Raw genomic sequence first — 60,948 nt, 5'->3', positions numbered from 1 at the left:
CAACTCGCTCAGGATTTTCATATGAACAGCTTTGCAAATGGGGTAGTCGCATGTTCGTAACTGATAACGGCGATCCCTATAGTGAAAAAAATCATTCACGCTTTATGATTTAATTGCAGTATCTAACGATGGATTTAATACTGCTAAGAAAAGGAGATTATACTGGAAATTGTTTTCAAACATTCAAATATACTCATATCCTTTCGTTTATTTGAATAATAACCGTTACTTACTCCGTCTTGTTATTATGGATACTTGATAAGCCGACTATAGCCGTTCTATCGCTTGCACGAAATTCAAACTCCTGATCCCAATCCGCGAGCCAATCCGTCCATTTACAGTCACGCCCGGGCTGGGTGGTCAACTGGAAATGCACAAAAAATTTTCATTTCAATATTTGTTATTCAATTTAAGATTTAGAATATAGCAATTATTTCATAAACGTACCTTGCAACACCGAACTCTCCACGATCTATCCTCGAAGTGGTTGTCGTGATAGCTGTATAAACCAGTGACTATACCGTCGTCCGGACACTTAAAATGCACCGGCTGATCCCAGTCATTTAGAAATTTCGTCCACTTACAGTCGTTCCCGACGAATCCTTGTTTGCATTCGATTTTAAAGCGTCGATCCTCATATTTGTCGTCGTGTACGCTTTTTATGAAATTGATGTACTGACCGGTAGGACATTTAAAGTTTAACGGTCCATCCCAGTCGTTATTCCAATCATCGAAGGCGTTGCAAACTGCCGCTGCTGAAGCCACCAACACGAAGACAACCAATTTCAAGTGCATCATCTGAATTAGATACAGTTCTTCGATTCGTTCCAAAACCACGATCTTAAAACAAATCTACTCAGTCTTATCAACAGCTGATCCACTGGTTGACCTCAAATAATCCAATTGAGTAATGACAGATGGGTAATTTATACAGACGGATTACATATAACAGGAAATAAGTTATCATTACACATTTCATCGGATGAGTAGAATAAATAAAATCACTGGTTTTTATTTGACGATGAATGTTCAGATATACATTACAACTTCCTGTTGTATACAAGTTTCAACAGAACAGAAGACAAATTCCCGGGATTTCACGTGGATTTAAATATCCATAGAAGTGATAACAATAAAAACCTCATTTTCTAATGAGAAATAACAGTTTATTGACACAAACGTTTTCGGGATCAGATCCCCTCAACAGGTGAAATACAAGAGAATTAAAAGAGTGAAACTATAACCTATATATGACGGAAGTTATTACAATTACAAGCGCTAAATTCTATAAGCCAACTTCAAGCCAAGTGTGTATTTTAAATACATTTGAAATAAAGGATGAGCCGTTTTGGAATAAGTTGATGATTTAACGAGGGTTGTTGCACTTTAATAAACAGGGTACAGTTCCACAGTTCCGAGTTAAGATTTGACTGTCTAGTTAAAACATCGAAAATGAATAATTTCAACTCAGAGTTAAGTTCAACTTACAACTGTGGAACTGGGTCCAGGGGCTCTCTAATTTTACAATCTAGATCAGAAGAGCCTTTGTCTAAAATTTTGAATTTCTAGATCCGGGTGATATCATCATCGTTTCAACACGCACAAAAGTGTTTAAACAAGATCGTTAACATCCATCCCCAACCTTGATTGTACGGGAGGTGATTACTACTAGTAGCACTTCCATTGGACGAATCGATGATTATCGCGGTATACAAACAATTAAACAACATTTATTGGCAATAATCGTAAACGACCGTCAGAATTCTCACCACTACGTACATACCACTTGCATATACAACTATCGAAGGTGGGGATTCATGATGAAATCATTACTGATTAAACGACATTCGATGTAAGACTTCATCCATCATCAATGGTATACATTCATTTCAGATGATATGTCGTTATCACCAGAAACACGAAGTAGCGCACTTATAAGCAAATCAAAATTCGATTTGACTTGCAGTTTCTTGTGCTTTCCGCAATATTGTAGAACCTGTTTTGATATACTGGAGTTCGGCTAAGAATGGCGTTTTGATAATTCAGAGATTTCGTAAAGAACGCTTTTCAGCACTATGGTCGCTACGTATGGGCCGTGTTCCTCCGCAGTGCCCGTTCAATGCCTGGAGCCAACAATACCGTAATATTTATCAGAAATATTCGCCAAGTCTTTTATCCTCTTTGGGATTACCGATAGGAAAAAGAGTTTTCGCATCATTTACACACCTTGTCAGTATTTGCGCGGCGGGCAATCCTCAACAAATTGTAGCCTTGTAATTGAGGGACAAATTAATGTCTCAAAATCAAAGACATGAATAATAATATCTTTGAGGAAATAACAGTCAGTTCTGTTTACATCAAGGTGATCGCAACGAAAAACCAGAACTCATAAGCTTCGAGTGTTAAGAACTTTATTTCAACTTGATAATTCAACGCAATTAAGAAAGCTCTAAAAAGTATATTGATATAATAAAAGTGTAATTGGAACTTATTATAAGAACAGGTTTAAATTGAAATATATATATATATATATGTATAGATTTTCTATCATCCCCTGCATTATCGCATATAAACACATTGAAATACATAATTATTTATTTTTCCCCTGAACATTCCCGATGTCATCAAAACATTGCTTAAATTGGTCGACTAAATAATACGGAGTGAGTGCTTTATCTCCCTCGAGATTCCTGATGCATTCATTAGTTTTCCTCGAACATTGATCGGGTTTGAATTTGCCGGTGTAAGATGAAAAGTGCGTAACACCATACGTTTTCATTTTCAAATTGACGACGTCTTTCTGCTTATAACGTCTTCCGTCGTCACACGACACGTCAATTTCTACATCGACCTGGTCAGATTGGAATTTATATTCTTTGACGTCCCCCATAATCAAAGCCGCCCCGGGACCGGTGAATGTCACTTCTGTTGATGCGGAACTTTCCGAACCGGTCGACGTTTCCTTCGTGTACGTCGATTCCCACGTCGTCGAGCCGCCAAGCGTCTGAGCGACACCAAACGACACCGAACCTCCGCTACCCAGAAACTTGGCTGACGCTTCGGCTGTGACAGAAATTGTCGTCTCGTAGACGAAAGATTTGGATTCGGTTGAAGTGATTGAAGCGGTTTCCGTTAATGAATCTGTGCTGCCGAGACTTAACATAAACTCGTGATCTGGTGAACAACCTTGATTCGTAGCGATACCAACAACACGTGAACCTACCTGATGAGAACGCAACTCACTCAGGATATTCATATGAACAGCTTTGCAGTTGGCAAAATCACATATTCGCAACTTGTAACGACGGTCCCTGTTGATAAGAATGAAATATTTCAATTTTCCCGACCTTGACTGAGAACGATTGCGGGCGAGAATATATTCTTAACAAATTTCAAAGATATTTTACGTTTGGCGATTACTTACTCGTTTCCATTATGGTGGTTACTGTATAAACCGGTTATAGCTGTCCCATGACTAAGACGATAATTAATCTCCTGGTCCCAATCTGCGAGCCATTCCGTCCAACGACAGTCACGCCCTGGCTGGGTAATCAACTATAAAGATATCATGTATACGTGTCTATTATTGCACAATGTATGCTATGACAAGAACTAGAAACAATATCCAATGTTACTATGTTTGATAAAAAAAGACTTATCAATAAAAATGATATGTTATAGCGAATCGAACCTGGCAGCATCGCACTCTCCACCTTCTGTCTTCGGGACCGTTGTTATGATAGCTGTATAAACCAGTTACTATTCCGTTGCGCGGACACGTAAAACGTATAACCTCGTCCCAGCCATTCAAGAAACCCGTCCAGCTGCAGTCGGTTCCGACGAATCCTCTTTGACATTCAAGCCTAAAGCGTCGATCCTCGTGTCCGTTGTGGTGTATGCTTCTTATGAAGTTGATGTACTGACCACTTGAGCATTGAAAGTCTAAAGGCTGATCCCAGTCATTATTCCAATAACCTCTGCAAAGTGTCGCTACTGCAGCCAACACGATAAGAATTAGATTCAAGGTCATCATGATCTAAAACAAAAAGGGGGAAAAAGTAATTCTAAGAGTTTTCCAAAAATGCTTTCGAAATCAACTTTCACAACAAAGTGGTCTCAATCTAATCGTACCTCTGGTGACTTGCCGATGGGCAGTTTGCGGTATATCTACGTATGTACATATATATGTAATTTATCTAATAGATATGGGTACCAGCAGATGGACAGTTTATGATTCATTAAGAAGTCATAGATCTGAATAGTTAGATAGATAAGCGAAAACATTGGGGCATCAAAATTCGAACAACGAATGATCAGAAATAACAACATCCTGTTGTTGCCCGTGAATTAAACATTCTGTACTGTTCCCAGTACGAGTGAATTTAACCAACGAGCAATTATCTAATTAGTTAGATAATTGCTCGTAGATGTAACTGACAGCATAGATACTTGTGATACATCTATAGATACATGGATCCAAAATAATCCTATTTCTACAAAAGTCATGATGCAAAATCTAGTGTTATACTCACAGTTTGTGAGAGTCTTGAGAACCACTAATCCAACTCGCTGCTCTTATAGAGAAACTTTCAAATAAATCAATTGTTCACAACTTTTGAAAAACAAAGTTTAAGCACGAATAATTTCAATTAACAAATATGATGCGATTGCAGTGGACTGGGTTCAAGTCAATAAGATGACACCTTTAAATAAGATTGAAATGTTAATATCCTGCAATGCCGGGCCCGAAAACATCATATTGATCTAGATTTTATATACTTATTTAGGAAATTAATTCGCTTTCTCTTACTACGTTTAATTTAAGCCTTATTGCGATAGAAATCTAAAATTGAAAGAGTAAGATCAAAGCGCGTCAGGTTTTTTTCGAATAGGAAAAAAAGTACAATTTTCTGGAAAAAAGTTACATCGATTCACTCGTTGCCATAGTAACGTTTTACGCCGACGATACGGAGCGGTATTGGAAGCTGCGCCAGACCCGTATAGTCGCGAACATCATCATCATCATCTTCAGCAGCCGTATCCAGGAAAAAGGAGAACCAGGCCCCGATGATTGTAACGGCTCGTTTCGCTGAAATGTATCGAAGCCATGGAACAGAACAGCATCGGATTCAATTTACTATATGAAGGTAAATATATAATGTGTTGAATATGATTATTTCAGTGGAAGATGCAGTTATACTGGAGTCTGCACTACATCACTGGGAGCTGCATATACCAGTAGCACGTATCAGTCCGATTACATTTGAAATACGTTGTGACTGAGACTCGTTGATGAGCGATCTTCCGAAAGGAACCTTACATTTTTGAGATGAATAAAAATACCATTGAAGATTTTATCTATTTCTCGAATCATATCGTATTGCTTGATACGGAAAAATATCGAAACATTGGAAAAAATAACGCACTGCATCAGGAAACAGCGACGTAACACGAAACAAAAGCAACCAAATGTAGGCCTATATGTTTCGCAAGTCAAACAGTGATGGTCCAGCTCAATAATGACAGCTTGATTTCGCTGCATCGCAGAAAATCTTGATTGTCGAAGTGAACAAGTGATGTTTTACTTGCGAAACGTCGTTTCGTTGTTTTTGCTTTATCACTTTGTTACACGACCATGTGCGTACGAGCAAAAGTAGCTTTTAATTCTTAGCGGAAAAAACCAAGATCTGGGCGTCCGTGCATTGTCACTAGATATCTACGACGATCGAGACGACCATCGAGTAGCGAACAACGTTCGACTCGTTCGCCATCTATACGATTTATTCGGTAGCAATATTGAACTGGTTTTCAGCATAATCGATATCACCCGAGTTTCGACAGGACAATTAAACCAGTACTGCGTCGTTGTGTGTAATAACCGTTGCTGTAACGCTGCCGCTGCTGTCGCATTGTGTCATCGTCAATACAGAACGCGTCGACGTCGCTATAGTATTCATGTATATATAAATATATAGAATAATGACGTACATAGTACTGTAGTCACTTATCGAGGAGAGAGCATTTGTCTTTTAGTTTATTCAGAATTATCGTCCGAAGTATCCGTCTCTCACAGGTACGTGTGGCTTCACTTGCTGTCCTGGTATATTTTCTCACATTCACAGTCAGTAGCGAACAGAGCTCTTTGTTCACGTTTTGATGGTTTGTAATGCGCAATTACTGACGCTTGTAGCCTATTATTATTGCACCAATGTATTTTTGAACTTTTTTGCAATCGGTGAATCGAGTTATGATCAATCTGGGTCCTTAATAATAATAATAATGAATGTGCAATTTTCTATTTTTCAAGAAACCGGTTTTAAAAAGAACTACCAGAGCGTCGTGGCATTAACTCATTAAATATCGATGTCCAATGCAAATTCCTAAGTCAAAAATGGGATTCGCGAAAAAGTTCCAAAATTACACACGATTAAACTTTGCCCCTCTTCGAATATATATATATTTTAGTCGTAGAGTTCTAACTATCGTTTTTTCCTACTCCTGTAAGCGCTGTTGATTTATGTATCCAACGTTCGTTAACGCCACCGTATACGAAAATCTTGTTTGCAGTAACATTGCTTTCTAGTATATGTGCCGTTCAAAAACAAGGTAGAAGTCTGTAAGTACAGGTGTGGGTATATCTTCTGGAGGAATATAGAATATATCACGTATTCAGTTCAGTACTGCTGCCAATGGCCTTTGATATCGACTCGTTGTTGTCTACAAACTCTATAAGGTATATGCCGATATTGTTTCTACCCTTTGTTTATCCCATGTTAGGTTCGTGTGCTATTCACGGTTTAGCGTATAATCATGCAGCATTGGTCTGTATCAAACGTACATCTACAGTACTTATTATACATTATGAAATTACTGGACATTTTGCAATTTCGGACAATATCGGTCTGGACATGGACTGAATCCATGGTCTGACCATGGATGATTAAACTAGAGTTTTTAAACACTCTGCTTACGTCCATGGTCCTGCAGCAACTTTTCTGGTCTAATAATGGCTTTAGTTAGTTAGATCAAGGACATAAAAATGAGTCCGCCACCGACTCTTCGTTTTTGAGTTCCATGGTTGTCAACGATGTTATTTATGGCAGTCATTTGAGACATAACTTCCCCGCTTTCAAAAAGTACTTGACACATATACATATTGCATAGTATTACGTATGTATATCTGGTTGACTCTCGTTTCACTCGTCAAAATTGATAACAAAATAACGTTAATTACCTGGTATGCATTATGTATGTCACTTTTTTGCACGTGAATGTCTTAATGCAACCCTATATACGATTGGGCAGAAACGTTGCAAAGGTCACCGTTTCGCACCCCTCGGCGGATTACCAGCTGAAATATCTTGTTAGTCAATAAAACATGAAAATCTATCTTAAGAAGATAGATCTTTACTTGGTTGTTTCTTTCTGTCATCGTTTTTCGACGAATGAATATATATTCGTAAATGTCAAATCTACAACATAATTTTGTCATTAATTGAATCGATATAGTATTTGTATAAATAAACTACCAGATATTTTTAGAAACATCAGTATCAAAATGTCAAGGTCGTGGCTAAATCCACATCTGCCAAATGTTTCAATGAATTAATCCCAATCTATCGTAACAACTACGTATGAATTTTCCGGGAAAAGGGTCGTGGAAAGTGAATCGAATGTGTAGGAGATCAGATTCTCTTTCCCCGTCAGTGGTCTGTTTGCTTCTTTTTCAAAGAGTTAATTTAAAATCAAGTTTGGCTGCAATCCGAACATCATACACTCGATCAATGATTCTACGCAATTGTCCGAATTAAAAGAAATCCCATCGGCAGAAGGCGTACGTACATATATATCTAAACCTCGTCACTCCCACGATTATTATAACTTCAAAGTAGGTACAATTGAATGACTACCGATCTGGGGCCTTTTGTTTATTCCGCCGTTTATATAACATAACATTGTTCGTTCTATCTAGTTCAATGGCCGCATAAGCAATTAAACCGATGCAATCATCTCTATTTCTCGTTGTGCGCAGTCACATAAAATGAGCATAAAACATCATTATTAATTATTAATTCTCGACGGTATTGTTATTATAATGAACAGAAGGCAGATTGAGAATTCGAATGTAAAACGTTATTATTGTAACGGGTATGGACTTCTAGGAACACAGGAGACAACCGTACATTTCGTCTACCTAGCAATATATCACAGCATTTAATATGTTCAGGTAGACGGGGGCAATTGATGAGTAGTTTGTATCAGTTTGGTCGGAATTAATTGCTTAACAAACTAAGGGCACATGCCTCAAACAGAATACATGTTGTTGACATGTTTTAGACGATCGACAAATACACTGGACGATCGTTATCATTATTAGGAGCGAAACTCGATATCGTAGCACTTTCAGTACACCTTAACTGCTTCGTCTATCAGACAACGATTCCGCTGGTATGGATCCAGTTCCACAGTTCTGAGCAAAGATTTGACTTAGAGTTAACTCATTGAAAATGAATTGATTACTCTAACTCACAATGTGGAACTGAGCTCTGGATTGCAACGATTACTTATATTTTCAAAAGTTAGAAGATTTAGATGATCAATGATTCGTAATTCAGGCATCCGCTAGGTGAAGCCTGGGAACACAACAGTCGTATCTACTTTACAATGATATATGTCTTTACCAATTTGTGGCACTGATGAATGTACTACAGTTAAGGGTTACGTATTTACTCTGACCTAATTTAGTTCAACTTTTTACTAATATTTGTTTCTTAATGTAAACAATTTTGGTATAACAATCGGCTATATTGTTAACATAGGCGTAACGGAGCTCTAAAAAATCAGTAGCAGCAATGAATAAATGGATTTTTTTTCGGCCATTGTTACGCCTGTGTCAGTATCTCGGGTGAGTTCCCGGGGCGTAACGATATTATTTCCGCAGAATTGGGAATTAAGTTGAAACGAAAATTATGTCATTGCGGAAAATAGACGATGACGTAAGTTCCAACATGGGCTGCCATCCTGCCATAATTCTATTTCGTCTATTTGTCGTGTATGACGAGCGAACATGATATTGATTCCGTGCATCAACGAGGGAACTATTAAATTACTCTGATGTTGTCGTTGTTTACCCAAATATATCATTCTTAAGTTACCATTTTATGTGACAGATTTGGCGGTGATCTGAAGCACATGACGCCTCCCTAACTCCGGACTTCCGTTCGCTTTATTGCGCGCCACAGTCACTCGCTTGATTTAAAATGGCGAAATGTCATTTCAATCGCAATTAATGAAAGACTCCCCAAAGAGCACAGCGAATTATGTAATGCGGTCAAATAATTCAATTCAATTCAATATTTATTAATCATGAAATCTTGCACGATTGTTGATAAACAGAATAAAATTTACGAAAGAAAAATGGTGTATACCAAATTTCTCTGTACATAGGATATCTATGAAATAGAAGAAAATTAACACTGATGCAAGTTACCAAATTTCAAAATATTTACATGTATGGAAAAAGTGGAGATATAGAATTAGATCGTGTGCAAGGCTTTAAATCCTTGGTCTACAAATTTGCCTATGTAATTAGCTAATAGATGATTAATAGATGATAGATGATTACAACGTATAATCCTGAATTGGTCTTCCTTGTCGAGACTTCGAATGTTGGGGAATATCTTACAAATATTGCTATAAAGTATGTGAGACTGAATTTAATTCAGGTCTTTCCATCGCCATCTCTTTCTCAATCTTCTTTCTTAAAGCGACAAACGAATCAGCAGTTCAATTACGGGGCTGTTGATGGCAGGTTCTTGTCGGTTTAGGGTAGCGCGGAAACTGTCAAAAACACTACACCATCACCACATCATTAGAATAATCCCGTCAATGATAATGAAGTGTCGACATCTTGTAAAAGTACACATCTCAAATGTCAGACTGGTTGGACGGACGATGGCCTTGTTGAAACCATGGACTAAATATTCGTTATATGCCCATATCGAAACCAATAATAGGTTGTTATAGCCTTATAAAACAACGAACTGCACTCGACACTCGACTGTCAATCCTGTCATCCGTGGGCTGAAGCTGTAGAAAATATCGCCGTCGATAGAACATACTTATTTATAGTTTCCTTTCACTCCTCGGATCACTTGTACGGTAACGAGTGTCTATTCGTATCGTTTGCTTTTGAGTAACTAATCGACTGAAATTAAAAGCACGTGTCAATCGTCGCGTCTACTTTATTCAATAGGTTTTGATAGTGGTTGAGTTCCACAGTAGTTCTTCAGTAGGACAAAGCTGGAATAACAGTCTCCCAGCTGATTTCAGACCGTTTCTTGCGAAGTTGAATTCGCTGACACCTCTCTCAGTTGTCCAGTTATCAAAGGTGTGGTGTCATTTGGGTGTGGTTGGGTTTTTATTTCATAATACTCATCTTAATTGTGTTCATTTGCACGACTGATTCATGTGTCGTCTCGAGTCGACGTCATCATAACTCATTCTCAGTTGTGTTATTTGCAGGTGAAACATCATGTGCATGTCGACTATTCCTCGCTGTATCCTGATCATCTTCAATATAATATGGGTGGTAAGTTATTAGTTATTGTCGCATTCGTGTCTTGTATATCTGTATGCTGCAAAAACATGCGTAATCCACTGTAAAACTCTTAAACGTAGTTAGTTTTCCAATTTCTTTTTTATTCGATATGCAGTGATAATTTTTACAACGTGCTACATACGTGCGGGTTGGGAAGAAACCATTCGACTAGATAGTACGATAACCACACTCAACCGTGGTGAACGGATGATAGGATAAACACCCACTATGTACAATTAAAAGAATTTAAAATCGAGAATTCATTTCTGAAATGTTAATAACACGACGTTTCGATCTCACACTAGAGATCATCAGGTGTGTTTTTCTCGATTATAAATTGTTTTAATTGTACATGGTGGGTTTTCATCCTATCATTCGACTAATCATAATGATAATGATAATGATAATAATGATAATAATGATTTATTTTCTTATATAGCGCACTCCTACAAAGTGTAATCAGTGCGCTTGTCATCAATCAGTATGAAATAGATATGAGCTGATGAAATAGAAATTTAAAACGCTTGGGAATTGCACTGGTGATCTTTGTCTAATACTATGTGGGCAGCTGGTTTCACGGGGCAGGTGCTGTAAACTGAAATGCCCTGTCACCTATTGCTCGCTTTGAGATTGTCTATACTATGTTAACTAAAGCATCCCAACTATGGGTTGACGTAGACAGTAATGTTTGTAAGATTATGTATACATTTTTGGACAAATGAACGAAATGAACAAGTCTAATTATACCACAACCGTCTAAGTTCTTATAGTATAGAGTATGTAATAAGCGGTAGGCCTATACGCAACAGAGCTATTCATGTTTTAAATACATGAATACAAAATACATGGATTTATGGCTGCAATATGCCATATTTGAAAGTTCATATCTTTAGTGTACACAGATGTTGCTGATGTTCTGATCCATATAAATCGCTTATTTCGATAATATAGCGCTATATGCATCAGTGAATGTTTAATATAGGTAATAGTAAAACGTATTTTGACGCCCGTTACAAACATTATTCTATTGGTAATTACTATGCATTATTTAAGGGGTTCTGTGTGAGTCAATGAGCGTCATCTATATTGGTGTTACGAAATTTGGCGTTCATTTTGTAATAAATAAAATTGTATCACTCTTATTTTATCTTATTTCATTTTTAAGAATGCATGTGTAATTTTCCAAGCGGCCAATAAACCCTCCGAGTTAGTTTTCCTATAATTTGTTTTCATGATATCCAAATATCTCCATGATCGAAGGTATATGTGAGCGCATTGTATATTCTATGATCTGATTATTTCGAATAAAAAAGCATATATCTATTGCGATATAGCGCAGACGCATAAATTGATTATACCCGGCGCCCGCGCCTGAAGTAATCAAATATATAGATCACATTTTCGCCATCCTGTGTTAAAATGCGCCTTCGGCCACCATTCATTTTATATCCACGTGGCGTCAATTCTTTGGTCCCTTGAATTAAAAGTTTCAAACAAGCTTTTTTAGGACAAAGATCAATTCAAAACTCTTCCAATACTGACGAATATTATTTCATGTATTGAAAAAATGCAAAAATGCTGAAGTCACAGCGAAAACGAAACTTAATGCGCAGAAAGGAAAGTTGATGCCTTCAGCGTTTATCGGGGATTTTAAGTCAATGTGTTAATAAAAACTTTCAACTTAATCTATTTTGACTAGAATAATTGTGTCAGCTTTCAATAGTTTTTCAATACAGGTACCAGTTATTGCCTCACACTAGCTAAAAATGATAGAATTTCTAGTGTAGACCGCCTTCCCATGGTGATCCCATCCTCAAAGCCCTAGCCTCCTCAAGATAAACAGTGCTCACTGCGGGTCGAAAAACGCTTTCTGGCTTCTTGATTTCAGTTAAATTGGACAAGTGTGGCCCGGCCGATAAAAATGCACGTTTGTCATGGGGTAGTTTATAAATCGGAATTGTTTTTTGCTTTTTTCAGATCATTGGACTCGCGTTCTTAGCTGTTGGTATCGTCGTGCGCGTAGCGGGTGCGAATTATTTTAATGCCGCTTTTGCCGCGCTACCCGGCGGTGCGACCATGCAACCAGTGAAAGATTTCGATATCGAATCATTTCTACAGTCAGCGTTCATTCCACTGATTGTCATCGGGGCCGTTTTCTTTTTGTTCGGGTTCTTAGGATGTTGCGGAGCTTGCTGCAACTCTGGTAGTTTGCTGATGATAGTAAGTAATGTTGGGCATGTTTTATGGCAATGATTTGACTATTCAGAATGAAATGGTGGTCCTGGTGATTATTTGCCGGCTTATTGCCTATTCAGATCTTAATTGAACTATGAAACCAGCCTATCTATCTATTTCTTTCAGTATGCAATCTTGGTATCTATTATACTGCTGGTTCAGATTGCTGGTATCATAATATTCTTTGTCAAACGAGATTTGGTAAGACCATGAACACATCACGCTTGAATCGTCGAGCGTTTCTTTAATTTCGCGACGAAATCGTTTTGTCGTTGATGTGAATTGTTGTTTTTGTAGATCGTAGGAGCTGTTAAAGAACCCTTGACGAATGCCATACACAAGAATTTTGCCGGTTACAACGCTACGGATTACCTCTCGTTGTTCGTTAATTTTGCTCAATTCCAAGTAAGATAATGAAGAATATGTCCATATTTGGACATCATCTCGTTTGACCATCATATCATCCCTGGTGGAAACATGCTATACTAAACAACAAATAGTAGAATAGCAACACTCCGAAACGTTGAGTCCGAAACACTCTGAGTCCGAAACGTTGTGTATATCGTCAACTTATCATTTCAATAATAAATTGACGATATACACAACGTTTCGGACTCTCTCTCTCTTTCTCCACGTCCACATTCTCGGCTTACTTCAAATGACATAAATCGCCTAATGCCCTACTACAATGTTTATGATGATCATATATCCCACTTAATTTGTTAGTATTCAACAAGCAATGGGTTCAACGACCAAAGGGGTCCGGGATATATCCCTAGACAATACTTGCCTAAAATATCAAACATATTATTTTTCATCTCTAGATTTTGAAAGGGATTATTACTGACAGGATCAGTCACTAGGTTGCTTCGAGGGATATCATCCACGCGTGTTGTATAATTTCAGTTTGGATGCTGCGGAGTCGACAGTTACACAGTGTTTGATGGAGCTACAAAGTGGAAGAATAAAGCGCAGCAATGGAATGGCAGAACGACGACGTTTGCTATTCCAGTCTCGTGTTGTATATTTCCGGCAAATTCCAAATTCTCACTAAAAATGCAGCCGAGTGACATGAATTGTCCGACAAATCCGTCGACCTCCAATTCGAATCAAAATATGGTACGTATTTCTCATTAGTTTGACCCACAGTGGGTGTCTCAGGATTGCTAGGATTGAGTGAGACCTAGCCATAAGCTATTATGTCCACTTCACGTTTACTAGCTACGCGATGGCTTTTTTTCTGCTGTCAACAATTTTCTTAATTATTTTAGTCATGTTTCAAAAGATTGGACGATCTGATAGAAGCTAACAAATGGTGGGTGGTTCTCGTTCTGAGTTGTATATGCGCGTTGCAGGTAAGCATTTCTCTATATCTGTGTCATACGCACCTTCGACTATAAAACGTTTCGTAGATGAAAATGATTAAGGAAATATTCTCATTTTCTGTATTTCTATCTTTTGTAGTTGGTGTTTATCATTCTTGCCTTGTGTTTGAGGAAGACTATAGATTCAGATAAGGTGGGCGCCGCTTAGACAATCCAACAGAGATTATGAGGTCCTAAAGCTGTTATGTTATGCTACGTTTGTGAGCTCGCGTGGGCCCAATGTGGGCACCAGTTGGGCCAAAGCCTTCTATTACATAAAAACCGTACTTATATACATATATTTTGTGAAAAATAACTGCATATTCCGAAGTATGCGTGAACAAAAGCAACATCTATCTATCATAGACAAAATACGTTATACATGTAACTCCTTTCACGGTTATACCACTGAATTTGTGCGTCCATTTACTTTTCACTGTGCACTCAAAATCTCCGCTGTATCTTTTCGAGTAGCTACTATTTCAAGGATGGATAAATCACGTCCCCCACTATCCCACAACGTATGGGCTATATACATATATTGAGCCCCGGTAGAATCCATCCAGATGAATGATAGCTCGTTCATCTTGCGAAATTCATATTCAAAACATTCTATATACTGATTGGAGAAATTCTTCAATTGATGAATTTATTTCAAAGAGTACAGTGAATGTTTCGTGATATGATATGGCCAAACTTCTTTCGAACTTCTTTGAGACTATTACCACCAACCATCTTTTCCCCGATCTAATTCTGTACGTCCTCTATCGATTAAACCGTAACCTCCTCGACGACTATCGCAATCGTCATTATGAAGATGAACGAGTATTTTGACATGTAAACAAAAATCTGGTCGAAATTTCAACGCAAACTTCGTCAAAATAACTTCATGATGATATTTGTTTTCCAGTTACTGTGATCTGATGTGTGTGAAAATATGGTAGAAAAGCTGCTGTAGTCAACCATTAGCACGATTTGATGTGTCATGTGATTGTCCACTTATCACCGCGTGTCTATGTATAGACTCTAAATCGTTTTAGGGTCCACGGTTTATGTATAACACAAAAAAGTGTCGTTCCTGCAATGTTAATCAAATGATTACCTGTTATGTGATATTGTGATTGGTAGTTAAACTTGTCTCGTTTATTTTCCAACGACTGACCGTGAAGCCCAGTCAATCAGTGACGTCACGTTCTTGCTGTCAGGCATCGAACTGTACGCCAATAGCGTTTTTCAAAGGTAAATTAGTTGGACTGTTGAGAATTGCGACAGTATTTTAAGGAGTATGCAATTTAACACAGGGTATGAATATTCAATATCTGCTGACCGACGATTTATGATGTATGTGTGATTTGTTGAGCAGTCATACGGAAAAAAACGGCGCGCAAAAAACCGATATTCGATATATGAGTGAAAGTATTATATTTTCTGATATATTTCGATAACGAAGAACGTTTGCTTGGTGTTCTCTTAATGTATAATGAATGGCAAAATGTACGAATGGAAACTATCGCGTGAAAAAAAAAATAGATGGTATTAATCAAGATACATGCCTTTTGCTTGCTTTTGCGAGATGAAGACGGTCCGTATTAATTGTCTACCTCATGTGTTGAGAATATGAGATATTAATATCGAACTACAAAGGCATGGCCACTATTCAATCAGTTCTTTGCTTGGCTCAAAATATAGGAATAAAAAACAACATTTCAGGGGCGATTAGTTCACATGTTCGTGAAAATACTTGTTGTTATCGATATGTATTTATACGTTAAGCACCGGACAGATTTCATAACGAGCAGGGATCGAACACTGGTCCAACGTCTGTGCAATAAAATAATGCCTTTGGTGAAGAGGAAGTTCTTGTATTTGCTGGAGTTGTGATATGTTTAGTGTGATATTATCGTTTCGACAGTATTGACGACAGTTTTACGTCGTTGAATTGTTAAAGTGTAGTCGCATGGTGAAAAAGCTGCTCTTTTGCTGTGATAATCCTGTGCGGTCGTGTATGGCTATCAATCAGTTTGATGGCCGTGTCGTGCTTGGTGAAGATAGTTTCAGAGCGCAGTGGTTGATGGCGTGTATGGAAATCAAGAGCATGTATTATATTTATAGCAGTTAGCGAAGCAGGACGGATCTGAAAAAGCAGAAAATAAGGAGTTGTGCACTATATATGTTCTTAAAGGTTTCGTCTGTGTTCAGACATTTTGACGGGTGACATATGTAATGTATGTATCGTTACTTTTCAATTGATTCTATGTTGTAAATGCTTTCTTTGTACATTGGCTATAATTGATTGTAAGCAAAAAATATGTTCGAATGCGTTTGATGTATCCCAGCGTTGTGCTCATCCGTGGAAATATTTTTTGCGGATTCCTGCTTTTCAAATATTGTTCCTCCACGTAACGTGGGTCAGCGTAAAATTAAACCATGACAGAGATATTCATGAACAAATCGGTCTGCCGTATCTCGTAATGATTTAGAAACGTGTATATAATTAAAATACATGTAAATTCTCTATTTATGTTTGTATCGGTGATATCTATTGGAGTCAATCTACCAATCCCGATAATGATTATGTCCCCGTCCATTTTTATCGTGCTGTGTATATTCCTTTTCAAAAATGGTCCTGTATCTTGTGTGTCTTAGGCCAGTAAAAAATATTGCTGGGATTTGTGCAAGCTTCTGTTCTATCTCTTTCGTTGACATTGATATTTAGTGTTGAATATTTGGAAAACATGTATATGTATCATATGGTTGGTTTGATGAGCGTTTCGTCTTAATACAGGTAGCACCAGAAACTCTTTCCACAGTCGAGACTTCGGCCGAAAATGGGCTTTAATCTAAGACCGTTGTTTTTTTGTTTATCTCCAAGTCTCGACTCTGGAATCGGGCCGAAGGCTTCGGGAATAAGAATAAGAAATTAGAACGGGATGCATTATAATTTTAGAAATTTGCATTATGCGGGCTTATAAGCAACTGATAGTGTGATATGACTAGGTCAAATGTGTGCAAATTGGAACTTATTGCTTCCTGTGTTTGAAATTATGAAAAATAGCTGCAAATGTATAAAGCACCCGTTTTTATGGTTATGTAAAATGTAGACTGAACGATTTCACTGTCATATTTGTAATGAACAAGTCTCTCAAAATCACGATAATTCATCAGTAATCCTGTTACTGGGATAGCGTACCATTCCTGTCCGTTTCTTTTTTAAATAATCTCTCCCGGTAATCAATTTATCGTTTACTTTCCTTACGAATGATAGATACGTGTACTAACATAGTATATTCTATAATCATAGCGCAAACTCAGCGCTTGGTTGTGACGATAATACCATATTCAAATATCTTCCTTTCGTTTCTTTCTTGTAATTTTTCCATCTATAATTACTTCCTTACTTCCTCGTCTTATTTACAAAAATGTATCATCTTTTGCTTCCGATACGACAACGTTTCACGTTGAGCATCCAATTTCACCCGAAGTGGCGTTTTTAATCATCTGGCAAGCTTCCACTAAAATACAAACGACAGCTTCGTTGATCTCATCAAGATTTTCGAAAACTTTTTATGCTCTCCGCTCTTTAAGCGCAATGACCAATTGAAACAATCATTGATGTTGTATATACAATGGCGGCTATGTTTTTGTATTTATATATTACTGCAGATAACGGTATATATCATCGTAGAATGACGTGGAGAATAGATAAAAAGATTAAAACCCACTACATATATTTCAATGAAATAAGATGAAATTAATCTATCAAGAATCAAAGACGACGTTCGAAATCTCTCTCTCTATCTCTATCTCTCTAGAGACCATCGTCAGGTGTGATTTTATATATAGTGAGGTTTTATCTTTTAATTCTGTGTATGATTTCATGTATAATGGTAATTTCATCACATAACGACTGTAGCCTATGAAGTGTGCTGCAGGGATTACTGTTACCGGGTAAAGTTTTGAGGGTGTTTGTTCCAACGCAGTAATAGTTTCTCAAACAGCAGAATTCAAGACTTCGCCAAGGATGCCAACCAGAGTTTTGAATATTCACATGGTCTATGGCGTAAGGACATGAAGGAAAATTGACAAATCCCTTCAGGATGTTATTTGTGAAGTTCATTCAAACTAAAACAATCCCTGATAAATCTGCCACTTTTCATCAGTACACGAATACATATATTCCTGCTTTTAGGCTTGTCGTAACTCAGTTATCCGTCCGTTTGTCTTCTAGCTATCCATGTGCATCAAAAAACTATATACGATAACTACATACGGAAATCTAATGTCGTCAGGAGAAAATCAGAAAGTTCAGAAAATGAACTTGAATTGTTATATCGTAAGTTATTCCCACGGGGCAATTTCGGTTATTTGAAGATGATATAATTTCTTCTTTGAGCCCAAATCTTGACGTATATATATATAATGTTGTTGGTCGTATATCTGAGATCGCTCTATAATCCTCACAACTATATTTTAACTGATTTTAACTATTATGAATATTGTATCATCATATAGTACATTATATATTTATCGGTATCTAACAGAGTATATATGTATATATAGTCAATACAGATTCACTTTCTGGCAGCGGTCTACGCGCAAAGAATACATATTATTTGTGATGAAAAAAAAGTTGAAATAAATTTGTATTTGCAAAATATATTTGTGTGTACTTGATTATTGTTAATTAAGATTTCCAGGTAATTTAAGGGAGGATATGCAACGGAGCTATATGAATATAAACCTGTAATGTCGACAGGGCCCCAGGTAGACAGACTGACAGTCAGATCGCTAGGTGTCGTCTCAACCATGAGATGCACGTAGTTGGTCGTAACGTTCGACAGCCCGGTAATACGGTATGAGGTGCGGTTCGAGAAAAGTCGGAAGAGTACTTTCCTTCACCTCTGTAGAATTAACGGGCGGATTAAGCGTATATTCCACAACGTCCAGTACATCTTGACGATTCATCTGCGCCAATGTGGTTTTCAGATCTTGTAGTCTGGCTCGTATGTGAAATCGACGCCATCTGTACAAAGATTTCAGAGCCTGGTCGGCGTGACTGTCGCGTGGGTAAGAACGGGTAATATCTTGTATATCGGCTTCAATATTCAGACGACCTCGAGGTGGAAGGAACGGCAATAGCGAATATAACGACGGCCAGTCTTTACTGATTTCTTCGGCCACTACATTACACGCCCGATCTAACAAATCTGAAGAAAATAATACATTAAGAAGTGAACTTTACACAGATCGGTATGTGCTCTGTCTTCTTTCGCCATACAATTTCAGTTTTCATGATCATACTGCATAACAGCCTTATGTTTTGAATCAGAGTTGCGTACGCATAACTTCATATATCATATACAATACGTTTTATGTTGACGACCCCTAAACTCATTGATCCCAGAAAACAAGCAAAAAACCAATGTGTGCTTCTCTTACCGTGCAATTTCAGTTTTCATGATCTCACACTAGATAAGTAAAAGTCTCCTAATTTTGAATCAAGAGTTTCGTTCGCATAATTTCATATAGACATTTATGGGGACTATGTTATTCTGTATGCAGTTATTACTCACTTATCTCGTGTTTATCCGAGGCTAATTTCGTCGAATGAGTTTTCATTTCGTATGGTATACCGTAGTGAATTTTCACCAGAACATCAGGCGACATTTTAAACAACGCCATCAGTTTAACGTGTTCTAACAACCGGGTTACTTTATCGAGTTCGTTTTCACAACGGCTCTTTTCGTCGCCCGTTTTCGACAAGCTTTGTTTCTCCAGCAACAGTTCATGATTTTTGTTCTCCAGGCAGTCTCGTTCGTTGTCGATCCAATCGAGTTTTTCCTTTACAAAAACCATACGCTTTTCGAGGGTTGGGAGACGATCCTTGAGGATTCTCATATCTTCGCGTATTTCGTCGAATTTCTCGCGAAGTTCGGCGCCGTCCGAACTGCCGATGTTTCTAATCAGTTCCTCTTTTTGAAATTTTCTTATGTCGATGTCGACTTTCGTTTCGGATATATATCGGATCAACATCTCTTCTTCGACGATCAGATTGTCCGCTTTTATTTTCAGTATTTTATCCTGTTTATCATTTTTCGAGCGTTGTGCGTCGATATTCTTAATTCGGTGTATCGCTTGAAAGTGGGCCTCTTGCGCGTCGCGGGTTTTCCTGGACAGCGCCGTCTTTTGTTTTTCCAAATCTTTGATATCGTGCGCCAGGAATTCCGGATAGTTTTCCTCCATTTTGATCCAGTCTTTCAGCGTATCGCACACTTCGCGGATAGTTTCGGAAACGTGCGTGAAAAGCGACAGGAAAGCGAATCGTTCTGATTCGGTCTTGGTGACGATTTTCTGCGCGGCGGCGCACAGGTGCATCGGGAAGACGGAATCGACCGCGAACTTCATAGCGAGACGACGAACGCTGTCTAGTTTCTGTTTCATCGACTCTTTCCAGTGAATCATACTCAACGAATAATGTTGACCGGTTTCGTAATCCGGGTCGTTTGCCATATCGTAGAACGACAGGCAAAACTTCTGCAAGAACATCATCACTTTATCGATAATACTGAGGCATTCCTCAAATTTATTGGGGACGAAATGTTTCACTTTTTTCGTCACTTCTTTCAGTTTCTCCAAATCGTCCGGATCGGCAGCGACGACCACGCCCGGTGTGTCGACTTGAACGAATATAGCATCGACTAATTTCGCAGACGATAGTTCCCGCAGATGTAAAGCCCGCGCCACGTCTTTTAGATGAGGAAGCCATTGTTTAATTTCCCGACATATATCCGGATACGGCCGACAATATTCCTTTTCGAGTATTCCTAACTTCGCTAATACATCATCTACAGCATTCTTCAACGTATCGATGACTATACCCAAATTACGAGGCGGGCTAGACTCCAATTCGCTGATGGCTATTCTTCTTCCCAAAACGCGCATTTTCCAATCTGTTAACGATACGATAAATGGTATAATGAATTGGTATATAATAATTCCGTCTGGAACTATGTGGTAAACCTAGTGCCAAACATCATCGCGCCAGATTGACGATTACACTTTATGACTATGAACTGTCGATATTGAACGGGAAATTTCAGTGACACCACCAGCAGCAGCGCGATTAGTTTCTCATAAATTATTCGTCCAAATAGTAATAATAATGATATATCCACAGGTCTGCGAGAGCAGATTCAATTATCAGTTCGACTCTGAATGTTGACGGCTATTAATAAACTAAACTGGATTCTTTCAGACCGATCTATACTAGAAAGTCCATTACATTCACAAACATGTCAACGAGACGTCAATCATAAAGACAAATACAGCGATAGTATTAAAGTCATATATTTAAGTATACGAATCGCCAATCTGTTTATACTAAATTGGCAGAGTTTTTATTAGATTTTCCTAACTTTGCGCCCCACGACTTTTTGAAATGTCACGTACCCACGATTTACTAGTCATGCGGACTGGTTCTATATAAAAATGCACGATATTTTCTTTTCTGTTATGTTGTAGGGAAAAGCGAGGAAAAAATGTATATATGAATATATACATATGCATTTTCGTTTTAACAAAGATTTTTAGATCGGTCCGAATTTCTGCCCGACACATCCCCAAATACAATAAGCCCGAACTATATTGAACTTACCTCTACAAAAGGAATAAGGTTGTGTTCTGTCCCAAGCAAGGTAATGAAGTTACTTTCACCGATAACGAGACCTAATTCTGATGTTCCTTCCTCGGATCAGGTGTAGATATAGTTACACGCTTCACTGAATGCTAACAAACAAGGAAAACGAACGGATCTATTGAACAAGAGCTTAATATTTTCCCAGTAGTTAACTATGGTTTCTATAAGACCTTAATTGCGGCTATTCTACGTATTCCTGAGAAACACGCCGCGATAATTGGTGCATTGAATTTTATCAAGTCAAGACAAAATTCGTTATTGACACGTCTTGGGTTGGTAAAGCGTAAAAAAGAAAAGCCACGAAAGCCAGAAAAAACAAAATCGTAATTGTTGATGAATATTCTATTATTATTATAATTATTATTTCATGATTATTAATAAATTTATGAGTAAATACATTTCTAGTTATAAAATTTGACTAAAAGCTATATTTGATAACAGACATTAATGCAATTTTATTGCAGAGACAAATTAAGTATCGATCTTGGCCAAAATATTGAAAAATACTTTCTCGATTTTTATCACAATATGAATTCCCATGGTCGATTGGCACCATGTATAAATGTATGTTGGTTTGAAATGCGTAGAATCAACTGTTAAATCTACGATGAAGCCATGTCTCAAAGACGTTACCACCAATAGCGAATATTCTCTGCAGAACAGGGAACAGGATATCCGACCAGGCAAAACTAATGAATCTCCGTGGTTGAAACCAACCTGCAAATATACATGTCCACAATTCATACTCATGCAACTCAATATTTCGAGCCAAATAAAGGAAGTTCAAGAGGAATTCGGCCCTGGAAATCAATCCAAAGGATTTCCGATCAAAACACCTATTTATGAGTTATTTATGTTTGTGTCGCTGCAGTGGAGGCTGTTACATACATATATAAATACAAATATCCTCCACTGCAGCGTACACGAACTCTCAACATACCACTTTCTGAAGGAATCATTTGTTTTCCGCTAGTGTCTTCTTCACTCTGTGTAACAACAGTGTTCTCACACGCAGCTGGTTCTGCATTAGTGCATGCAGCTGGAATATCAGAATCGCCGTTGATCTTCACCTCGTGAACAGAGGCACTGGAATCTTTACTAAACACACAATATTTCAAACATTCAGTAATAGGAATTGAGACAAGTCAACATCAAGATTTGGAGTAGGGTGTTCTATATTACCTTAATAAAACACTATCAGAATTGTCTATCTCGTTCTGGCCTGATGTCACTTGTATAGCGCTTCTACCTACAAGTAACTTACATGTATAAATCATGTAATAAATAGAAGCAAGTCATTAAAAAGATTCGCTTGCTTCTTCAACTTCTGAAAAAATAGCATTTATTACCTGGGATGGGATAGGGTATTTTTATCCGAGTATTCCCGCCGTTTCCTGAGTGATTATCTGTAAAAAACCCCAAATCGAATAGTTCCACTTGAGTGAAATGACCCATAATCATATGTTCCATCATTAGTTATTTTCAATAGCAAAGGCTTACTAATTTTGGCAGTGTCTGGTCTGGGAACAACTTCATCCTTGGGTTCACTTTCAGCTACATTTTCAGGGTCATCGGCAGCTTGTGCACCAGGATCTAGTTTTTCTCCAGTCTCTTCAATCGGATGACTTTCTGCAATGTATTTACGAATATCCTGTATCTGGTACATTTGAACAATTAACTTTGAAACCAGGGCTGGGTTTCATAGATGTGGAAGAAAAATAGTCCCTGGGAATATTTTGAAATTTATCAGTTATTACCATGGTTTCTAATTTTTACTATGGTGGTTGTCACCCAGATAGGGACAACTTTGATACTCAGTCTATGGAACTGGGCCCAGGGGCAGAAATGATTATTCTTTCTTTACCTTTTTCAAGTAACTTATCAAGCTTTTCGGTGATGTGGTTGATATTATCGTCGCCATATATAATACGTTTCATATTAAACTCACTGGGAACATCTTCACAAGGTAACCCTAGAATAGTTATTGCAATAAACCTGTCGCTTTTCTTCTGGTCTAAAAGTTCCTTGAATGTCGACTGTTGGGTAAATACATGCCAACCACTCTCCATAAATCCCGGACTAAGAAGGAATATCAAATATTCCGATGCATCCAACACACGTTTTGTTTCATTGAAAAAATTTCCACCTAAATTGAACAGATAAATAAAGTGGAATTAAACAAATAGAAACAGTTCACACGCCGACAGGTTAACGAACGTTCCTGGGCACATTGCATCACACCAAGGGGCTCGTCACTTAGTCTCCATACCAGATGTTGTTAGGGACCCAGGGAAAAATGGCTGGATACTAGACTCCTTGTCACTTAGATTTACTTGATCAGTATCCTATGTACACCCTATATAGTGTGTGTTACTAGCGCAGCACCAGTACCTACCCTACTTTAAAGGTGCTGGTGCTACGGAAGAGTTTTTTGAACACTCGGTTTTGTGAGGAGCCCGTGTAGCGAGTCCATGGAACAGTGGGCAGCTGTTAAGTGAGTGGGGCAGGATCCATCCATAGGGGCTTGTATTTGAAGTTTGGGGGAGAACTGTAGCCTAGATCATCCTAGTTAGTTACCTAATCGTTGGTGGTAAGCTTTTTATAATCGGATGGGCTTATACCAACGTGAAAATATCCGATCGTGAAACTGAACCACAGACAGGTTACTGACTAAGATCATCCAGTAGGTCTAGGGAAGTAGGTAGGTCCCAGAAGTACCAGGGATACGAGTTATCACTACCTAATCAGGGATACTGGACGATCTAAGCTACAGTTCCAAGTCACCCCCAATCTTCAAATACAAGGCCCTCGACCCTATCTAAGAGGGATGATAGACGAGGGTGCTGATGTCAATGCAATGACAAAGTAATCAGTTAGGCCTTAGGGACCAGAAGAGAGGAGGTGAGATCATGGAGTGAAACTAGGCCCTAATACATGCATATTATCATATGAAGTGTTAGTTAGTTACCTAATCGTTGGTGGTAAGCTTTTTATAATCGGATGAGCTTTGAAAGTATCCGATCGTAAAACTAAACCACAGACGACAGGTTACTGACTAATGAAGTGTGAAATGAAAACGAAAGTAAAATTCTAAGAATTGAATTGTTTACCAGGCAAAAAATCATATTCAGGATTGTAGACATTGAAACCTTTTTCTAGGAAATAAACCGTCAATTGTCTAGCTATTTCAGTAGACTTCACTCTGTCATCGGGTTGCTTTCTATCTTCATTATACCATAAACTAATGTCATATTCAGAGGAGGGATCCATGTTTTTCACGGGAATAAATATTAATTTAATTGTATCGTGCAATTCAATACAATTATGGAATAATCATTACAGCCAGTTTCAAACAAATTCACGAAAAATAATTTATTACAGCTACTATCAAACAAATTAACGAATATTTACGCACGCGCATTGACGTATTTTTCTACACTTCCTGCATAATATATTGGGGGGTACCCTTCTTACAGAACTGAGACCCATCTGACTTTAGGCTGTCGTTAATACGAAGTGTTGAAGAGTGTAGATTATTCGAGATGAATTCAGCAGCTGTACCGACCCAACTGGATGATGTACAAGGCGATGGTCGCTGGTTAAGTGTGGTAAGTAACGGAATTTTCCTTCCTTGCGACGACCGACGCGACAGTACTCTATATAGACACTGGTACCATCAGTATCATCACAGTACGACAGTATCACTACTGGCGCTGCCACTGGACTGGATTGAAAGGCGAGATATTTTTGCCTTCTATCACCTGTGAAAAAGCCCTGTTTCTGTAATTGTTGATCATTTAGACAGGTACTTAGATACATACTGTCTGTGTGGGTCAAAATCCTTTTGTGTCAAGTCCCTGTGATTGTGAACGTGTATAATTTTTTTAAAGTCTAACTGCAGTTGATTAGGTCTCATTTCCACTGCATACCGCTAGTGTTATTAAAGAAACGCCGTGGCTGTGGTTATGAGAGTCCGTAAACGGAGTGCGATAGCTGCTGATTACGGGAGTTAGTAGTTAGCGCATGCGCAATACACTAGAATTCTGACTCGCAATATTGGGATTCGAATCCAAAGCAAAAGTTTCTAGCGATAGTCTAGTGCTTTACCCACTGAGCCACAGCACACGACTGGAATACTCGACGAAAGTCAATCTATATAAAGCCTCACCTTACCCTAACGCTATTCCTTCACGTATGCGCGTACGTAGATATAGTGCAGACTCCCGCAAACGTAGACAGTTTGTTAAATAAAAGTGTTATGGTTAGGTACATAACCATTAGTACATAGTAGGGACACCTAAACTAGTCGCTGCGAACATTTTTCCTACGTGCATGGATCGTGTCGTTTTAAACTTGTCTTGTTGTTAACATGGATAATGTTGTTTACTACTGTCTGCAGAGTATGATTCGTCATACATTCCTGAGGAGTGATGATTTGATCAACGCATTAATTTACAATCTTTATTTCTTTATAGCACAAACGCTACGTGTCTGAAGTGAGAGACAGTGAACCAGATGTTTTACTTATCGGTGATTCCTACATCCAGCAACTAGCGCAAACCAGGGTAAATACTGTTTCCTTTGTTCCAAGCCCAGTTAAGTCAGGCAATGACTGTAGTCTAGATGTCCTCCCTTTCCGTCTAGCTTTGAATCTATTTCATTTGATAATGAATTGCTAACCTGTAACTGTGCGCCGTATCAATTACAGGTATGGAGTAAATACTTTGAGCCGTTACATTGTTTGAATTTCGGTATAAATGGTGATAAGACGCAGCATGTTTTATGGCGCGTTCAACACGGAGAATTGGAGCAGATCAGTCCAAAGGTTCGTACGGTGTAGAGGTTTTATAACCGGGTTGTTCATTCAAATAAGGCAGGTGACATTCAGGAACGGAATTTTTGAAAATTGAGCGGATAGAGCAGTATTTGAACCCGGGCCAGCATATTCCTAGCACAGCGTCTTTCCACTAAAGGCTCGTTGAATTTTATTGAATGTTTTAACTAAGTGTAGTATGTCGGCAAAGTAATGTTTACTAATATAATGCCACATCAGCTAACTATCCAATAATCTAGGAAATACAAGCAGTAACTGTTTGTTTTGTAGGTGGTTGTTGTTTGCACTGGGACCAATAATTATGAACACACTGCTGAAGAAGTTGTCGATGGAATTCTGGAAATTGTGAAAGCAATCGGAGAAAAACAACGTTCAGCTCAAATAATTGTCATGGTAAATACAACCAGTACATTGCCTTACAATAGACTCTTACTTACAAGGGCTAGTTGGTCTAAAGTTCGTTGAAGTTTTAAACGACTATCCGATCAGCAGCATCGCTGAGGCTAATTCACAAATAGGCCTAGCTATGAAGTAGATAGATAAAACGTGACTTCTGATTGCCTAAAATAACATCCCCTGATAAGCTGCATCTACCCGTATATTTGGTCTAATCAGACAGGCTTTTGTGCCATGGCAAAAACTGTCAATAATGTGAAGTCGTCAAGTTTGAATTCCCTGCAGAGGGAAGACGACCATTTTTGAGTTAAGCTATGTTAACTGTAGTAGTATAGGGCTTGTTTTAGCTTATTTCTTTTTCCATCTTAATTCAAAAATGTTTTGCTCGAACTTTTCAGTCTTTGCCGCCGCGCGGTCAGTTTCCGAATCCTCTTCGAGTGAAAAATGCGAAAATAAATTCAATGCTGGCGAATAAACTATCGAATCAGGCGAACGCGCAGTTCTTGAACGTCGAAGCCGAGACGTTCGTGAACGCCGACGGCGAGATCAACCATCGCGACATGTACGATTATCTACACCTTACCGAGCAAGGTTACCAGAAACTGTGCGAGCCGTTAGTCGAGGAAATACAGAACCTAACGAAAACATTCGTCAAGTGCGAAAGCGTCGACGATGGCGATAATTAATGATAATTGAAAACGCGCGAAACGCGAATGTCTAGAAATCTCAATTTATTATCGATACTTTAATACAGTCAAACTCACTTAGTTCATCGTTAGATGAGCTGTTTCCAATTCGATCTTACAGTAGACTCTGTTTAGCCTCTGATTATCACCTGCCTCGGACAATATATCACAGATTTTCTGGCTCAAATGCATCATAATAACAAACCATCCTGTCGTGGGTTTGCGTTTTTTGGAGAGAATTTATGATATTAGCCCTGTGAGATCTGAGGCGATTTGAGTGTAAATCTTTATATGGAGTCATTAACATAACGAGGGTCTTGCACTGACAGCATAAGTGAGTTTGACTGTAATCAGTGTAGTTTGCACGTCAAAATCTCTAACAAATAAATGAATGAATGAATGAAAGCCTCTTCGATAGTGACAATCGCTGACGTATGTAGTAGTGTATTACATCGTACGCACTGTATCAAAAATAGACCAGTTAATGGTTGTAGGTAAAAAGCACCCAAGGAAAAAATTCTGTGTGGAGGAAATACCAATAGTCCATGGAAGAAATACGGTAATTGTGGTATTCCCTTCTTGTTAACTTCGCGTCTTGAATGGATATTAGTGAGGGATTTTTACATGATGATTTCTTCCATGTCCGAATTTTACCTAAGGGTCTTTTACTGCGCACCATCGCATTGTATACAGTAGATTCCGAAACCATAACCGAGTCGAGAATTGGCGAAGTCGAAATACTCGTAGAAAAATCACTAAATTTTGAGCAACTTTTGAGTTAATCAAGTGAAGAGAAGTCTACTTGTTTAACGCATCATTACAGTTTAATAATCTGATGTTTCAATTATCTTATGATCGTGAAATAGATGTACCCCGTCGGTATGTGATCTAAAAAATAATGTGCTCGATATTGTCAAATTGGTGTCATCATAAATACCGCGTAGGCCTCCTAAATTGATAAGTTAGTACATGTACATGTATTACAATTATCTATCCTTGTGATTCAGAGGTCCTACAATACTACTTATTACATGTAGAATGAATGTGGTTGTAGTTATTTTAGATGATTTACGGTAATGTTAACCTCTACGCTTTCAACTTAATGTCCATGCATATTGTGATACATATATATATATACGATAAAATTTAAATTTAATGCACTCACATATGTTGGCCATCTGCATGTACCGGTTTAGGGAGACTGGTATTACTCACTATTGCGAGCTTTGCGTATGATCTGCTAGATCAATGCATCTCTGAGGCAGTTTGTAAAGTGTGGGTGTAAAATCGGCTACTTCTAAGCTTGAAAATATGCAAAATTTTGCATTCATGCTGGTACATTATAGCCTTTCTAGAAATAACGTATGATAAAAGATTCGTATGTTGTTGTTCTCGTGCATGATATTAAACCCTTAACGTATGACTGCAGCCCTATCTGGATTGAATGTAGCTTGGCAAAATGTTCCGTATTGTAAGTAATGAATATAGTAAAGCTAACTATGGATATATCATTGAATGACTGATACGTTCGTTCCTCATTATATCAGGCTGTAGCATAGAAATATCAAGCTAATGATGATAAAGGATGTAAGAGCGAATATATCCATAGTTTATTGCATTGTGTGACATTAAGTAATGTTACGTTATAATTTTAGCCCTGACTTCAGAGAAGCTTGAATGAAAAGTTGCTGGCCAGAAAACATTACTGCAGGTGTTATTGTATCATATGTTTTTGAAAAGCTTTCAGATTGTGATTAAGTTGAACATTCCTGTTGCGCGAAAATTCATTATCTTGATAAAGAGGTTTTGTTGTATTAGAGTAGGCATGGTGTGGTATAGCCCTAGGCTTAAACAGAGTTTTAGGTAATAAGGTATCGGTCATTCTTGCGTGCGATGAATGTCTTTCTTTGCGGCCAATACGATAGGTTTAGCCGCGATTCAGATTTTGTACATTTCGTTGAAAACGGAATAATTACTTATGTATTAATACGTCATATAGACCTTCGAAATCATCGTGTAAATATTCATGGGAAAAAATACTTTTCGTTTCATTTACATTAAAATCATTTTGTTTGTAGTCGCGTTTTCAGATTATTTTTGCATTTGTATCATCGTAAAATGAACTCGATGGACATCGAGGACGGGAAATATGTGGTGCGCATTTCTCGGATGGTCTCTCGTTTAAAAAACCGAGGCCGCTGAGACTTCAATTGATATTGAATTAAAAGCAGGTTAATCGATGATTTTTCGTTTATTATAAATATTTAGTCATCGCGACGCACGTCACTGTATTTATTTTCTTTTTTCTTCGTGTAAAGTTCATCTTAATTTATGCCCTTTTACGTACGTATACATTATTTTCATTATGTAAATTGCTGCATCTTCTACTTTTTGGGGGATATGTTTCTTGTTGTCGACGTGTGGTGGCCGCAGGCTTGTGTCACATAATGTACAACATTATTACTGCTCTGTCGATGTATATAAGTATATCTATATATATAAAATAAATGACAAATTACTTACTGAAATTCTCATCCTTTTATCACATCGGACATTATGTCAGGGACCCTGGGAAAAATGGCTGGATACTAGACCCCTCGTCACTTAGATTTACTTAACAGTATCCTACGTACATCCTATATAGTGGGTGTTCCTAGCGCAGCACCAGTACCTACCCTACTTTAACACAACAGGTACTGGTGCTGCGGAAATCACATCACAAGTCCAAACTTGTCAAGATAGCTGACGTTAAATTTCCTAGGTCAAGTGGATACTTCTCACATTCTTTGCCAAAAAAGTCCTGAACTATTTCCTTCCTTCTTAGCATTGAGCGTCGATCAGGAGACTTTGTATCTTGTTGGACAGCTTGACCTCGATATCATCCAGATTTAGTGAATAACAAATAATTAGGATAAAGAGACATGCATATTTATTGCATAAATCAAAAACAAAATACTAAAGGACATTCCTACTCAAACAAGTTGATATTGAACATAGATAACAATGAAAACTGAACAAAAACCTATTAGATTAATCATCGATGGATTACTGCAAACATAAAAACAGACACAGAAAAGTAAAGTATACTGTTAATCATCATTATCTATCGTTTATCTATATATGCAGAATAGAATACCGGTATTGTTTATAAGAATAGCACCATTATATAATACGATAAAAAAACAAGTCCAGTATACAGTTGAACTTAATCCACAGCAGGTGGCAGATCACTGAGTGTTAAGAGAGGGGAACTGTATCATAATCTTATCAAATGTCAAAGTCCTAAGCTGCGCGTGAATTCACTAAATACCGGGGTAACTGAAATTTCTCGCTATTTTTTCGCTTATAAAATAAAACACTTCGTCTAAATGCATCCATTTTTCTACAGTCAGTCGTCGGTCATCAGCAGTAGTTAACGGCGAATGTTATTTCTCGCGCGAAGAGGACCGATAGTTGAGACTTGCATCCTCCTGATCTCATAGTTCGTTCTCTTAACGTTTGCGACTGATCTTTTTCGATTTGTCATTAGTGACGTCGGGAGGAGGAGGGTTCGCTGACATGTGTCGATTGTACAAACTGAAAAATAATAGATCATTTTTGTTGACGATATCTGTATCTTCAACTTTTGCCAATATCAATATTAACCATCCTCCCCCGGTAGGGATTCGAACCCGATGGCATCGAGATTGCCGCGGTACGAAGCCCTACCACACTAGAGCGAGTGCGCAGATTAGGTGATGTCATTATCAGCAAATCAGATATCCCGTCTTATTTTAGCATAGGTTTTCCCGTTTATAGTTCTTCCGTGAAATTTAACTCAGCGATTATACAACGAGCATTCTGATTGGTGCTGCAAGATTTCGTGCGGCCCAGCTGCGCATGTACCTGCACAACCAGTCTACTGTGGCAGGGGTTCGTGCCGTGGCTGAGTGTAGCGATGCCATCGGGTTCGAATCCCTGCTGAGGGAGGATGACATTAACTCTTGTGCTTGGTAACAATCAGTATGAGTCGGGTAAGGTTAACATTGGGGTAAACGGCACCAAGTACTAGATAGTCGATTCAGGGTTTGTAGCAATCAGACTGAGGCATAGTCAAAAGTCAGCACATTTTCCTGAAGACTAAGACAATTTTCCGGTATATTTCATGAAGGCACATATTTACATACATCAGTCCAAAACAGAATTTGTTGGTAGAAATATTTTCTGCGATGACGTTGAATCCAAAAGGTACTTTTCAGCACTTCGAAGATTTTACCTGAAAAACTTTTCAGACTGGCTACAAAACCTGAGATTTAGCTGATCGAAAGGCACTTACTATTTGTACATGTCAGATCTGAGGAAATCGTAGACATGCGACACTCCTAGTTTAAACTGATCAGCGATAGGCGTTACCCATGGATTATTCTCACCGCGAAAAACTTGCTTCGATCCGACCAAGTCCAGGTTACCTACATAACAGTGAGTACGAAATGTAAACAAAATTCTAACATTAAAAGGGATTTTGGCAAACAGGGGTCAGTTGTTCAAACGTTTGTCGAATGTTAACCGACAGATTTTTGGTAGAGAGTTGAATGATCAATAAAGCCACAATAGAATCACAAAATTCATCCTTGAAAATCAAGTATTTCAATACGACTGATTTCGCCGAATCACTTTTTCCTCACCCGGTATAACACATGATATGAAATATTCAAAACTAATGTTTATTTCATATATTATACCTGATGAGGCTGAAATGACTCGATCGTGCTGTAATATACTATACAAGGATGAATTTTCTTAGTTGTGATCGTGTTGTAATTGCTGACATGGTAAAGATTTACACTGCATTGTACCTTTTGGATTATAACCTAAATTTTTTTCATATTCATACTGACCTAATTCAGGAGGGAGCACCGTCAATCGATTGCCTTGAATGTGAAGTTCTTTCAATCGAGACAAATCGCCCAATTCTTTCGGTATATCTATTAGATCATTATCCCTCAAAACCAACTGAAAAAAAAACATTATGAAAACTACAACATTTTACAGGATTTACGACAAATGAAAATGAGATTTGAATATTTACGATTTGTAGATGCTTCAGGAGTCCGAAATGTGGGGGAAGACGAACAAAATCATTGTCACCCATATACAGGACACGTAGTGTATCTGAAAAATAATCAGATATTAGCTACATAGGAAACATTCATCTATATTTCAGATATCTATGTAACTCTCTTTTTATAGTAGTTTTACCTCCTAAACAGAAGAAATTAGCCGGTAGACTATCTTCACTCAGGTTGTTGTATGTTAGATCCAATACCTCCAACGAAGGAAAAGCGCCGAATCCACGCGGAAGTAAATCAAGACGATTCATTCTACAGAGAAAGTCGATATCAAATAAAGACTCAGTAGATCACAATGTGATGAAACCGTAAAATTCCACAATAGTTAAATCAGTAAAAGGTTTATTAAGATATAAGAAATATTTCAGGTGGTTCCTAACACCCTGCTTAAGTCTAAATGAGACTTATTAGACTGAAGAAGGGTGACACGAACCGCCTGAAATATTTCTTACATTTTGATAAACTGTTTAATCATCGAACAATTGTGAGATTTTAGAATAATATCAAATGAAATTTGCCAATGAACCTGATAAAAAACAACTTACCCAACACTGAGAATCTTCAGCTTTGGTAGTGTGCTGATTGAAGAAGGAAGCTCCTAGAATAGCAAAGATAACATAGCATATAAACTGTCTATTGTTCAATTGCACCTTAAATTTCAGGAATTAGAATTATTGTGGTTTTTTTTTTACAAAATAAGATGTTTTACAAAAGCAATATCTATGTTTAAAGACTGACCTCGATATGGTTGTTGAACAAATTCAGAATTTCCAAGTTGATTAGGTCAGCTATCCGAGGAGGTATGACTGGAAATTATCAAAATAATCAACCTAATTGGTTCTTATAGTCACAGGGGATTCGTAGTTGAAGTTTGGGGGTGAAGTGTTGTAGTTCAACCAATAGGCCTATCCCAATACACTTTTACAGACATTAGAACCAGGGATACTGGATGACCTAAGCTACATTTCACCCCCAAACTTCAACTATAAGCCCCGCCCCCTTGAAAGTGAGAGATTATTGAAAGAAAGACATGGTTCACTACTCGAAATGAATAATTTACTAAAAAAACTTACCAACAATCTTATTATGACTCAAGCTCAGTCTGGTTATTTGCTGTAAACTCACTGAAATTTCAAGAATAGAAATCGTAAAAAAGACCAAGGACAGGACAGCTGCCATAGTAAAAAGGACAAAGCCATAGACAGAGTCTCAGTAATCAGTAGTTAGGCCTAGGCCTAGGGTAGACGGATGTGATCAGTCAGACAATTTTAATCAAAATAAAGTAAGGACTCACGAATTCCTGGTACATCAAGGATGTTCACTATAGCCTTATCTACTAAATCTACTTCAGTTCCATTGTGTTCTTTCACCTCGTCGATAATTTTCTTTATTTTAGACATTTTATGGTACGATTTTGATCAAAAAACTCCAAAAACTGACAATTTTTCCTTTTACTTCCTGGTTTTTACTCGCATGCCACAGTAGGAATGTCAAGCTGGGTGCTGCCCCTAAAAATAGCGTTAACGGCGAATATGCGAACTAACTTGTTGCTCACTTGCCACAGGAGGAATATTGTGCAGTCCTGTTAGTTCACATGTTAACCGCTTATGACATATGTAGGGGCAGCACTGAACAGTTATGATCTGACACCAATCTAGCGGCGGGATGGAATCCACTCAATTCTAAAAACCAACGAATCATTTATTGGATATCCTTTTATTCCCATAGATATTTTCCATTCATAAGATAAAGTTATACAGCATAATTCTGACAGTAATCACATAGATTTTCGTCCGTGGTATCTTAGTCGACTTAGACTGAATCCGCCATTCCCCAACAAATCAGTGGACCGACCATGTATTTTGCTGCCTCGTCCGGTTGTGAACCTGAGAAATAAAAGTACAAATGAAATTCGATACATGTCAGTTGATGAAATGCTTATGAAGATGCAATCTTTTTCACAGATTTTTAGATTTAAGACTTGTCTGCGGTTTAAAGCACTGGAGTCGTTCACGGAACTGGATGTTACATACCCGTGTCTCCGATACATATCTTAGAAATAGGCAAATCTTCCTTGACCCTTACATAACCGGCATCTTCTCTCCAAACTTTGTCATTTTTATCGCAGTTACATTTCAATTGCGGCTCGATACAAGTCGAATTAACGGCACACGCACAGTCAGTACCGCCAGGTGTTCCTCCCCAGTAAAACCTTTCAAATAATAAATCGTTTTTAATCTTGTTGTTCTGCCGTTATCAGCTAGAAAATCTAAGTGACACACGTACCTCTCCTCTGAATTGTGATTGATCCAGTAGGTCATCTTTTTGTGCCATTGTATGATCCGATCGTTACTGATTGCGGCGCTTTTGCAGCGAAGCGACAGATACTGCTTACATTGATCAGACGATGTAACGAGATCGACGAGCGGGGAAATCACCTGCGAATCATATACCAGCGTCCTTCTATATTCACACGAGCCTTCGTAACCAGTTACAGACGAGTAATTCACTCGATTGTGGTCTGAAATATTCAAGGAAATATGAAAGTCATTAACGCAAATGACTCTGGCCGAACCATCATCTACCCCCAGTAAGTTCACGCCGTACTTCTATGTTCAAACTTAGAGAAAATTCCTTACTTACGAAGCACTCGTAACTAGTGTCCGCCCATATGTTACACGAGAAACATGATTGCGGGTGTTTCGTGAATACGATTCCAGAGACCTGTATCCTGGGTGTATGTTACTTACAAACGAATGTGACTCCGATACCGTCTTCGGCCTCCATGTCGCAATACGCGCGAAACGGTTCAAATCCCGTGGGTCCGTCGGGATCGATCGTTACCCAGTTGCTTTCCCGAAGTCCTCTTTGCCGTAGTTCCGTACAACTCCGAACTAGGATTTGGAATGAAGATAATTACAATGTACACTTCAAGAACAGATTGAAATTTGGCTCCATTCTGCGAACTTACCCGGATCACATGATAAATCATTGCAGATTTCGGTTTGTGTTGCATTTCCCACACAAGGAAGGGTTAACTCTTCTCCATGGGTCGTCAGGTTGCATTCTCGAACTCGATTCCGGATACCACCCATACACGTGGCGCTACAGTCATCCCATGTCGCCCACTGAAGCCACGATCCAGGTCCTAGAGAATTAGATTTTGTGATTTGCATTTCAACGAAAACTATCTATCGGTATCTATCCTTTTACAGGTGGCTGACCAAAATTGTTAGTACGTAGACATCAAAAGCAGCAAAGTGTGAGCTTGAATATGAGATTTGCAAGAGTGTTTAAGCAATAAAAGCGCGATTGGAATCATCTAAAATGTATGTAGACAAATATGAAAAAGGATTTAATTTTCTCTAGTCTATTCCCATATCGTCGAAACCGAGCATTCATCTTTACTTGGACACATCCGTGTGTTACATTCTTGTTGGGCGATGTCGAGGCCAGTGCAGTTTTCCCCGCCATATAAAGGCGGCGAGCAATCTCGATATCTGAAACTCGCTCCACCGCCGCACGATTTCGAACATTGCGACCAATTTCCCCAATTCGACCAATATCCGTCGACTAAAAGAACGATTAAGTGGAGAGAGAGAATTAGAATCAGGAGAATGACTACGCGATTTGAGCATTTGGTGAGGACAGATCACCTGGACAAGGACGTGTGTTACAAGCTTTGAGCTGTTGTCCATCACCGCTACAGTTTTGTCCACCATAACGCGGAGGGATACAATTTCTCGTTCTAAAGGTCGTTCCATTTCCACACGACCGGCTGCAGGTTAACCAGTTAGACCAGGTATTCCACTGACCATCGACTGAAAAATATCAATCAAAACGATACATACCCTCGCACCGATCATCGAAGACAATTTTGAACTCGAACATTAATTCGACTTGATTTTTATCAAAATACTGACTCGGACAAGAATGCTCGTTGCATAACTCGGTATTAGTTTCAACACCTTCGCAAGGTTTTCCACCATGAAGAGGTGGAACACAGCGCCTGCTGCGAGTACGATTACCAGTTCCACATTCCAGTGAACAGTTCGACCAAACCGACCACATCTCCCACACACCATCAACTTCATGAAATTGAAAAGTTAGTCCGTAATAGCGAGATTCATAGAAATTGATCTTTTAGATTGTCTCTGAAATAAGCCACGCTTACCAGGACAGGGATGTTCATTACATGATTCACTTTCAGTAGATATTCCGTTACATGATCGACCGCCATGTTGAGGTGGCACACACTGTCGAATTCTACTACGAATACCAGAACCACATGGCAAAGTGCAGTTCGCCCATACCGACCAGCTTCGCCATTTACCATCAACTTCATTCGTAAAAACAAATCGACTACAGGTACTTTCGAAAATTTAGGGATTTCGTATCAAATTTTTACAAAGGCATGTACGTGGCCGTATATAGCCGAATGGACCTTCCCGAAGGTACCACTACCACTTACCTGGACAAGGATGCGTATTGCAAGGTTCGATTTCAGTGGTTACGCCCTCGCATTCGGATCCGCCGTGCTGTGGACCGAAACAGCTTCTAGCGCGTTTACGCTGTCCGGTTCCACATGATGATGAACAGTCAGACCACGATATCCAATTGTCCCAAAAACCATCGACTACAAAATTGGAAAATGAAATCGGGTTTTTAATGCCCCTTTTATTGAATAGTAGAAAATATCTAGAGATCGCAACGACACCGAGTGCTACGATACATGCCGAACATGCAAAAAGCAAGGATTTCGTTTCATTTCTAAAAAGGATACACTCTCGTATGAATGAATACGTGATTATTCACTGAAATGGTTTCCCTGTGTCAAGAAATATCTGAATGATAGAAAAATACAATAGATTTATTGTAGATTAACTGAATTCAATCTTGCATACGAACCCTTCATTCATAATGTGTCGATTTCTTGCGCGACTTTCAAAATTAAATGTTTGATTCCACTTACGATATGCAAAGAATTCTGTATAACAACGATAAGTTCAATAGATAGTTCACGTATGTAAATCCACCTGTAGTTATCAGCAATGCTCTAAGCGAATTGACCGGTTTTAATTTTTATTGACGCGATGAATTTATCTCGGCATTAATAACCAAACAATGCGACATTAACCAATAACCGAACGAGTTCATAATTTCCCAAACGGCCGGATAACAGCTAAATTCGTGACTAGATTAAACTCGATTGAATAATTTATACCGTACGCGGTAAATAGCGTCCTCGACAACAGCTTTCTCCCTTCTCACGAATACCGCAAGTTTGTTTTCATTAAAAAAGACGTCCGATTCGAAAACTAAGAGCACGTAACCCACGCGATGCAAAGGTGCAAAATATTGAAGGTGTTGGTTGGGATAGTTGTAACCGTTTTAAACGGACGATGCCATATCTATGAGTAACGAGTTGGTCATTAAATGGCCCTTTTAAACTTGTAACACGTTTTTCTAAAAAGTTATACGTTCTACATCAGTGAATTAATCTTTAATCAGTGCAACCCTACCGTGAACCCGCGCTAGATTTATTGGGTGTTCACAGATACGTCAACCAATTTAATCAATGCCGTAGTTATGAACCTTTCGAGAGGAGGTTTATTAATCATTCAGATGAACTGAGTATTGTACAGGTGGTAAGACCGAGCTTTCAGTAATAATTTGGTCAAATGATTTCTCCAAGATAGAGACTGAAAGATAAGAGGTATAGAATTATGTTGATTCATCTACCTGGGAAATTAATAAATTAAGATCGTTTTAAAGACTTTACTCTGGATAAAGATGGAGACTTACGTCAAGCCTTTCGACGGTCACTGTCTGATATATAAGAAGTATATATCCTGTAACCTTTTCTGTAACTATATACAGCAAATAACAGACAAAAGAAACGGGTCTTTTTGTTAGATATGCCTGGGAGGTGGGAGTGAACCCTCTTCTTCGTTTTTCACTCCCACCTCCCTGGTAGTATATACGTATGCTTCTTCCAGTTTTCTCATGACGGAGCCCCGGAGTGTGTCTTATGCTAAATCATGCTAGTTCCGTAAATGTGTTATCCTGTCTATTTTGAATTGTAATTTTCTACTCTGTAAAATTAATTGTCCTTTTTTTCCTTTATCGCATTATATACTTGTATGTTTCACTGTGAAACTTTTAAGTTGTATTAAAGTATTGAATTGAATTGAATATATCCACAATGACCAAAACAACGGTCACTGATTTTTTACACGTTATACAATCTTTAATATGGCGCTGATCAATGAATACCAATTAACATTATTTCCACTTAAAATTCAAACGATGTCATTCACCCAGTCCTGGGGCATGGGCCATATGTTTCTACGCAAGGCTTGTAGCCTAAATCACCTGTTGTAACATCTGAAACTATGGCTCTTGGTGAAGGGATGTCATTGTAATGTTTTTTTGAGTCCATCGCCCCGTGATCACATCATTTGATTAAATGGATTTCGCAAATTCCAATGCCCTCAAGATGCCCACGTGTGATGACTGATCAGGTTGGAGAAGTTGTTGACGCCGAGTCAGAGAGATACTCCTCTTTTACAGATCAAACATAAGAAACAGACCGAATCCTAGCGCAAGAATATAATGATTTATTGAAAAGGAGTTTAAACCACAAAATAATATCAACATGAATTTGTTGAGAGTTTTATGATTCTAGGTTCGCCTGAATTTAGCACCAGTGTATCACCGCAATAATAATGCCTAAAAAGTAAGAAAATCAAAATATTACTTACAAAATTGACTCATTATCTTGAAAATATAATAAACAGATATTTACTCGTTTCCTGTGACGCCAGATTTTAGGATGAGTGATTCTATTTCTAACTGATCAGCTCCGCTTCCCCAAAATATACCTTCCCGTTTGACATAAGTTAGTTCGATGCTTTTGGGATGTCCGATATCATTCCTCACAACAACCACCCAGGCTGCGTATTTACCCGCTTCGTACTCATAATCTTCACTGAAACCAAGAATGGCGATGAATTACCGATGTATTATGTAGGCCTACAAGTTCTGCTTCAAACATGTTCCCAATGTCAGTGTCCTTATCAGAACGCTCCTGCAATGCGTGATCAATTTGGACAGTCGCATTCTTGATTGTAGCACAAGATGGCGGCGATCCAGAACCACGACGTTGTAAATCTCCCACATTTCAAGCGAAATTATACGTCATTTGAGAGGATTTTACTAGCATCTTAGTGTAAGTATGGGCTGTAAAACGAATCGTTTTATAGTCTATGGTGTAAGTCAGTAGAAGACTTTTCTCTGGTTCAGTTGCGCCGGCTTTGACGCTGTAATCCAATTGGAACTGTTAATCATCAATAATTGTGGGTTGTTTATGTGAACACTCTCGTAATATCGTATCAAATGTTTACGTAGATTTGTATAAGTATTTGTCATCAGACATACTTGAAGATCTTTTTCTCTACCGACGTGGAGTCGCTTCCGTACAAGCGAGCATTGATGTAACCTTTAGCATCGTCGTTCATAGGTAATAGTTTGAGGCTGTGATGGTATCCTAAACGAAGACAGAAGATGAACAAGACAAAAGTGAAACAGTCCATAAAACTTGATAATTAAATTTTTTAAAACTTTTTCTTATATTTCATCATGTTTTCATGTTTTAGGTTTTGATAGATTCTGCTTACCACAATACGGTGGACTTTTATTCGTGTCAATATAGAATTTCCCGCGTATCGGAGGCTTGTGCAAATGATAACCCATACGAATGCATCCTTCTTCTGGACATCTCATACATCGTCCGCATATAAAAGTATCCTAAAGTAAGAAACACGTCAGTATGATATACATATTGACAATGCGAGAGAGTTATATTATATTGGGCTACGTCAAGCCCGTAGCGAATGTTTATGTGGGGCCGGGATGGGTTCGCTTTTGATTTTGTTGGAATTGAATTTGGAACCCTCCTCCCGAACGATTTTGAAAATCCAATGCTCATTGCCTTTGAGCGTTTTACGATTTCCGTTGATATGCCTTAATAAATGAACAAAATTACTATACACAAGTATAATGTTTTGATGGTTGTCAGTGTAATAACAGGAACACACTCGCGTACTTACCATATCTTTACATGGAAAAGCGATGAATGGACATTTCGTATAGATAGACTCAATGAATATTTCATGTGATCTACTATGGCTACACGACAGTATTTTTGTAGCGGCTGGAAATTGGAAAAAGGAAGCATTTACCTAATTTCGCAATAGACGAATAACTGATTGTAGATGAATTGCATCATTTAGATTTTTAAAAGTTACCTGACACTAAACCTTTAGCTAAGTTCTTCACCGTTTCAACAAGACCTTCGCATCCTGGTTGTACTATTCCGCCATTTACGTAGAAGTCTACGTGACCAGACACCTCGTAATCACCGTAACCTCCTTCCAGAAACGGTCGGGCGTTCGTGTGTATTACGTCGACAAATTTGGCATCTGACGCATCTAATCGAACTGCCTTATCGTGATCACCGTAAAGGGGGTCCGCCAAATCAAGACCTTTACAAAATACGTTTATACGCGTTAGATGTCTATAGCTAATTTGAAGTCGACTGTCGTTGATAAATTCAGATTTACCTGAAATTCTACCAATTGATGCATTTAACGCTGCGCCTATGTAACCAGCTACGTGCGCCCCGATGCTGTGGCCAATAAGATGCACCTCGCTCATTCGGGCTCCTAACGATCGCATCTGGTCCAATAAAACGCGTGTTTGTCTCGCCACCAAGCGGCTGTTTGCGACAGCTTGTACGTAGTGAGGAAAAGCCGCACCTTGGCCCCAATCTACGACAACGACGTTCATGGGTTCCTGTGAAAATAATCACGAAGATCATAGCAATTGATGTCAATATACCGATGATTGACAGTGTTCTCCGCTTGCTGAGAATTATACCTTTTTATGGACATTGAAACAATTCATTGCCACCTGTTCAGGGAATGGGTAATTGCTATCAACCGGTTCATTTGAGACCGTCCAGACTATAGTGTACTATGTGTCTGTACCATCGGGCCTGTAGCAGCGATGTTACTGTACTATGAGAGCCAACACATTCCCTCATCATCTCTTGGAGGACGAATGCATTGGCCGAATAAATCTGTCCAACAATGCGGGACCTGCGGGAGAGCCTCAAAATGGCGTCTGGTAACTGGAAACTTCCCTATTAAAATCGTTTGTCGTTACTTACCAAATTGAGAAGTGCTATGACTATCTCTGTCACCCAACTCGTTTTACCATCGTTATTGAAACCGTGAATGATGAATTTCGTCGGTGTCGACGGATCAAAAAACGACTGTTCCAGTGTTTCCTGACGCGTATAGTCGAGTAGTTGTGGCGACGCTGAGTGACGAGTGAACAGATAGAACACTGTACCAACCTCTGATGGCTCATCTGGTAAAACAAGCGCCGCATTGTCGAATGGATGTTCATTGTTGAAACAACCGAGTCCGTCAAAACAAACCTCATTCTCCGTAAACCACGCTAAAACAATTTCTAAATATCATTCAAATTCAGATAAAATCAAACAAATAATAAAGAATAGACTTACATCGGTTTTCGGGAAAGAGAACGCAAATTACAAGTATCGCGAGTCGGTGTAACATATCTACCACTTGCTATAATGACTACACCTGAAATCAAGCTTGCATTTTTATCGCAAATACCTTTTGTCAATACTCGCTCACAGCTATTGCTATTTATCACTGAGAACACATGTCGTACTCTCATTAGTCAAATCATTTCTAATTTTCAATTGATTCATGGAAAAAGCTTTTTAAATGTTTAACGAATCGCGATAAGTGACCTCTTTAGATTCTGACTATCATATTTCTAACAAGAAAAAGAATATTGATATTGATATTGCCTAAGAAGCGGTATGTATCGTGAAGAACCCATCGGTGAAAGTAATAAAACCGTATTCAGTTAATCTTTACCGCACATGTATAATTCCAACATTGACATCAACGTGGATGCAAAGAACACCTCTCCAATCTCCTGTTTCTAGAGATGGATGTATGCATATGAAGACCAGTTGTTGAAGCCAATTAGTTCAATGATCACCTTCGAAATAATCATCGTTGATTTGTATGTTTGTTGACGATCCATAAATTATCCGCAAGACAATCTTACAATTCGCTAATTTCATAAAAGCTAAGTTTATAATAACAGATACGAATACGGATATTTACCGATACTGAAAATTGTATGAAATAACGTAAGATCCGTTTTTCTTGTTTTCGGAGAGAAATAAACGATTATTACATAATGGTTTCGAGTATTTCTTTTCACATAAGGTTCCTAATGAGTAAATTGTTGAGTAGATACTTCACATTTGATGCAATTTACCGAGTTACGATATTGCGGAACTCAGTTCAAGGACGTACGTCGTATAGAAATTGCTTACAGCTCCGCGGTTCATACGTTATTTATAATATTCAGCGATATGTCAATATCGAAGTTAATGTCTGTTTTGTATTCAACATTCTAAACAACTGATTTATTCGATTGGTAACTTTGTGAAATAAGTACTGAGATTTTTATCCAATTATATATAAGCAATTAGATTTTTTCCGCCGACATTCCGCGAGCAGACTATTCCATTTTGTCCCCGGACTCGCAGTCAGTAACTCTGGATTTATATGAATTCCCTCTCTTTATATACACTGCATTGCGCAAACGCAATAACTATCAACATAAGTGCGTATATGCTATTAGATTATTTACAAACGGCGATTTATAACTGATGGATTTTGGCTCTTGGCACAATTTCATTTATTTCTTGTGACGGACTTCATGACTTTCGTGTGAGGTGTTGAGTCTGGTTCAGCAACCGCTGGTGGCAATAGATACACTGTTTGTATCAGTTGATCATTTCATAAGCAAAAAGGTGCCGAAGCAACATCGTTGTAACCACTTTTAACGAAAATATACCGAGGACACGTAGACATAGGAAAACGTCGGAGATTTATATCGCACGGGTGAAGTTCGTAGGTGTATTAAATCTTTACGCGGAGCCACCGGCATCATGACCAAAAAGGACGACGCAGCAGAGAATACGAAATACCACTTGACTGTCTTAGACGATAGTAACCACTTGAAACCGAACGTGCATAACGATCGAGATCATCATTATCCGAAACCAAAATTGACAATAAAACCGGTGACGTGGAGGGATGCATTCTACGATTTTACACAGAATACGACCTTTCATGGTATCAGATACGTCAGTGCCGAAGATTCGGTCGTTCTGAGAAGGTACGTAAATATATTTAGATATCATGGACACAGAATAGCACGATCAGTCTTAGACCATCTTCGTTTTATAGCGAGACCAGTCAAGACCACTTTTGGACTCACGACTGTGCAAATGGGCCCTTGGTTTTGTCCTGTATGACACCAGGTTGATGACACGCATGATCTTCGCCCATATCGAAAACCTACTGTTGATTAAATGAACGGCTTTCTTCGCTTGAATGAAAATGTACATGAATATTTATGTTTTGAATCAAATTGATTTTTAATATTATAGAATAAAAACGAAAGTATAATGTTTCTAAGTCGGGTTTATACGGAAGCGTCCTGGGGACATAATACTGTTTTTTAAATTTTTTTGCCGATTGATAAAATCATAAAATTAAAAATCGAATTTTTATTTAATTTTATGATTTTATGAAGTAATTATGTCCTCGGGACGCTTCCGTTAGGTTTATGACCCGAAATTTTATGTCGCGTGGCGAAATCATTTCGCATCCGGGAAAATAGATAATAATTCCTTTCAAAGTTGATGAAACGTATATTTTACGACCGTTAACAGTGCGTTTAAAGTAAATTCATATGTAATGGTCACGATATTACACACAAGGGCCCTGATCATCGTGTGCGATGAAGTCATTATTTGATTTGCCTCGAAGGCAATCCTAACTAAGTCATCAATGACGCCAATGCTATTTTTCAAAGTCGGGTTTCAAATATACTGAATATGTTCATCTTGATCAGAATGTGCTGTTTAGTCTTTGGAAAACCTGGTTCGATTTTTCTGTCGCTCTTATTTCTAACTTAATTTCCGAGGTCGTTTTATCACCCGATTTGTTCTGAAAATAAGATTATGCTCGGTGTGACCTTGGTCATATTGCTTTTTACGCTTTTTTATGTCCGAAAAAAAGTGATTTATTAAACATGAAGAAATGCATCATCGTTACACGGAATATTCGCAATTCGGTGGTTTTTACTAATCAACTATGATTTACGAAAGGCAGCGAATAACTCAATTGTTTCTGTACTTAATTCCCTTGCGACTGTTGTACAAAAGTTCCTAAATGGTCACTGAGCTTTTTCTGAATTCAATTATATGCTACCGAAAAATTGTGGATATATCAGAAAATTGCGCAATAAAAGGTACTTTGTTATCTGTAATAGATCTCAGTAGTTTGCATTTCGGTAATTAATTTTTGTAAATGGACTTTGTAAGCATATCATATTGTTAATCTAATATGCGTTAAGTATGCATGCATAAATAGAGCAGGAAAGAAGCCGTTTTTTTCTTAAAAAGTTGGATATTGGAAATGTATGTCGTTCCGCGTAAATCATATATATTTTTTTTCTACGGAACAAAATCAGGTTAGCATCGAATTATCTATAGCTGTGGGAAATCGGTATATATATAGTTTATTAAATTGTCATCTCTACAAGTAAAGCCAGGCTATAAAAGGCTTACAAGACACAATCTTTCATACAAATATAACATATTCATGGCATGTTACCGTTACGTCGTAAGGACATCCTTTCAACATAATGCCAACATATTTAACTATTTTACAATTTGAAAGAATTTGAGTTACTACCTCGGTACTTGACAGGGATGTTATATCAACAGTTAGTACATCTTCAGTTTTGTTGTATAGGTCTTTTCTTAAATCATGATACGCGTTGCATTCACAAAGGAAACGTAATTCGGATTCTACTTCATTTTTATTACACATACAACAAACACGCATTGCTACGTCGAGTAGTTTCGAATCTCTTGTACATTTTTCAAATGGTTCAGGCGTATAGCTTTATATCATCGATAATCGTTATTTCTTTCAAACAGAATTGCCAACTTGATGTAACTTTCGAGTTAAATTATTCATGCCACAAACAATTAAATGAAAAACTGACCAATTCGACTGTAATTAAAAATTCTATCGTAATTTCTGATTGACAGAACTTCTAGACTACTTAAGCAATTCATAAATGACTACGTTACGTAGCTTTATTCGTTGTTCATTTGTTTCAGATTAGCCTGGTTTTTCGTCATTAGTTTATGCACTGCAGTGATGACCAGGCAGATTGTAGATCGAATCATCTATTATTACGGTTATCCAGTCACCGTCAACGTGGAGATCAACTTTAATGAAACTCTCACTTTTCCGTCAGTGGTTCTTTGTAACATGAACTGGTTTAGGTTAGTCGGATTACAACAGTTTCTACATGGAAGTGTTTGTCTATATACATACTACGTACGCTCATATACAATATGATATATATACGGGGGAAACCTGCTACAATCTCTTTTCAAATCATATATCATGCCCAGAAATTGTTCTCATTGTGTTCTGAGCATTCTCTTAAATTTCTGAGATCGCGACATCGGAACATGCTTTAGTTGTAAAATGAAAATGAATTATTATCATCTTTTACTAAATTACTATTACTATTATTATTACTTTAATTCCTACGATGAATGTATGGATCTATTTGAAGAGTAACTGAAGCTACTCGATTGGGACTCTATCCATTACTGGACGATATGCACAACAGAGAGGGCGGAGACGGCTGGAAGTTGAATCTAACGATGTACAACGCTGAAAATCTCAACTCACAAGAACTACTCGCTAAAACATCGCATAGAAAAGAGGACATGATTGTATGGTAAGATTTGAATTTATTTCTGCATCGAATTGTCAAAATGCCGATTCATATTTCCACGAATAAATGAATAAACATGATTCACAACTCTATTCTTTCATGAATTGTAAGACGTATAGTGACTGATAAGGGCCATGAAATATTTTCTTGACACATAATTAAAATAAATTCCATCAAAATATGTTCGCAAGTGAAAATAATTCCGCAATGAGAAATAAATCGTAATAGAAATATATCAGTGCCTGAAAAATAATCGCCTTCGTACGGGAGCGTCCGGTGGACATGAGAAAAAAAGTGTTTTTCTGATTTCGCCCTCATGCACTGCCCTCGCGTTGTCATATTTTGTTATGTCAACCTCCCACTCGAGACAAGGGTCGTCGAAAATATCTGGTTAATTAGCGAGGTAGACATTTGAAGCGTTCGTGACGGGTGAAATCTACCAGCAGATATCAAGTAGAACAATTTGTTTGAATTCGAATTTATAAAATAAATACAACATCGTTATCAGCAGTTATTTTTCAACTATCGCTATGGATAACTAGAACCAGTCGTATCGCTTTTAAGCTTCAATACGTCGCAGATCCACTAGAATTGCGACTCAATTATTCAAGACAAACATCACTATTAACAGGTTTATATCGCTACAATAAAAGTACAACACTATTAGCACCATTAAGTTGGAAAAAGGAATACCGACGTTAAAAATGGCGAAGTGTTAAAGTACATTCGCACAAAATTCTAATTCATGCAATTATGTTACCAGTAAAATCTGCAAAGCGATTTTCGAATGATTTTCGAATCGATTTTGTATAAAGCGATTGTTCGGTTTATAATTACGATGCTTATTTTGTTGAAGGTGTCGTTGGAATGACGGTCGCTGCGATTCGGATGATTTCGTTCCGATTTTCACGGATTTTGGCCCCTGTTATGCGTTCAATCATGGTGCGAAACCTCCAATCAGATCCTCAGAAACTGGTAAGTTGCTTAGCCAGTCCCATATTGGACCCAGTAGCGGATCCAGGGGGCTTCGAGGGGTGCGAACACAATGTCGAGCTTTGCCCGTACCCTTTTTAAAAAAATCTACTTGAAAGTTGATAAAGATGTCAATTCATTTGTTTCTATTTTGCATTACATGTATTACAAGTTATTTTTTGTGTCATATCAGTGAAATGTTAAACTTCATTATCCTATCACTTGAAAGCAAGTCCTTTTCTTCTCAGTCTTGGTTTAGAACTTAGCATCAATGTCATGTTTTTCAAATCAGCTTTTATGCCTCCAAAAACCACCAGAATGGCCCAAAATTATCCAAAGATTTTCTGGTGGAGGTTCCCCAACCCAGACCCCTTCAATGGCTTCGCGCTTGCGAGGCATGGATACGAAAGCCCATACTATTGAGTGCCCTTATATTTTTGGAAAACCCTTGAGATCGTTGGATCCGGCCCTGTCCCTCTCTGAGTCTATCTTGCCCTGGATTCCAAAAGCCCTATTAATAAAAACTTATTAATGACTGTGAACTATCGTATGTTTTATCTTCATTTCGTTTTCTAGGTTCAGAGAACGGTCTACGACTGATAATGAACGTGGAGCAATACGAATACATGAGAGGACCCCATGATTCGGCAGGAATCAAAATGTTACTGTACGAACATAACGAAGTTCCACTCGTGCACGACTTGGGACAAGCTCTATCAACTGGAACGCATACGTATGCTGGAATCAAAGTTACCGTGGTAAGACTGATGGAGCATAGCACATAGACGAGCTTCTAAGTTTATCAAACTTCTACAATGTCGAATACAAATCCAAGTTATAAGCTTTGAAATAAAACAGCCCGATGGCGCCGAATCATTTTTTTGCATATGAAGCAACAAATTGATTTTAATGGCCGTTGTATAAAGGGCTAATTAATGGCAGTTGTCAGGCGATATCTATTTGGAAAACATGTTCTGATATACGTTATGCACGTTTTTTTGAAAATATCTAGAAATGTCGTTTATTTTTATGCAAACAGTTGTTTGTTCGTTTGCAGATGAAGAACTTGCCAAAACCGCACGGAAATTGCACAGAAGGCAATCCAACTCACTATTACGAAACATACTCGCAAGTCGGGTGCCGAATGTCGTGCAAAACAAACTTTTATGAGACCATGTGTGGTTGCCGATTAGCGTACATGCCTTCTAAAAATGGTACTTTGTTCAAATGAAATTGATAACGAGTAAGACGGTTGTTAAAGCTATATATAGAGCCTGACGAGAACATTAATCGCTCATTTTGTAGGTAATCCACCAGTTTGCACCATATCACAAGAAAGTTGCATAAAGGAAAATAAAAGTAGGTATCGGACGCTAGAAATATATAGGCTATAATTATGCATGGATGACCTCTTTAAAGTGTTTTTGCATCCCCTACATTTTGTAACCTGTCGTATTATCGGAAACGTTTGTTCTCAACAGTGTATTATCGGCGATATATGGCGCATATGTGTAAATGTGATCTTCCATGTACCAGCACGATATACGAACCGAATTTTTCCTACTCGACCACGTCTTATCTCGACGTTGACACGGTTAAGTCAATGCTCAACAGTTCGGCACTTCTTGAACGCTACATAAAAGCTCGAGACACTAAGGCGGCTGTTGTGAACAAATACTTCAACGAGAATTCGGAAAATATCGCCCGGATACTGCGAGCAGCGCGGGAAGTAGAAGAACTCCTGGTAAAGATAAACAGCACCGTCATCAAATACACAGATCACGTCGATGATACGTTCGATGAACTGATATCCGCGTGGAGGAAGAAGAAACGAGTTTCGTCGTTACAGCAACATGTCTGCCTGAAGAATTTCTATCGCGGTGTTATGGCTATGGACGAAGCGACCTGGAGTGAAGTACCGCGTGGATATTTCACATTCGTTCATACTTACGAACAGTATTTGAACCGTTTAGTCTTCGCCGTTAACGACGATCCCATCCAACGTCAAATGCTGTATTTGACCATGTTCGAAGCGATCAAAGCGCGTAAGGGCCTAGCGCTGTTAGCCCTGGAGAACTGTACGCAGGCGTTTGCGTCTTACAACCGCGGTCAAGCTATATTCAACTATCCGTACAAGAGTTTCACTGAATTAGACGCTCGAATCATCGCGCCTATACAACTTCTTCAAGACGCAGTTACGCGAACGCCGAATGTGAAAAGGTACATTCAAAGCGCCGCCGATCACTTGAAACGTATCGACAAAGTTTGCGATAATATGACCGATTATCTGAGACATGTTTACGATAAAGGGTTTCAATCGTCGTTCAAAATGCGCGCGATCATCGACGAATTTTTGTCGGCGATTCGCGGTTTTTACCGAGATCGCGATTTCATGTTGTCGGACGTGTATTCGTACCCGGAACGCGTGCTCGCCGATCGCATCGAACGATTCGACGACTTGAAATCTTCGGTCTCCGAAACCTACTCAGAAATGAAAATAAATCTAAACAGTCTTCGTAAGGGCGTCAAATGGATGATCACAAATCTGTGGCCGCAATTCCTGGAAACTAGTAATTTGTTGCACGATTATTTGGCGAATCAAACTATCGGATGGACGAGTATTTCTAGACAGACGACTGCGCCACGAATGGAAGACATCCTCGCTGGTATCAGCACGTACTTTGACGAGGTGCGCACGAGAACGCAGTCATTGAAGGTAATCGAAACCGTACGACGACTTTCAGTATTCAGAAGCATCGCGAAAAAAGAAGTTGGCGAATCATAGTTGTAGTTTATTTTGCATAATCCGTTTGTTACAAAGATTGTGGATACATGATATCATGTAATCACTTACACTTCTATGATAATAGTTAGAAAACACAGCAACCAGAGTAAAAATATTATTGTGCAATAGGAAATTAGGAAAAAACATGTAAGCATTAAATAGTCCAAATCCCTCGTCCCTTCACTCTTATATACACGCCCATGGAAAACCCTGGAAAAGCGAGTAGCACGTAAAGGGTATCAATTGGTGTTGTTTGAATTGTGGATGTTTCAACTTTTCACTGGTAATGCCCGTCGTGTTAAAATTTAACACGAACATTTAATGGTCAAGTTTCTTTAATGATAGGACAATTGGGTGAAAATGCGGCGCCAATCCCTCGATATCTGGAAGTTCATACTGACTGATGAGGACAGTCAGCCCTATTACCGGCTACACAGCGATACTCTGGTCAGTCGCAACATCAGTTGGGCGCAAACCAATTATACAGAGTTCAAGAAGGGTGTCATCGCCGCAATGGTCGAATCGGGATTCAACTTGGTCGATCCTGTATCGGGTCTAGACATAGAATTAACTGAATCCCTGCAGCGTCTCATGAGTCAGCAGAGACAATATCTAGCCGATAATAAGATCGGTACTAAGTTTTACAGGTAAATTATTGGCGGATTGGGCCACGAGTTTATGAATGCTTGTATGTTAATCGAAAACCAAAGCAAGCGCGGTTGTTTTTCAACAAATTCAGCCGATCAGACCAACACATCATATGCATCGTTCGTAATACGTTTCAAATTCGATTCGAATTCAAACTTCATTCAGCACATAAACATCGGACCTAGTCCGTAAACTAATGCAGGTATAATATATTGAAGTCGTTACATGATGTGACCTTCATCACGCATCTACGTACACATAATTGGAATAACCCCTCAAATAATCACGCACATGTCTATGTTTCTCACCCCAAGTAAATAGTAAAAGTAGAGTAATTTTTTGCTCTTTGACTCTTTTTTTATTTTCTACTTGTAACATTGCTACGAATAGATAAATATACATGAGTATATACGTATATTTATATTTCAGAGAGAACTTCCTTCAAATCGACATATTTTATCGCAAACTGAACTACGAATTGGTCGAACAACAGATCGCTTACGATATATTCGCGTTACTTTGTGAGTAGCAAAAACACGATCATTAGTTAACGACCGAGATCGAAACAAAAGCCAATTATTGTTTGATGTCTTTGTGTCGTGCTTACAGGTGATATAGGTGGTGCCATGGGTTTATTTATCGGAGCCAGTGTTCTGACGGTGTTCGAAGTGTTGGATCTGCTCGGATATCAGTCGTGTCGTAAAAGGAAAATTGTCGACCCCGATGAAGAGGAGAAGAGAAGCTACATCTAATTTGACCTTCCGAAAGAGTCTGTTTCGTGTTCGACAGTATACGGGTCCATATCTACCTACGTTCTAAAGTTCCGTCACTAAAAGTTGCCTCCTTAATGTCTATAGTCTTAAGATGTGTACATCTAATATCTGTATATGTTTTTTATATGTGTATTATTGTCATGTGTTGTGTGGCCATTTATTATCATACTCGTAAATTGTCTCTTTTTACATCGTTTAGGAAGATGGATGTATAATCATTCTGTAGTGTGATCCAACATAGAAAATCAACCTAAAACTTTTTCAGCACATCTCACTCGGTAAATGAAAAGATAGTTGATATTTGTAAAAAAAAACCTGATTTTCGAGGTAACCTATCAATCGGGATTGATCATAGAATTTAATAAGAAACAATGAAAGTTACAATACGAGCCAAGTCTGTCGTCTATATCATTTATGCGTTGTTTCTTTAATTGTACGATATGTAACCTATGGAATTTGACGTTGAAATAAAATTTGGATGTACTTAAAATGTGATTTTCTTCCCTCTACCCAATTTATGGACCGTGTGAGAGGTGCTTTACAAGCCGGCCGCATCAAACCCAGTTCGGAAATCAATCCCGACATACGATGATATAACACTATAAACGCAAGTGAAATGGCAACGCAACCCTTCCAATATAATATTCATAGCTCATTAACAATCTGATAATCGGATCTAGGAATTGATTTCTGCGGGAAATACAATTCAAATGGAGACAATGTTGTACTCGGGTTGATGATTACATGTGTCTCTGACAGACGGATTTCATTTACTATAATTCAGGGCGAGTTTTATAGGCCAGTGTCACATTTAAACCCGAAAGTTTAATTCAGCAGCAATCAGTCATGTTCGCTATAATACCACATATGGACAGATTCAGATACGACCGTTCCTATAAAATGGACACGCTCTCGACGTAGCCTACATTTCCCCCCAAGTACAATATCATGGGAAATGTATCTACTCTTATCCACCCGTATCGGGTATATATATTTGGCCTGGATTTTTTATTGCAGATTTTGATATGAAATCTCATCGGTAATAAACTTGTAGTTTATAGGGATGATATCTGTTTTTAGAAAACTGTGTTAATTGCGAAATATCTTCTCTTGATTTCTGAAAACCAGATCATCACAAAATATCGTTCGGTTCTTTATTTTTCTAACGCGTCAACAATATGAGAGCCGTTTTAACTGTTTCGTTGTTCGTCTTGACAGATGGAATTCAATATGATCGAAAGCATTAAGTATATAATTAGCGTATGTATCGTAGAAGTAGCTAACGATATTATACGTTTTAAACGGATCACTATGCTGAAATGAGAACGCTGTTAGTTGATCGTATACTCCTCAGGGAAATATTGCTTCCCATGATTTGAGACGAGTTGTCGATAATCCTGTCGCCAAATTGAGCAGCTCGTCGCACTGTAGCAAATTGCTTTATTCGGCCGGAGAGCGGCTTTTTTCATCGGGGGGCATTAAATGATATATGTTTATTAAGACTAGTAGATAGTTTCGAGTCATAAAAGCGAGATCTAAAGGCGTCAGTTTAATTTCGACCGTTTTATCGCGTTACGAGGTTTTCGAACCGATAAATTCAAATTTTGCGTCGATGTAACAATTTTCACTAATTCATTTTCTTTTCGAGTTCTCAATCGAATCCAGAGACAGATTTTGCCAAATTAAATAGTAAGCGTTCGCTGACCCGGAAACAACTGTGCCGATCGAGACGGCGATTGATGACAATCGGCAGTTGTACAGTCTTATTTAAGCCACTGGGACAGGAATAGTATCTCCGAGGAGAAACAGTCGCAATTTATAAGCCGGTCGATATGATAATAATCAATGTTTGTTTCTGAATACGAGAAGGGATGCGAGTAGTTTACGATGAATTATGAATAAAAGGACACGTACAATATCGCTGTATTATTCCGTCCTGTGACGTATGTTGTATACAATTAATCCCGTGTCATAATTCTTCACTGTCCGGTAATTCGCGAGTTTGACAGTTTTATGTCGTCAGAATAATGTTGTACTGTTAAGTTATCTGCGCGATAACGAACGCTTCGACGACAACTTCGTAAATCCCAAGGTTAATGCAATGTTTACATCAATATTAAGTGAGTAATGATTGTTGGTTGTTAATTATAGTCGAAAAGGAAAGTTATTCGCTTGGAATAATCAGCCATGTTCTTCTAGAACAACTATGGTGGCTGATCGGGACATACGGATATGTTTTTCATCCTCCACAAAAAACAAATTTTCCCGCGCAAAAACAAATTATTTCGTTTTTGCGCGCTAAGATTTGTGCGAGGTAACAAAAACAATTAAATAGATCCCCTTTTCAGCATCAGGGCCATTCTGAATCAGTGTCGGTGATTACTGGGTTTGAACCCAGGACATCCCTGTAAATCTTCTATTCAGCATCAGGGCCATTCTGAATCAGTGTCGGTGATTACTGGGTTCGAACCCAGGACATCCCTGTACATCTTCTATTCAGCATCAGGACCACTCTGAATCAGCGTCAGTTATTACTGGATTCGAACCCGGGACACCTCTGTACAGTGTAGGGATCAACTCATCTCGCAGTATACTATGAACCTCTATTAGATTAGTTTATTTCTAACACATCTTCTGTTTGTAAAATAAAACTGTATCAATCTGCTGTCTATAATATTCATCTTTAAATAAGATTGTAATCCAGCAGGTCTGGGGTAAGGTGACAAACACTACAGTAAACCGGCTCACCCTTACTGGGACGAACTGAGACCAAGATTGGCACGAATTGAAGTGAAAGTTTACTGAAGTTATCTCTCATTACACTTTATAAAAGTGTAAATATAATCTGGACTTTAACTAGTTTACATGTCCATGAGTAGCCCGAGTTCTAACTAAAATCCATTCGAACAAGTCAGTCGAGGAGAGAGAGAGGGAGAGCTCGAGTCAATGCGATACTATACTTGATTAATGAGATTCGAGTCAAGAGCCGAGTCTACTGTAGATTACAGAAAAAGAACCACAAAACAATTTGTAGCGAACAACTAAACCACGAATAGATCAGTAGTTGTGATCAATAGTTCAATACGTACATGTATCATATAAGTAAACATAAGTAAACAAAGACTTCATTCAACCAATTATCAAACACCATTTTAAATCAATATAATTTATTTAAACATTTAAACACCATGAAATCAATAAATTTAAAAGCTCGTGCCGGTACTTCAAATACACAAGTCACACCTATAAAGTACTAACCACCTCGTTTTACTTATTCAACACCAAGTTGACTCAGCTCCTCTACAGATCCTCATACCATTTTATTGAAATAAATATGTATTTGCAATAACAAATGAATTAAAACAGTCGTAATTAACAAACACTGACAGAAGTCAACACAAATAAATCAAGGTCAGTCATCATGTTATGTCAATATTCAAACACACTACGGAACTGACTGCTGCATTTCAGTTCCACCTCAAAACAACATCAAATACTCTTTAGAAACAATCAAAGATATTCTAACTTGTTTTATTTAAATTAAAATAAAATTCAAATTGAACACACATGTTCACATACAGGGTCAGTTGCACCCAGACAATAATTCTCCAAGTCTTAACATGCATTAGAGTTCTCCAAGTTCGAGCAACACATTAGAGTTCTCCAAGTTCGAGCAACACATTAGAGTTCTCCAAGTTCCAGCAACGCATTAGAGTTCTCCAAGTTCCAGCAACGCATTCGAGTTCTCCAAGTTCCAGCAACGCATTGGAGTTCCAAGTTCCAGCGACACATAAGTGTTCTCCAAGTTCCAGCAACGCATTAGAGTTCCAAGTTCCAGCAACGCATTAGAGTTCTCCAAGTTCCAGCAACGCATTAGTGTTCTCCAAGTTCCAGCAACGCATTCGAGTTCTCCAAGTTCCAGCAACGCATTAGAGTTCTTCAAGTTCCAGCAACGCACTAGAGTTCTCCAAGTTCCAGCAACGCATTACAGTTCCAAGTTCCAGCAACACATTAGTGTTCTCCAAGTTCCAGCAACGCATTAGAGTTCCAAGTTCCAGCAACGCATTAGTGTTCTACAAGTTCCAGCAACGCAGGTATTCTCAAATGGTCAACAGATGCCATCTGAATATCAAAGCCAACATCGTGTTTAATTAGATGTTTCACATATTTTCACCTACAAGACAATCAAACAACGAACTTTAAAGGATAGTTTCAACAATCACTAAATCAATAAAATTAATCTATCTATTACAATATATACCTGATTTATAGTCAATTCAGATTCATGACTCATCCATTCTTTCATCCTTTCAACTAAGGAATATTCATGTAAATCCCTGCAGGTATTTTTCCATCTTGTAGTAACATACCATCTCTAGATATTTCCTTATTACAACAGGAAAACTCAAAATATGAATAATTTTGAATAATGTAAGACTTGAAAATTGATGTAATTTTCAATATCATACCTGATTTATAGTCAGTTCAGACTAATGACTCGACGTTCCTTTGCAACTGTTAACTTTGTGACTCTACTTTGCAGCTTGACTGAGGCAGTTGACTTAGTACTACTGATCTCAGTGGTGACATTCATCTAACTGATGCCCGGTGATTGTCTCATCTCTGGTGACAATCAGTTCTGTGGTAAACCTCTCCACATTTGCTACAAGAAAACAAAAAATATGAATAATTTTCATGACTGACTTATAGTTTGTTCAGTGACTGATCATTCCTCTGGTATTGCGTGTCTAACGATTTGCTATAAGAAAACATGTAACAAACCATCATAATGTTTGGGACTTTTCCTAAAACAAGAAATCAATGTTATCTGTATCTTAACATACCTGATTTATAGTCAGTTCAGACTAATGACTCGACGTTCCGTTGGAACTGTTAACTTTCCTCGTGACTCAGTAACTTTGTTCCCTACTTTGACGGAGATTACTCACTACTACTGATCTGAGTGGTGACATTCATCTAACTGATGCCTGGTGATTGTCTCATCTCTGGTGACACTTTATTCGTCAATATTTGCTACAAGAAAACACAAAGCATGAATAATTCTTAATTTTGAGACATTGAAAATTGATCCCTATAATTTCAATATCATACCTGATTTATAGTCAGTTCAGACTAATGACTCGACGTTCCTCTGGAACTGTTTACTTTCCTTTGCGACTGTAACTTTTTTGCTGACTTTGACGGAGATGAATCAGTACCACTGATCTCAGTGGCGACATTCATCTAACGGATGGCTGGTGATTGTCTCATCTCTGGTGACTCAGTTCTTTGGACCTCTCAATATTTGCTACAAGAAAACACAAAATATGAATAATTTTCAATTTTGAGACTTTGAAAATTGATTTATACAATTTCAATATCATACCTGATTTAAAGTCAGTTCAGACTCATGACTCGATGTTCCTCTGGAACTGTTAACTTTCACTGTGACTCTTTGTCACGTTGCTCCTGACTTTGAGGGAGATAACTCAGTACAACTGATCTGGTTGATCTGACACTACAATCTCTCTATAATCACTGCGACTGAATCTTCACTATATTATTTCAGACATTGATTTTTTCACATTTAATTTCTACCACTTTTACAATTAATCATTAACCTTTCACATTTTTCTCTACAAAATGGGTGTTTAATCTTATCACAAATTATTTCCACACACGAACAAAGAAAGATAGCACGCTACATGGACCCGCGGGTGTGCATGTGTATACCCTGAAAAATACATAAACACAATCTGTGTGTCTTTATGTATTTAGTGCCATTTCATGCAAGTGCGTTAGTGCATGGATGCATCAGTGCAAAGTGAGACGTCAGGTGCAAAGTGAGACGTCAGGTGCTAAGTGAGACGTCAATTGTTTTCACCGGTGTTTATGATGATCGATCTTCACTTTTAAGTCTATAATGGACAAGACTTTTAAAGAATTGGCTGCAATGTTTTGAAGCTTTGTTAACTCAGGTTTAGAGTTTATCAGCATTGATAAAACACTCTGACCCAGTTTAGCTGCTTCAAGGGCTATTTAACGCATCTACTGAACAAAGTAATGATTCATCCAAATTTTAATCATCACCCTTAAAACAGAATGTAGTAATTAACAGGCAGCAGTATTTCCAATAATGTTTAGTTGACATGTAAAGTTCAAAGGACATTATAATTATTTTACATCATTCTTTTATATCTAGTATTCTTTTATACTCTGTCATATCTATTATTCTTTTACACCTATATATTGATTAAGAACTTTTGCAAGAAGAAAATGATAAAAATTGAATATCAGTTAACATGTATCCAGAAAGGAGAATCCAGCTGATAATTGTCATCCCAAAGACTTGAACGATATTCAGCTTTGTTAGCGTGGACCAGAATTCTTGCGGTAAAACAAGGTGGCCTCCGCAAGAGAAAAAGGGTCACTCAGTCAGCGACGAAGATGAGTTGAGTCATGATATAACGCAGCAATGTAATTTAACCTCATTGGTCTTTTTGGACAATTTCTTTGACTGCCTAATGAAAGCAGTAACTTAATTCAACCCCACTATTAGTGTTTTCTAATAACACCTGACAACCTTCAGGTGCAAAGAACCAAATTTAAGCTATCAAACAATAGCATCTTTGAATATAACAATCTTAAAACGCAACTCCGTATGTAATGATAATTTGCTGATACCATATATACACAGAACCAACACCAGCGATATTTCAAAGATTCAACCACCACAAAGCTATCAATGGATAGCTCTTCTGAATATTTTTACAATCTAAACGTTTAGTCGTAATGAGGACATTCGGGAAGCAGAATCAATCGTAATTCAGCGACATATGATACAATATGTACACAGAACCAACACCAACGACATTTCAAAGATGCAACCACGACAAAGCTATCAATGGATAGCACCTTGAATATTTATACATTTAAAACGTAAAGTCGCAATAAGGACGATCAGGAAACAAAATAATCAATCCCAATTCACCGACATATATTACAATATATACATTGAACCAACACCAGCGACATTTCAATGATACAACCACCACAAAGCTATCAATGGATAGCTCCTTTGAATATTTATACATTTAAAACTTTAAGTCGTTATAAGGACGATCAGGAAACAGAATCAATCATAATTCAGCGACATACGATACAATATGTACACAGAACCAACACCAGCGACATTTCAATGATACAACCACCACAAAGCTATCGATGGATAGCTCCTTTGAATATTTATACATTTAAAACTTTAAGTCGTTATAAGGACGATCAGGAAACAAAATAATCAATCCCAATTCACCGACATATATTACAATATATACATTGAACCAACACCAGCGACATTTCAATGATACAACCACCACAAAGCTATCGATAGATAGCTGCTTTGAATATTTATACATTCAAAACTTTAAATCGTTATAAGGACGATCAGGAAACAGAATCAATCATAATTCAGCGACATATGATTCAATATATACAGAACCAACACCAGCGACATTTCAAAGATGCAAACCACCACAAAGCTATCAATGGATAGCTCTTTTGAATATTTATACATTTAAAACATTAAGTCGTTATAGGACGATCAGGAAACAAAATAATCAATCCCAATTCACCGACAAAATATATACACTGAACCAACACCAGCGACATTTGAAAGATACAACCACCACAAAGCTATCAATGGATAACTCTTTTCAATATTTTCAAATTCTAAACATTAAGTCCTAATGAGGACAATCGGGAAGCAGAAACAATCATAATTCAGCGACATATGATTCAATATATAGAGAACCAACACCAGCGACATTTCAATGATACAACTACCACATAGCTATCGATGGATAGCTCCTTTGAATATTTATACATTTAAAACGTAAAGTCGCAATAAGGACGATCAGGAAACAAAATAATCAATCATAATTCAGCGACATATGATACAATATGTACACAGAACCAACACCAATGACATTTCAAAGATGCAACCACCACAAAGCTATCAATGGATAGCTCTTTTGAATATTCATACATTTAAAACGTAAAGTCGCAATAAGGACGATCAGGAAACAAAATAATCAATCCCAATTCACCGACATATAATACAATATGTACACAGACCCAACACCAGCGCCATTTTAATGATACAACCACCACAAAGCTATCAATGGATAGCTCTTTTGAATAATTTAGAATTCAAATTTAAAATTAAAGGAGGTCATCAGTGTTGTAACACACTGATAATTCAGTTCTTTTGTCACGTTTCTACATGACAGTTGAAGAAGGAAGGAGGAGACTCCTAAACTCATTATCACCCCAAAACAGAGTGTATCAATTAACACCCAGCAGCAAGCAGCAGTATTAAAGGAGGTCATCAGTGATGTAACACACTGACAATTCAGTCCGTTTGTCACGTTTCTACATGACAGTTGACGAAGGAAGGAGGAGACTCCTGCACTCAATATCACCCCAAAACAGAGTGTATCAATTAACACCCAGCAACAAGCAGCAGTATTAAAGGAGGCCATCAGTGTTGTAACACACTTACAATTCAGTCCGTTTGTCACGTTTCTACATGAGAGTTGAAGGAGGAAGGAGGAGACTCCTGCGCTCAATATCACCCCAAAACGAAGTGTATCAATTAACACCCAGCAGCAAGCAGCAGTATTGAAGGAGGTCATCAGTGATGTAACACACTGATAATTCAGTCCGTATGTCAAGTTTCTACATGACAGTTGAAGAAGGAAGGAGGAGACTCCTGCACTCAATATCACCCCATAACGGAGTGTATCAATTAACACCCAGCAGCAAGCAGCAGTATTAAAGGAGGTCATCAGTGTAATTTGATAATGTAATTATGTAATGATTCATGATGTTATAATGTTTAAT

General features: G+C 38.1%; 9 protein-coding genes across 14 annotated transcripts; 3 read left to right on the top strand and 6 right to left on the bottom strand.

The window, feature by feature from the left end:
* Positions 1-2,590: 2,590 nt before the first annotated feature.
* On the bottom strand, positions 2,591-4,030 carry LOC141907210 (uncharacterized). Its single transcript, XM_074796791.1, has 3 exons — positions 3,692-4,030; positions 3,425-3,555; positions 2,591-3,311 (listed from the first exon to the last, which is right to left on the bottom strand). The coding sequence occupies exons 1-3, from the start codon at positions 4,028-4,030 to the stop codon at positions 2,591-2,593; spliced, it is 1,191 nt and encodes a 396-aa protein (XP_074652892.1).
* Positions 4,031-5,864: 1,834 nt separating this feature from the next.
* Positions 5,865-18,810, top strand: LOC141907654 (tetraspanin-6-like). Of its 4 annotated transcripts, XM_074797370.1 has the most exons (10): positions 10,120-10,161; positions 10,256-10,390; positions 10,525-10,591; positions 12,578-12,820; positions 12,962-13,036; positions 13,133-13,240; positions 13,742-13,954; positions 14,107-14,190; positions 14,300-14,353; positions 15,110-18,810. In XM_074797370.1, the coding sequence occupies exons 3-10, from the start codon at positions 10,535-10,537 to the stop codon at positions 15,116-15,118; spliced, it is 843 nt and encodes a 280-aa protein (XP_074653471.1). In that variant the 5' UTR covers positions 10,120-10,161; positions 10,256-10,390; positions 10,525-10,534; the 3' UTR covers positions 15,119-18,810. The 4 variants fall into 4 exon arrangements, with proteins under 4 accessions (XP_074653470.1, XP_074653473.1, XP_074653472.1 ...); XM_074797369.1 differs by lacking the exons at positions 10,120-10,161; positions 10,256-10,390 and adding an exon at positions 5,865-6,073; XM_074797372.1 differs by lacking the exons at positions 10,120-10,161; positions 10,256-10,390 and adding an exon at positions 6,640-6,733.
* Positions 18,811-18,999: 189 nt separating this feature from the next.
* Positions 19,000-20,965, bottom strand: LOC141907209 (uncharacterized). Its single transcript, XM_074796790.1, has 3 exons — positions 20,944-20,965; positions 19,773-20,876; positions 19,000-19,406 (listed from the first exon to the last, which is right to left on the bottom strand). The coding sequence occupies exons 1-3, from the start codon at positions 20,963-20,965 to the stop codon at positions 19,000-19,002; spliced, it is 1,533 nt and encodes a 510-aa protein (XP_074652891.1).
* A 1,342-nt stretch (positions 20,966-22,307) lies between these two features.
* On the bottom strand, positions 22,308-25,167 carry LOC141907652 (uncharacterized). Of its 2 annotated transcripts, none has more exons than XM_074797366.1 (7): positions 25,006-25,167; positions 23,760-24,041; positions 23,396-23,524; positions 23,245-23,301; positions 23,078-23,144; positions 22,836-22,993; positions 22,308-22,612 (listed from the first exon to the last, which is right to left on the bottom strand). In XM_074797366.1, exons 1-7 carry the CDS (start codon positions 25,163-25,165, stop codon positions 22,485-22,487), a joined length of 981 nt encoding a protein of 326 aa, XP_074653467.1. In that variant the 5' UTR covers positions 25,166-25,167; the 3' UTR covers positions 22,308-22,484. The 2 variants fall into 2 exon arrangements, with proteins under 2 accessions (XP_074653467.1, XP_074653468.1); XM_074797367.1 differs by lacking the exon at positions 25,006-25,167 and adding an exon at positions 24,864-24,950.
* A 158-nt stretch (positions 25,168-25,325) lies between these two features.
* On the top strand, positions 25,326-30,315 carry LOC141907657 (platelet-activating factor acetylhydrolase IB subunit alpha2-like). 2 transcript variants are annotated; one of them, XM_074797376.1, is made up of 6 exons: positions 25,326-25,503; positions 26,371-26,460; positions 26,604-26,720; positions 27,000-27,122; positions 27,524-27,621; positions 27,661-30,315. In XM_074797376.1, exons 1-6 carry the CDS (start codon positions 25,438-25,440, stop codon positions 27,809-27,811), a joined length of 645 nt encoding a protein of 214 aa, XP_074653477.1. In that variant the 5' UTR covers positions 25,326-25,437; the 3' UTR covers positions 27,812-30,315. The 2 variants fall into 2 exon arrangements, with proteins under 2 accessions (XP_074653477.1, XP_074653476.1); XM_074797375.1 differs by having other exon boundaries at positions 27,524-30,315.
* Positions 30,316-30,751: 436 nt separating this feature from the next.
* Positions 30,752-34,421, bottom strand: LOC141907656 (ras suppressor protein 1-like). The gene is made up of 9 exons (XM_074797373.1): positions 34,214-34,421; positions 33,993-34,043; positions 33,658-33,725; positions 33,465-33,517; positions 33,050-33,171; positions 32,880-32,962; positions 32,689-32,803; positions 32,127-32,259; positions 30,752-31,387 (listed from the first exon to the last, which is right to left on the bottom strand). The coding sequence occupies exons 1-9, from the start codon at positions 34,317-34,319 to the stop codon at positions 31,303-31,305; spliced, it is 816 nt and encodes a 271-aa protein (XP_074653474.1). The 5' UTR covers positions 34,320-34,421; the 3' UTR covers positions 30,752-31,302.
* Positions 34,422-36,289: 1,868 nt separating this feature from the next.
* LOC141907208 (adhesion G protein-coupled receptor B3-like) lies at positions 36,290-37,834 on the bottom strand. Its single transcript, XM_074796789.1, has 5 exons — positions 37,828-37,834; positions 37,391-37,555; positions 37,094-37,258; positions 36,576-36,740; positions 36,290-36,492 (listed from the first exon to the last, which is right to left on the bottom strand). The coding sequence occupies exons 1-5, from the start codon at positions 37,832-37,834 to the stop codon at positions 36,290-36,292; spliced, it is 705 nt and encodes a 234-aa protein (XP_074652890.1).
* A 1,714-nt stretch (positions 37,835-39,548) lies between these two features.
* LOC141907207 (pancreatic lipase-related protein 2-like) lies at positions 39,549-42,566 on the bottom strand. The gene is made up of 9 exons (XM_074796787.1): positions 42,512-42,566; positions 42,152-42,444; positions 41,544-41,775; positions 41,229-41,465; positions 41,031-41,134; positions 40,599-40,728; positions 40,360-40,468; positions 39,728-39,910; positions 39,549-39,651 (listed from the first exon to the last, which is right to left on the bottom strand). The coding sequence occupies exons 1-9, from the start codon at positions 42,564-42,566 to the stop codon at positions 39,573-39,575; spliced, it is 1,422 nt and encodes a 473-aa protein (XP_074652888.1). The 3' UTR covers positions 39,549-39,572.
* Positions 42,567-43,987: 1,421 nt separating this feature from the next.
* Positions 43,988-52,412, top strand: LOC141907205 (degenerin-like protein del-10). The gene is made up of 11 exons (XM_074796785.1): positions 43,988-44,217; positions 46,238-46,405; positions 46,705-46,872; positions 47,726-47,844; positions 48,418-48,599; positions 48,899-49,055; positions 49,147-49,200; positions 49,323-50,557; positions 50,972-51,273; positions 51,704-51,795; positions 51,884-52,412. Exons 1-11 carry the CDS (start codon positions 43,988-43,990, stop codon positions 52,024-52,026), a joined length of 2,850 nt encoding a protein of 949 aa, XP_074652886.1. The 3' UTR covers positions 52,027-52,412.
* Positions 52,413-60,948: the final 8,536 nt, after the last annotated feature.

Source organism: Tubulanus polymorphus, chromosome 6 (genome assembly GCF_964204645.1).
Source record: "Tubulanus polymorphus chromosome 6, tnTubPoly1.2, whole genome shotgun sequence".
Lineage (NCBI taxonomy): Eukaryota > Metazoa > Nemertea > Palaeonemertea > Tubulaniformes > Tubulanidae > Tubulanus > Tubulanus polymorphus.
This window is presented reverse-complemented; position numbering and strand designations above follow the sequence as displayed.

Excerpts from the sequence above, each read along its gene's own strand:
- LOC141907210 (XM_074796791.1), bottom strand. The coding sequence starts at position 4,030 with ATGACCTTGAATCTAATTCTTATCGTGTTGGCTGCAGTAGCGACACTT. Across the intron at positions 3,556-3,691 it reads GGAGAGTGCGATGCTGCCAG|TTGATTACCCAGCCAGGGCG; the intron begins GTTCGATTCGCT and ends ATATCTTTATAG. Across the intron at positions 3,312-3,424 it reads AACCACCATAATGGAAACGA|GGACCGTCGTTACAAGTTGC; the intron begins GTAAGTAATCGC and ends TCTTATCAACAG.
- LOC141907654 (XM_074797369.1), top strand. The coding sequence starts at position 10,535 with ATGTGCATGTCGACTATTCCTCGCTGTATCCTGATCATCTTCAATATA. Across the intron at positions 12,821-12,961 it reads CTGGTAGTTTGCTGATGATA|TATGCAATCTTGGTATCTAT; the intron begins GTAAGTAATGTT and ends TATTTCTTTCAG. Across the intron at positions 14,191-14,299 it reads GTTGTATATGCGCGTTGCAG|TTGGTGTTTATCATTCTTGC; the intron begins GTAAGCATTTCT and ends TATCTTTTGTAG.
- LOC141907209 (XM_074796790.1), bottom strand. The coding sequence starts at position 20,965 with ATGGCTTCCTCATCTAAAAGAC. Across the intron at positions 20,877-20,943 it reads GGCTTCCTCATCTAAAAGAC|TCGACACACCGGGCGTGGTC; the intron begins GTGGCGCGGGCT and ends TATTCGTTCAAG. Across the intron at positions 19,407-19,772 it reads CTCGGATAAACACGAGATAA|ATTTGTTAGATCGGGCGTGT; the intron begins GTGAGTAATAAC and ends TATTTTCTTCAG.
- LOC141907652 (XM_074797366.1), bottom strand. The coding sequence starts at position 25,165 with ATGGATCCCTCCTCTGAATATGACATTAGTTTATGGTATAATGAAGAT. Across the intron at positions 24,042-25,005 it reads TGAATATGATTTTTTGCCTG|GTGGAAATTTTTTCAATGAA; the intron begins GTAAACAATTCA and ends TGTTCAATTTAG. Across the intron at positions 23,145-23,244 it reads AATACCCTATCCCATCCCAG|GTAGAAGCGCTATACAAGTG; the intron begins GTAATAAATGCT and ends AGTTACTTGTAG.
- LOC141907657 (XM_074797375.1), top strand. The coding sequence starts at position 25,438 with ATGAATTCAGCAGCTGTACCGACCCAACTGGATGATGTACAAGGCGAT. Across the intron at positions 26,461-26,603 it reads AGCAACTAGCGCAAACCAGG|GTATGGAGTAAATACTTTGA; the intron begins GTAAATACTGTT and ends TATCAATTACAG. Across the intron at positions 27,123-27,523 it reads CAGCTCAAATAATTGTCATG|TCTTTGCCGCCGCGCGGTCA; the intron begins GTAAATACAACC and ends CGAACTTTTCAG.
- LOC141907656 (XM_074797373.1), bottom strand. The coding sequence starts at position 34,319 with ATGTCTAAAATAAAGAAAATTATCGACGAGGTGAAAGAACACAATGGA. Across the intron at positions 33,172-33,464 it reads CTGAAGATTCTCAGTGTTGG|AATGAATCGTCTTGATTTAC; the intron begins GTAAGTTGTTTT and ends CTTTCTCTGTAG. Across the intron at positions 32,804-32,879 it reads TCCTGAAGCATCTACAAATC|TTGGTTTTGAGGGATAATGA; the intron begins GTAAATATTCAA and ends TTTTTTTTTCAG.
- LOC141907208 (XM_074796789.1), bottom strand. Across the intron at positions 37,259-37,390 it reads CAATACGCATCCTTGTCCAG|TTGATGGTAAATGGCGAAGC; the intron begins GTAAGTGGTAGT and ends TTACGAATGAAG. Across the intron at positions 36,741-37,093 it reads TAATGAACATCCCTGTCCTG|TCGATGGTCAGTGGAATACC; the intron begins GTAAGCGTGGCT and ends GATATTTTTCAG.
- LOC141907207 (XM_074796787.1), bottom strand. The coding sequence starts at position 42,566 with ATGTTACACCGACTCGCGATACTTGTAATTTGCGTTCTCTTTCCCGAA. Across the intron at positions 42,445-42,511 it reads TCTCTTTCCCGAAAACCGAT|CGTGGTTTACGGAGAATGAG; the intron begins GTAAGTCTATTC and ends AAATTGTTTTAG. Across the intron at positions 40,729-41,030 it reads CTTTTCCATGTAAAGATATG|GATACTTTTATATGCGGACG; the intron begins GTAAGTACGCGA and ends TTCTTACTTTAG.
- LOC141907205 (XM_074796785.1), top strand. The coding sequence starts at position 43,988 with ATGACCAAAAAGGACGACGCAGCAGAGAATACGAAATACCACTTGACT. Across the intron at positions 48,600-48,898 it reads CTGGAATCAAAGTTACCGTG|ATGAAGAACTTGCCAAAACC; the intron begins GTAAGACTGATG and ends GTTCGTTTGCAG. Across the intron at positions 49,201-49,322 it reads TTGCATAAAGGAAAATAAAA|TGTATTATCGGCGATATATG; the intron begins GTAGGTATCGGA and ends TGTTCTCAACAG.